At 50.2% G+C, this 68,097-nt stretch overlaps 5 protein-coding genes across 6 annotated transcripts; all 5 read right to left on the minus strand.

Annotated features, from left to right (window-relative positions):
• Positions 1-9,536: 9,536 nt before the first annotated feature.
• Positions 9,537-13,203, minus strand: LOC131094563 (keratin, type II cytoskeletal 75-like). Its single transcript, XM_058042217.1, has 9 exons — positions 12,658-13,203; positions 12,067-12,281; positions 11,741-11,801; positions 11,536-11,631; positions 11,130-11,294; positions 10,751-10,876; positions 10,144-10,364; positions 9,865-9,899; positions 9,537-9,745 (listed from the first exon to the last, which is right to left on the minus strand). Exons 1-9 carry the CDS (start codon positions 13,201-13,203, stop codon positions 9,537-9,539), a joined length of 1,674 nt encoding a protein of 557 aa, XP_057898200.1.
• Positions 13,204-18,017: 4,814 nt separating this feature from the next.
• LOC131094381 (keratin, type II cytoskeletal 6A-like) lies at positions 18,018-22,219 on the minus strand. Its single transcript, XM_058041977.1, has 9 exons — positions 21,725-22,219; positions 20,594-20,808; positions 20,023-20,083; positions 19,734-19,829; positions 19,358-19,522; positions 19,052-19,177; positions 18,590-18,810; positions 18,321-18,352; positions 18,018-18,214 (listed from the first exon to the last, which is right to left on the minus strand). Exons 1-9 carry the CDS (start codon positions 22,217-22,219, stop codon positions 18,018-18,020), a joined length of 1,608 nt encoding a protein of 535 aa, XP_057897960.1.
• Positions 22,220-29,790: 7,571 nt separating this feature from the next.
• On the minus strand, positions 29,791-35,551 carry LOC131094445 (keratin, type II cytoskeletal 5-like). Of its 2 annotated transcripts, XM_058042043.1 has the most exons (10): positions 34,988-35,551; positions 34,222-34,436; positions 32,550-32,610; positions 31,835-31,930; positions 31,437-31,601; positions 30,933-31,058; positions 30,511-30,731; positions 30,181-30,215; positions 29,946-30,059; positions 29,791-29,843 (listed from the first exon to the last, which is right to left on the minus strand). In XM_058042043.1, exons 1-10 carry the CDS (start codon positions 35,549-35,551, stop codon positions 29,791-29,793), a joined length of 1,650 nt encoding a protein of 549 aa, XP_057898026.1. The 2 variants fall into 2 exon arrangements, with proteins under 2 accessions (XP_057898026.1, XP_057898025.1); XM_058042042.1 differs by having other exon boundaries at positions 29,791-30,059.
• Positions 35,552-41,440: 5,889 nt separating this feature from the next.
• On the minus strand, positions 41,441-46,864 carry LOC131094565 (keratin, type II cytoskeletal 5-like). The gene is made up of 9 exons (XM_058042219.1): positions 46,037-46,864; positions 44,994-45,214; positions 44,166-44,226; positions 43,534-43,629; positions 43,263-43,427; positions 43,016-43,141; positions 42,495-42,715; positions 42,348-42,382; positions 41,441-41,937 (listed from the first exon to the last, which is right to left on the minus strand). The coding sequence occupies exons 1-9, from the start codon at positions 46,862-46,864 to the stop codon at positions 41,441-41,443; spliced, it is 2,250 nt and encodes a 749-aa protein (XP_057898202.1).
• A 4,641-nt stretch (positions 46,865-51,505) lies between these two features.
• Positions 51,506-58,163, minus strand: LOC131094566 (keratin, type II cytoskeletal 7-like). The gene is made up of 9 exons (XM_058042220.1): positions 57,618-58,163; positions 56,230-56,444; positions 55,120-55,180; positions 54,752-54,847; positions 53,833-53,997; positions 53,216-53,341; positions 52,444-52,664; positions 52,068-52,096; positions 51,506-51,953 (listed from the first exon to the last, which is right to left on the minus strand). Exons 1-9 carry the CDS (start codon positions 58,161-58,163, stop codon positions 51,541-51,543), a joined length of 1,872 nt encoding a protein of 623 aa, XP_057898203.1. The 3' UTR covers positions 51,506-51,540.
• Positions 58,164-68,097: the final 9,934 nt, after the last annotated feature.

A 68,097-nucleotide genomic window follows, 5' to 3' on the forward strand; every position in this document is an offset into this window, starting at 1 on the left:
TCAGCCTCAGCACGGCTCCAGCTGGTGATGTCCTCATCCTGTGCCTTGACCTCACTGATGATGCTGTCCAGGTTCTGGCTGTTCTCCATGGATGGCACCACCGAGGGGTGAGAGATATGGGTCTGCATCTGGGACAGCTGCTGGAAATCAAACAAATTCATTTTCTGTCCCAAATGTTTGTTTTCTGTCCCACTGATTGTTTGTCCTGTGCTGTGGTGTAGAAGAGAGTTGGGGAGGAGCTGCATCACAGATGTGAGAGATGCTACTCAACTTCCAAAACTTTAGAAGGGTTTATTAAACCTTATCAAAAGTACAACAGAAGACTGAATAGAGAAAACATTACAGAGCTGGGAGCAGCGCAGAGGATCCCACCATGTGCTCACCCCCACAATGGAGGCTTCACCTTTTAACCCTTTAGCCCCTCCCAAAGTCCTGTCCCTTGACTCCTTCTTCACTGTCCAGTGGTGGAATTCACTTCCTTAAATCTTGATTGGAGGTCATGTATTGCCATGGTAATGAGCCAACCATCCCAAATGTCCCAAACCCAGGCTGTCCCCTGATAACAATGCAAGGGGGGGTAAAACAGAACCATAAATCTATTGTACTTTTCTGAACACATATACATTATATTTGCCTTTTAATTGTGAGGGTCAACCATCGCATTACTCATCTATCACAGTGACCAGCTCTTGGGCTCTTTGAGCCTCTGGAGACTGGGAAATTTGGGATACTCTTACTGGTTCGTAGAGGGCTTGCAGGAAGTTTATCTCATCTTCACGGCATCCACCTTGGTCCCCTGATCCACCTTGCTCCCTCAGGCAGCCTCCACATCCTGGAACGATGACAAGGGAGCTTGGACCAGATCTTCTCTGGGTCACTGGGTAAAGTCTTTGTATCTAACACAAACCTTTGATTAAATTTAATTGATTTAATTGAACTCAAGATTAAATTAGGATCTGAAATTTCATATTAAACCAGAAATGGAGGATTTCTTGATCTCTGCGCCTCTAAGCAGTGCCAAAAGTTAAGTGATTTCTCACCTCCACCTTTTTTTTGGGAGGGGAGGAGGGAGGATGTCTATGGATCCAAAAGATGCCACACCACTGAATTTCCCTTTTCCTGCCAGACAGATATTTTGCACAATACTTGAAACAGCAGAAGCTTCTTACTGTGTCTCCTGCAGGTGAGACCACGGGGTTGTGGATGTTGGGATTGGACACAGAAAGGCTGAGGACTGGCAGAACATCTGGTGAAGGGACTGTTATGAATAAGAGGCTTGACTAGGCCAATATTCAAGCAGCAATCAATTTATCATTTAATATGGTAAAGTATGAGCAATACAGCGCTGGGTACAGTGGGGGAAGTTTTCCCTCCAACTGCACACCGATAATTGATGGTTACAGGTATTTATAGGGATACTCATCGGTTTTTTTCAGCAGTTTCTATTTCCAGTCTTTTACCCATCAGCAATTTTCATTCCAAAATATTACATCACAATTCTATACACTATTGTGATTTTAATTTCTCAGGATGTATCTCTAAGGAGTATCCCCAGATGGTGACGGTCCAGTTTCCGAAAGAAGAAAGATGAATCCCATCTGGTGGGGTCTGGCTCCCCAGATGTGTGTTCATCTTTTAATTGCAGAGACTCTAAATCTCATAACAGTGATGTCCAGCTTCCCTTTGGTCGAAACCATAAACCCTTGAGGTGATGTTCGTCTTCCTTTCTCTAGCTGTTTTTCTCTGCTTCAATAAGGTGTGAGATAACCATATTTCCTTTATATATATTCCAAAGCTATAGTTTCAAGGATACAAGTAATATTCTAAAATTATACTTCAAAAGGTTATTATTGCAGAGCTTTTTATGGATTAAATGCAAGCAAAATGCAACATCTTTAACACCTTAATTCCAATGCATTTAAATCAACCAGGGTTAATTGCAAACAACAGATAGGTTCAAAGGCCTTTTTCCATGCTTTATTTTCCTCGGTTATTATTAGAATTCACAACTATCCCGCTGTCGGGGTCCACGCATTTCGCATTCACAAGTACACACGTCGCCTGTTTGTACCTGACACGAAACACAGCTTTGCATCTCACAGGACAAGGTCGGGATCACCCAGAGCTGATCTGGGGCACACTCCTGAGTTTGGGATGAGGGACCTGAAACAAGGAGCAATTACAACCCAGCATTGCTCCACTGGCACAACCAGGTGTTTCTGCTTCCTGGCATGACTCCACCTGTGCCCTGTGCTCTGGGCCTGGCAGTGCTGGATACAAGGGGTGATTTGAATGTGCTTTGCCTTTCCAAAGCTGTCCCTGCTTTGGTGGTGGTGCCTCCTCACCGTGACCACGACAAAGTTGTTATCTGCTGTCCTGTGCTTGTTGATCTTCTGGTACCTCTGGGGAGGGAGAGCTCAGAATCCCTTCAGAGCCTCCACGCTGTGCAAACTCCCTCTTCACACCAGGAGAGACCAAAGGGTCTCATTCTGCGGGCGTTTACCAACAATCCACAGATTTTTGGAGGGAGCAGTGCTGGAACAGAGTCCTTGATGGAGTTTATTGTTTCTGCTTCTACGTCACTGATTATGATGGAAAAGGCAGCACCCCTGGGCTGGAGGGCGGGAGGGGCCGTCTAGAAAAGCCGAAGGCCCTCATCAAAGGCACCTTTTATGATTATGCCATGAATGGGAGCCTTGTGCTCCCGAAATGTTCTGGGCGGAGCCGGGTGTGAGCTCATCGCCGCACCTGGTTAGTCAGGAGAGGCGGGATCTGCGGGATGGCCGGGGCTGGGAGAGTCCAGGCCACGCTCCTGGGAAAGGTCAAAACCCAGCGGGAGCCTGGACCCGTGCCCGGCTCCCATGGAATGCTTACATGGGGGAGATGAAAGAGGAGTTCAAAGGAAGGAGGCCGTGCAGGTAATAAACCATTGGCCTCTCCTGGCCCTTTCATGGGGGAAGATTTATTCCCATCAGGAATATCCATCCCTGAAAATAATTTCCATTAAGCAGAGCCCCAGCTTTGCATCCATTTGTGGGTCTCGAAGCTCTTGGCCACGCAGAAGAGAAAATTTAATGTCTGTTTTCCAGTTGCTGGATTAAGGTTTGGCACAGAGGAATCAGAGGTTTGGGTTGGAAGGGACCTTAAAGATCATGTCATTCCAATTCCCATATTAGGAAGAAAATTTGGGATCCAAAAAGTTTAAAATAATTAAAGGTGGGAAGAACAAATTCCTAGGAATTGGGGCAGGAGCCCAAAGTCCTTTTGTAGGTGTAGATGCAAGAGGATGGTCCCTGCCCAGCAACATGTGTGATGTCATTGAGCTTCATCCTAGAATCCACTGATCCCAAAGGAATATTTACCACTTTGTCAGACACAAGCAGAGCTCTAAGTTCTAAACTGCATCTCTGATGTGACCATTGACTGGCCAAGGATTTCATGTGCGTGCTGATTTCCTTCCCCAGGGCAGTCTAGGATGTTTCAATGCTGCTTTGGGGCTGGAAAGAACCTTTCCTGCTGGGAAAGGTGGCAGAAGAGTGGCAGGCACATGATCTCCTGGGAAAGGAGATCAGAGGGTGCAGGCAGCATGCATGTGCCCTTATTGGGAGCTGGGATGAGCACCTCACTCCCACATCTCATATTTCTGGTTCCATACTGACAATTTAAGCTCCTCATTTATTCACATCAATGCCCAACAGATCCTTCATGACCATGGAAGCAGACACAAATACTGGATGGATGTTTTCCTGAAGTGCAAAGAGTGGAGGAGAGAGGGAACTCCTGCTCCCAAGAGCCTAAAGAATTGCTGAACCAAGGATCCTTGCAACTTTCCATGGAGTGGGAGGTAACTCCTCACTTCCCAAATGCTCAAACTATGCAATACATTGAACAAATTCTGATTTAGTTTTAAACTAAAGAGGAGAGATTTAAATGGGACATTGGGAAGAAACTCCTCCCTCTGAGGGTGGGGAGGCCCTGGAATGGGTTTACCAGGGAAGCTGTGGCTGCCCCTGGATCCTTGAAAGTGCCCAAGGGCAGTTGGATGGGGCTTAGAGCAGCCTGGGAGAGTGGAAGGTGTGCCTGCCCACGGCAGGGTTGTGATGGGATGAGCTTTGGGGTCCCTTCAACCCAAACCATTCTGGGATCCTGTGATTCCAAGGATGCTGCTGGCTGGGGTGGCTCCACACTGAGATGCAGCTCCAAGCAATTCAAGCAAAACACAGAGCTCCAGGGAGAGCTTGGAGCCCCTTCCAGTGCCCAGAGGGGCTCCAGGAGAGCTGGAGAAGGACTTGGGACAAGGCATGGGAGGAAAGGACACAGGGAATGGCTTCCCACTGCTGGAGGGAGGGATAAATGGGATATTGGGAAGGAATTCCTTCCTGTGAGGGTGAGGAGGCTCTGGAATGGATTTCCCTGGAAGCTGTTGCTGCCCCATCCTTGTTACTGTCCAAGGCCAGGTTGGATGGGGCTTGGAGCAGCCTGGGATAGTTGAGGTGTCCCTGCTCATGGCAGGGGTTGGGATGAGATGATCTTAGATATCCCTTCCCATCCAAACCTTTCCATGATTCTGAGGTCATGTTTTTTGGGCTGTCTTGGGCCTTTTCACTGACACAGGAAGAAGAGAGGGAAGTAAAACTGGACAGATCTTGCTGTGGGTGTTGCCTGCCTGACCTTGAAGTGCTCCACCACATCCTCCATGGCCTTGAGCGTGGAGCTGAGCTGCAGCCTCTCCTCTCCCAGAGCCTCCAGCTGCTGCCTCGAACTGCTGATGTACAACTCGAACATGGACTCCAGATTATTCTACACAATTTTCTGGCCTTTTAAGAGGCTCCATTTGGTCTCCAGACCTTTGTTCTGTTGCTCCAGGAACCACACCTGAAAGCCATCAGAACAATATAAATCAGGATCCTTAACTCAAAACTTGCCTTGCTTTTTATGAAATGGAAATTTAATATGGTGGGGGTTGTAAATGTTTTCTGTAATTTGAAGTATGATTAGATGGGCTTGTTACCAAAAGATCATTGGTGAGAAGATCTGGGAGCCAGGAGAAATACTCAGCTGCATGGAAACCTGGAGAAATAATTTCCTCCATGCTTGGATTGTCAAAAAGATGTATATGGAGAGCCTGCATATGGAACAAAGTCCTGCACAAAATCCTTAACTCTGATTTAATGATTTAGAATTAAATTTCTAATGTTGAGAACTTCCTGACTCCATCTCCAGGTAATGCCAGAGCTGGAGGAGGACAACATGCCTCACCTTGTTGATGAAGGAGGCAAATTAGCTGTTGAAGGATTTAATTTGGTCCTTGTCCTCCTGCTGCACATTGGGGTCAATCTTGGTTCAGGGGCACCAAGAGGCACTGGTTGACCACTGTAGCCACATTTCTCTTCACAGAGAAAAGCAAGGCACAATTCTTCCCAAGAATACTTCTGGGTTTCACATTCTCTGAACCTCAGAGAAAGGAAAAAAAATTCTTATAATTTGCTGTGCCTGTATTTGTGCAAAAGTAGAATGCAATATGGAGGTTGTTTGCCCAAAGTGATGGTGTTTTGTTTCCTTGGCCACTCAGGGCCAAGTGTGTGTGTGTGTGTCAGGACTGTTGGATGACAGTCACGAAACTCAGTGCATATGTGCAGTTGGGTGCAGAGTTAAGTGCTTGGCAGATTCAGTTTTAGATGTATAGAATAATATAGTATAATAAAGTAATTAATTAGCCTTCTGATAAGATGGAGTCCTCCTCATCATTCCTCCTTTGTCGGGGTTCCCAACGCAGCTATAGACCATGACATTCTGGATCCCTCCAGGACCACATCCAAGCCCATATTTTCTAAGCTGTTTTTCAAAGAGGAGATTACTGGTGGGGCAAAAAAAAAAAATCCATTTCCATCCACAAGCTGCCTTTGGGCTTGGTTTTAGCTTGGTTAAAATGGCTCCTGTTCAGTTTAAAGCCGATGAGACTAAAGTTGCCAGAAGAGGGAATCCAGAGATTGGGAAAATGCCAGTTTGATGTGCTTTGCTAAAGAAAAATCCTGACTCTGCCCCAGATTTCCAACCATTGTGAGGTAGTGACAACCTTGATCCAGGCAAGAAGTTCCTGTCTTGGTCTGCACTCCTGAGCTTTCCAGGCAGAACTTCACCTGCACTGAGGTGCTGCTGGTAAAGGCAGGGGTCTGGGAGATGGCAGTGCCTTTCTGGGAGCCCAGAATTCTGAAATAAGAATTCTGAAAGTCCAGGGTCCCCTGAGAGAAAACAGCCTGAGGTGTGAAAGTCCTGTTCATCAGATGAGTCACAGAATGTCCTGGGCTGTAAGGCACCCACAGACACTCCAAAATCCCACCCTATGCCGAAGGGCATTGTCTAAATGCTTGTGAAGCTCTAGCAGCCTTGGAGCTGTGACCATTTGTAGTGGTTTTGGTTCACCAATTTGAGATTTCCTGGCCAATGCACCAATTAATGTGGTGGGTCTAGCATTGGCCAGTGGACCCACTAGAACATACTCACTCATTTCCTGCTGTGAGATAGATTAGGAGGAAGGCAAAGCAAGCTCATAACTTTAAAAGGGTATAAAGAAAGCTTTATTAACAGTAATTAAAATAAAGAATAATAAGAATCAGAATAAAATCTTTAGAACACTTCTGCTCCCCCCTACAACTTTTTCTTTCCTACTAATAACGCACAGAAACTATTTAGTCAGTTTATCACTTCTAGAACAGGATTTATTACTTCTAGAACAGTCTTTCTTCAGTTCACTTAGGGAGAGAAGTTCCTCTTGTTAATGCTGTGGAGACTTCTCCACAAGGAAACAGTTCCCTCATGGCTTTTAATTTCCACAAAGAGCAGCCCTCTGGGAATCTGCGATGGTGAAGTCCCTCCCGTCTTTTGCAGCTTTCCCACTCTGTGTTTATTGGTCATGTCAACTTATGGGGTGCTATTTTAAGGATGAGCTGTTCAACAGCAAAGATTATCTATCTCTGAGATCATCCTCATCACTGAGAACAGAGGTCTTCTTTCCACGGGGTAGAGGGTCTTCATCACTCTTCCCTCTCTCTGTTCAGATTTCTCACGGAGTCACAGCTACTTCAACATCTGCTTACTTTAGCATGGAGGCCTTTGCTCATATCTACAATTTGAACACTTTATCTCATCATACTTTTTCAATGAGTTACAGGGGAAAAGGAGTCTGATGTATCAATTACATCTTTTTCCATAGGTTTACAAAAGGATTTCAGCCCCAAGATCAAGGCATCTCCTCATCCCTCCCATCTGGGACTTGACTCTTTCTTCACTGACCTTAGTGTCTTCATGTTGTTCTATGTGTTCTCACTCCGTTCTTTTCTCTCACCCAAGGGAGGACTGATGTCTGTAGGTCTCATCTGTGTACTAAAAGAGTTAATATCTCACCCAGACCTGCAGATGGCTGTGTGATTTCTGATGGATAGTGGTAGAGCTGGTTTTGGTAGAGGATTTCTTTGGTGGCCATGCTGGAGGGAGGGCCAGGATCTCAGCAGCCAGGTCAGAACCCTGCAGCAGCATGACCGGGGTCCGAGGGCTTCTCCTCCACGTGCCCAGGGGTTGCAGATAAACCCCAGTGATGGTAGAATCCTGGTTGAGCCGGCCCGGCCCGGGGCTGCTCCTGGGGCCCAGGGACCCCAGCTCAGCCTGGGCTGGTGGCAGGGCAGAGCTTAGTAGCGGCCAGATGTCAGCAACCGCAGCCATGGCCTGGCCTCAGCCCTGCGGCCTCCCCTCCTCTGCCCGGGAGTTGAAGGTGAACCGCAACAGTGGTGGAATCTTGGCCAAGCCGCCCAGCCCGGGGCTGCTCCCGGGGCCTGGTGGACCCAGCTCAGCCTGGACTGGTGACAGGGCAGGGATTAGTAGTGGCCAGATGTCAGCAATCGCAGCCATGGCCTGGCCTCAGCCCCGGGGCCTCCCCTCCCCTGCCCGGTGCTTGCAGGTGAACCTCAATGGCAGCAGAGTCTTGGCCGAGTGGCCCGGCCCAGGGCTGCTCCTGGGGCTCAGGGACCCCAGCTCAGCCTGGGCTGGTGGCAGGGCAGGGATTAGTAGTGGCAAGATGTTTACAACCACAGCCATGGCCCAGCCTTGGCCCTGCGGCCAAGGGTCCAGCCCCACGGCAGAGCCCGCTCAGCCTGGCCCAGTCGGGACAAGGATCACGGCTGGCCGTGTTACTTGTTCTCAGGCTGGAAGAGAAAAGAGACTTCTCAGGATTTTTCGTTTTCAACTTGTGTGTTTACAGAGGCGTGGTCAGCTTTCTAGTGGTTTAACAAAGTGTCAATATCCAAAACGACTCGCTGATTGGTTTTGTCAGGCACAGAGGAAGCTCTCAACAGCTCTTCTCAAAAAACCCCACTTCCGTAGTAGTTCCAATGGTAAAACCAGCACACCATTCTCTGGGGAGCCTGTTCAGTGCCCCACCAACCTCTGGGGATGAACCTTTCCTGATATCCAACCTAAACCTCCACTGGGGCAGCTCCAGCCATTCCCTAGGTCCTGTCTCTAGTCCCCAGAGCAGAGGCCAGAGCTGTCCCTGGGCATGAAGCTGCAGCCCCCGAGGAGTCTCACCTCAGTCTCCTCTTTTCCAAGGCAGACAAGCAAACCCTCAGCTGCTCCTTGTGTTGCCCCTGCAGACCCTTCCCCATTCATGTAGCTCTGGATGGAGCTTTGATGCTGGACAGTGCTTAAATAACAAACCAAACTCCAGCTCTGCTGCTGCCAGTGGGATGTGGACTGGAGAGCCTGGAGAAAGATGGGCAGGTACTGAAGAGGACAAGCCACTTCCTGTCCAGTGCCCTGAGAGTCTTTCACTGTCTCACAACCTCCTCTGGGGATATTATTCCTCCCAAAAAGGGTTGCTTTGGGGGTTTAATGGATGTTTTCCATTTCTAATTATGGTAATGGCAGTGGAGGTGTTTTATCAGTCCCTGCAGATGTGTGTGCAGATCAGATGAGCTGCAGCACTCATCTTCTTGGGAAAACCAGATTTATATCCCTCCATGAGTCATCCTATTCAATTACAGAGGTTTGGGCACAACTACTGTGGCATAAAAGGCTGAGATGTCATAATGTAGGAATTAAGGCAGAAGAACTTTGTTTTCTGCCAAGTAGGAAAGGCACATATCTTCCCATCCTCATGGAAATAGAACATCCAAGTGTTTTATTCCTGTTGGATATGAGGTCCATGGACTTGGAGAGGAAGGAGGTGTCTCAACTTCCATGTGCCTTTTTTACCTTCAAAGCAGCAAAGTTACTGTGCTGCACCAGCCACCCTTTGCCACAAGGTAAGAGAAAAGAATTGGAATTGAAAAGAGGATGCGACACAGTTAATTCCACATGCCTTTTATTAGACAAACACTGGGAAATGAGGAATGTTGAGGGTCACAGGACAAACAGGAGCACAGCATCTTTTATATAACTAATGACACATGGGTTTGATTTCTAAATCTTTTGAAGGAGCCGGATAAGGATTGGACCCAAGAGAAGCCTCAGCACGGGTGGCACTAGGGCCTGGAGTCAGTTCCTCAGTAACATCCCCTCATGGAAGAGCCGGTGGAGATGGACTTGAAGCTGGAGCTGCTGCCTCCGACCATGCAAGAGCCACCTGTGCCGTATCCACTTCCAGAGATGGAGCCCATTCCCATTCCACCACAGACCACACCTCCGGGCCCACCACTGGAGCTCAGGTAGTTCATGCCTCCATATCCTGTTCCTGAAGTGCTTCTGGTCACAGCTGCCAGGGAAAAACAACATCATGAGAGGAATCCACAGGCAGTGGATGAGTGGGATAGGCTCTGAGCAGGGGTGGGAGGTAGATATAGAAAGTGCCAAATGTCTCTAAAAGTTACTTACAGATGTTCACTGAGGCAGCACCTTCCCCAGAGAGCCTGTCAGGGAGCAAAAGAGAGCCAGTGAGACTTCAAAGGGAACCTCACAAAGGCAGGAAAATTTCCTTTGAATATTTTTGAAAGGTGCAAAGTTTGTATGAAAGGCTGCTATTCCTAAACAGCTCCTCTTCACAGGCACTTACTGGTCTTTAAACAGCTTTCAGGTCTGAATGTGGATCTAAACCTGACCAGGGTCTTTATCTCCATTGCACCTCTGAAAACTGGGATATAAAATCTCACTCACCTGCACTCCTCGCCCTCCAGCAGCTTCTTATAAGTCACGATCTCAATGTCCAGGGCCAGCTTGACATTCATGAGCTCCTGGTATTCCCGGAGCTGCCGGGCCAGGTCAGCCTTGGCTTTCTGCAGAGCTGTCTCCAAGTCCTCCAGTTTGTCCCTGGCGTCCTTGAGGGCCATCTCCCCACGATGTTCTGCATCATTGATGGAATTCTGCAATCCATTGACCTGCAGGAGAAAATCCAGATTTTCTTTCCTTATCAAGAGCATAATCCAGCTCTTTGTATCCTGAGGTCCCAATCCCACGTCTGATGTTTGGGTTAACATCAATAGGGTGTGATCTTAACCGTCACTGATCCATGAATTTAATTCAGTTCATTGAACTGATCCATGTTCTGAGTCAGGTCCCAGTCTGGATTTACCTCCACAACTCTCAGAATCTCCTTGCGGTGATTGATACTACACTGAGTAACTCTTGGTGATGTCACTGCTCTCATATAAATCCAGTCACGTTCATTCCTGATCCAGCAGAACTCCCTTGGTTGATTTTATTTTTATTCCCTGGGCAACTCAGAGGTGGGGTCACAGCAAGGGTTATGTTTGCTGCACTTTACCTGTTTTTTCACGCTGTCGATTTCGGATCGAACCCGCTGGATGTGGCGGTTGAGCTCTGAGATCTCCTGCTTGGTGTTCCGGAGGTCGTCCCCATGCCTGCCAGCTGTGGCCTGCAGCTCCTCGTACTGTCACAGAGAGGAACAACCAATCAAAGGAAAATAAGCTGGATTTAGAGCCCAACAGTGCAGGTTTGGGTCTGTTTGCGTGTTCAAAAATGTGTGTGTGTTCTCAATCCCAAATTAACACTTCTGAATTTCATAGGGTTATTAAATCTGAAGACATTCTGTGTTTCAAAATCACAGTGGGAACCACCTCCCATGGGGAATTTGGGGATGGGAGGATGGTTTTCCCTTTGCAGAAGCCTCCCGAGACACTTACCCTGGACTGGTACCAGGACTCGGCCTCGGCGCGGCTCCGGTTGGCGATCTCCTCGTACTGCGCCTTCACCTCGGCAATGATGCTGTCCATGTCAAGGCTCCGGTTGTTGTCCATGGTCAGGATAACAGAGGTGTCAGAGATCTGGCTCTGTATCTGGGACAGCTCCTGCAAAAGCAGCAAATACTCCTGAGAGTCGCAACACAAATGTTGCTTGGAGGATGGAAAGCCCCAGGGTTAGAGGGGAGAGCTGGGTGAACAAAAGGATTTTTCCAACACAGCTGCATGCAAAAATGTGAAATGGAAAAACCATTGAATTATTTAGTGCAACAGAGGGGGAAATAGTCAGCCCTGAGGCTCTGGAATGGGAGAGGAAGGCAAGGAGAAAGGTATAAGCTCTGGTGCTCACAGTTTCGTAGAGGGCTCTGAGGAAGTCGATCTCCTCTGTGAGCGAATCCAGCGTGGCCTGCAGCTCTGCCTTGCCCAGGTAGGCAGTGTCCACTTTCTAGGAGAGGAAGCACATCATCAGAATGAGGTGAGTTTCAGAGAAGCAGAGGAAAAGCTGGAGAAGGGGTTTCTTGCAGGGCTGGGAGGCCACGTGGGCAGGCACTCACCTTCTTCAGGGTCACAAACTCGTTCTCAACATCCGCGTGCTTGTTGAGCTCATCTTCATATCTGTGGAATGGAGGTGGAGGGGTGGTCTAGGCTTGTTTTAAAATTATTTCATGTTTTCAGAACCAGTCTCTAATTTTTTTTTTATGTACAGCTCTGCACCTTGGTCTTTTTGCTCTGTAATTTTCTGCCTGTTACTTTTCAGCCATATCTTGTATTAAACTCAGGCTTTTCTCAGAGGATTGAGTCAGCAAAAAGGCTTTTTTCCCCTCATTTTCTGCATCTGTTGCAGCCCACCCAGGCCCAGGCAGACCATGAAGAGACTCACTTGTTCCTGAAGTCCTCAGCAATGGTCTGCATCTTGCTCAGCTCCCCTCTCAGGTTCTCCTTGTCTGTCGTTAGGCTGCTCAGGTGCCTCCTGAGGTTGTTCACGTAGGTCTCAAAGAGGGGCTCAATGTTTTTTTTCACTGTTTTGTTCCCCTGTTCTTGCAGAAGGGCCCACTTGGTCTCCAGGACCTTGTTTTGTTGCTCAAGGAATCGGACCTGGAGAGAGAAGGATGTTTTAGAATGGTTTTCCTTGGAGATGTGAGGCACATCCTGCAAGGATTTACTTGCTAGAAGGTGGGAGGTCTCAGCCCTTCAGTTGACAAATTAAACACTCCTGCTCTCTCTCCCAACTCTGCTTCCTTACATCCAGTACCACCACTTTGTCCCTGTTTTCTGGTCTCACTGCTGCATTCCTGAAACATGTAAATGGTCTCAAAGCTGGAAACCCTCAGGATTTGTTCCCAGGCTGCTGGGATTTTAGAATGCTGGCATTACAGGAGCAGCAAAATTGTGGCTAAAGATATAATTCACCCTTGTTTGTGCTTCCCCACCAAAGAATCACCACAGCATAACCAGGAATCTCAGGTCTCACCTTGTCAATGAAGGAGGCAAATTTATTGTTGAGGGTTTGAATCTGATCCTTCTCATTCTTGCGGATATTCTGGATGTGGGGGTCAATCTGCAGGTTGAGTGGCTTCAGAAGGCTCTGGTTGATTGACACTTCATGGATGCCCCCAACTGGGACAGCGGGGAATCCAGGGCCACCACCAAACCCAAAGGGACCAGCAGCTGCCCCACCAAACCCAAAAGGACCAGCAGCTGCCCCACCAAACCCAAAGGGACCAGCAGCTGCCCCACCAAACCCACAGGAGATCCCAGTGCCAGCACCAAAACCTGCGGGTCCGTAGGGGACACCACCTCTTCCAGCTATGGAGATCCTCTGGCATTCACCGAGGTTGTAGAGGCTCCTGCTTCCAAAGCCTCCAGTGAGCCTTCCATAGGCAGTGGTGGCCCCACAGCTCCCAGCTTGGAGTGCAGGGCGCAGGCAGAGGCTGGAGCTGCTGGCGTTTGGCATGAAGGCAGAAGCAGCGCTGAAGTTCCTTCTGGCCTGGCTCCTCACAGTGCACTGGCGGGACATGGCTGCCAGGAGTGATCCAAGGAATAAAGGAATGAGAGGAAGTGGCTGGAGGTGAAGCTGTGCTCCCCCAGCCTAGGACTGGCCCTTTATACCCTCCTGAGGTGGGGATGGCTCCAGTGTGGTGCTTATCCCACTGATTAACAGGGCCCGGCACACCCACAGTGAGTTCACCATGAGCATCTATGGAGCTTTCAAAAAAGGGCAGAGGTTGCATTTTTTTTGTGTTGAAATATCTGAGAAAATCTCAATAGTGGCTTCTCAGCTCCTGTTTGCAGCCACCCCTTTCCCACTCCCTCCTTCCACAGCTGCAGGAGATGGTTCCTTATAGGGCAAATGCTTGCTCACCTCCAGTCCATGGATGAATCAACTCAGGTTGTGTAAGGTTAATTTGTTTGGTTTTGGAACACTGGTTCCTGGTGGAGGGTCTGAGCTCTGAGAAGTGTCTGATCATGGGTTGTGGTTCTGAGCAAACTCCAGTTCCCAACCTGATGGGAGCTGTTCTCTTGTTCTCGTGCCTAAACAAGAATTCTTTAAAGCACAACTGGTACAGGAGAGGGAAAGAGGTGATGGAGGGAGGGCCAGGAGGGTGATGGGGGAGTCTTGGAGAACCCACCCCCAAAAAACAGCTGGGGAATGGGAAGGATGTGGAGGGAATTTTATGAATGGTGTTCTCAGACCTATTCTTTCTGTGAAAACTGTCCACGTTCCACAGAATCATCAGGGTTGGAAGAGACCTTCAGGAGGACCCAGTCCAGCTGCCAGCCCAGCACTACCATGATCACCCTAAGCCATGTGCCCAAATGTGCCAAAGCACCCTGATTTAGACTGACAATAGATGGTGACATATCAGAACCTGCTCCAGAAGGGAGTTTCCATCATCTGTGATGCCACAAACCCTGACTCGGCAATTTCTCAGGGCTTCACCTGTGCAGATTTTTGATCTGTTTCCTGACTCATAGGACGACCTTGTCTCTACATGGAGCCACCAGGCTGCCCTCCCCATGCCTGTTGTTTTCCCCTCTTACTCACCAGGAAATTCAGTGTTTAGCACATTTCTCACAGAGGCCTCTCTTCACTCCTACCCCCTGTGGCTTCCAGGAAAAGCCAAACAGGACATTTCCCTGGTGAAGGACACGGCATCTCAGCTCTGGACACAGGGGATTGTCCTAGAGCAGGCGAGATGCTCCCCAGAATCTGCAGCCTTGTCTGGAGGACATTGCTCCTTCCCTGGTGCCTTGTCTGGGTGCCCAGGGGTGTGCATGCTTTTCCCAGCCCCTGCAGCCCCCGGGGTTTGTCAGAGGCTCAGCTGAGCACCCACTCCTTGGAGGAAGTGGCAGTGCTCCCGCAGAGCATTTCTGGGAATCCATTGTGGGTGTGACAGCCTGGTCAGAGAGCGAGAAAACTAAATAAAGTTTCCCAGAATCAGCCAGAAAGACTTCAGAAAGTTGAAAATAAACACATGATAACTTATTATTATAAATAACCTGCAGGTTGTTTTTCTACTCTCTGTTTTCTTGTTTTTCTCAAAGATTATGTATAAGAAGGGCATCTTGTTAATTAACCAGCCAAGTGAAATATATTAATTAAATAACCAATCAAGTCCACCTAAATCAAAACTTATTTAAAAAAGCAGTCCAAAATAAACCACACGTTATACCAATCAGCCTTCTGGTGAGCCTGTGTCATTTCTTACTCAACAGTGACAATCCATAGCTTTGCCCAGCCATGTCCAGGCACAGGGATGTGCCACAGGTGTTTGCAGGTGCATCTTTCAGGAGCTTGTCCTGGCACATGTGGCAGCTGAACAAAAGAGTCAATGTGACCAGAAGGTCTCAGGAGGGAAATGGGAACTTTTCCACCATCTCTTTTTGCCTTTCAGCCAAGCTTTTTTATTTTTATTTCTATTTTTCTCTCTGTTCTTGTAACATTTGCATTACACACCCTGGAATGACAATAACTGTCTTGGGAGTGTTTCAGCTCTTGTGTGTTACAACAAGCAGCCCTTTTTAAGAGAGAGGAGCTCCTGTGACTGAGCCTCAGGCCGTCCTAAAGAACTCTGTAAAATCCTAATGGGCACCAACCTGCAATCAGCTCCCTCCACACACTGCAAATCCGGGCCCCTGAGTGCCAGCACCATCCATGTCATTATGACTAAGGCTTTAATCTGGGCTGGGCTGGAATTACTGGGGATCATCTTCTCCTGCTGGAATACCAGCCCCAGGTCATGGCTGCAACCTGATGGGATGCAGGAGGTGACAGCCTGGAGACCAGGACCCTGCTCTTCAGCAAGGACAGCTGGAGGTTGGTTGAGTATCCAAACAAATATTCTGGCCCTGGCATTTCCTGGGCTGGAGGACAGGCTTTGTTCTCTCTGTGCTGTGACCCAGGTGTGGATGCAGTGGGCAGCACCTTCTGATGTCCCTGTTGGACGTGAGACCAAGTGTTGGTGTCGCAGGTGATGGAAACTCCCTCCTGGGCCAGATTCTGATATTTCCTGGTCAGGGTGATTTGGCACATTTGGGTTTAGGGTGGTCGTGGTAGTGCTGGGCTGGCAGCTGGACTGGGTCCTCCTGAAGGACCTTCAACCTCTTCCAACCTTGATGATGCTGTGGAACGTGGACAGTTTTCACAGAAATACAAGGTCTGGGAAATACCCTCCACATCCTTCCCAATCCCCAGCTGTTTTTTGGGGGTGGGCTCTCCAAGACTCCTGCTAATGCCCCATGTAGTGACCCCTCACAACATGAGGCAGAGTTGGGAATGGAGCTGGGGCTGGAGCACCAGGGAACGGTCTGGAGAGCTCCTGAGGGAGCTGAGCTCAGCCTGGAGAAAGGGAGGCTCAGGGGGGACCTTCTGGCTCTGCACAACTCCCTGAGGAGGGGGCAGCCAGGGCAGAGTCAGGCTGTGCTCCAGGGGAACAACAGGACAAGATCAAGCAGCCTCAGACTGTCCCAGGGGAGGCTGAGGTTGGACATCAGGGGAATTTCTTCATGGGCATTGTCAGGGGCTGCCCAGGGAGGTTTGGAGTCCCCATCCTGGAGGTGTCCAAGGAAGGACTGGATGTGGCACGTGGTGCTCTGGGCTGGGTTACAAGGTGGGGGTTGCACAGCTTGGATTCCATGGCCTGGGAGGGCTTTTCCAGCCTCAGGGATTCTGGGATTATACAGTCCCACATCCTCGTGGTTAGAGAGGGTGTGTTTGGGCAGCAGAAGGAAAGCCATTGGCTGAGCTGGCCCAGGCTGCTGTTCTGATGGAGGGAGGATATTGCTCCTTCCCTGGAGGCTGCTGAGGGAGGTGGTGGGGCAGGAGTGGGGACCCACAACCAAGCGTGCAAGATTTCAGGAAGGAGATTTCCTCAGGGATACGCACACAGAGTACAGGGCATCCTAGAAAATTATGGGAAACTACTGGTCGTGAAGGAAACCCTGAATCAGTCTGTCATTCCAGCACTGCCAGTTCCCTTCTGTTTCCCCAAATCCATGAGCATTTTCTTAAGAGGGCCCCTCTACTCATTACTTGAACCTATTAAAATCCAGGGAGTGAGGGCTGGAGTGTTTTTTCCAGTCACAACTGTTAATTCAAGTGACCTTCCAGCAGTGAGATCTGTCACTGAAGATGTTTCTCTGCTTTTACTTCTCCATTAATTTCTCCCAATTAGTCAGAACCACATCTGAAAGCCCTACACCTCCTCTGTTTTTCTTCCACCTTCTCAAAACAAGACCAACATATCCTATGAACGTGAAGAAACACTGGATCTTGAAGACTTTCACTTTTCAACAGTGAAACAAATCCCTTTCTTGTTTTTTTTTTTTTTTTAATAGCTACTGGATTAGTGATATTTAATTCAGTGTAGGGCCACATCTGGTTCATAATTCTTACTGACCAGAGTGTGGACCTGACCCTGCCCCTCTGTGTGGTTAGAGGGGAAGGAACATCAGCCCCAGGACCCTGAGCCAGGGAGAGCTCTCAGCCTGCTCAGGCAGATGTTGGCACTGCTGGCTCCAAGGCGTGGGTGACACCAGGGGTTTGGGATGGATGATTCACCTGAACAGGCCAGGGGTTTCTCTGACTCCCCTGGGAGTTAATTCCCTCTTGTTTGAGGTTTGTGCAAGTACATCCCTCACCTGGCACTGGGATCTCACCCCCAGGATCCAGGCTCTTGGGTGCTCGATGGCCTGGGAGCTGGAAGTAAATGAAGCTCAGACCTTTTCCCCTGTGCCTGACTCCTGCCTTGGCGTGTCCTGGTGTTTGGCTTCCAGGTGTTTTCCTTGCACAGTGGGGAGGGAATGTCGAAATCAGCACCAAACCTCCCTCTGAGGTTCTGCTGGGCTGGGGTGTTCTGGCTGCTGACAGTGAAATTCAGTAAATCTGAGTGAGGAGCAAAAATCTGAGTCTTTAACTGGTCAGGGCCTGAGGGAAAGTTCTTGGTACCTGTGTTTGCATGTGCTCTTGCACCTCTTTAATTAAAAGGACTACAAAATAGAATAAATTACATGTGCATTTTTATTAGACAAACTCCAGAAAGTGAAGAGAGACGAACAGTCATGGGACACATTTTATATACAAAATCCGGCCAAAAAATTGCTGAGCTGGAGCAAGCGAGCTGCAAATCTAACCCAGTGAGACTCAGGTTCAGGGCTGAGCCCGACAGGATGTGTGCAAGACAACACAGCTGAGAGAGAGTTCCTAAAGTAAGGCTCCTGTGGGACAGGACTTGGGGTGCAGGTGGCCCTGGTTGTGCTCACCCCGCCACGCTCCAGTAAAGGACCAGTTTTGGTGTTTTATGGTGCGTGGCGGTGACTGGAGGGAGGATTTTAGCTCCTGTAACTTCTTCTGGTGGAGGAGCTGGAGACAAACTTCATGCTGGAGCTGCTGCCAGCTCCGAGGGTGGTGCTGCTCACCCCGGGAACGCCCCCACAGTTGAAGCTGTTCCCCAGATTGCAGATCCCCCCTCCCATGCTGAGGTTGCTGCCTGCTCCGTATCCCGATCCCACTGTTGTTCTGGTGACGGCTGCAAAGAGGAGAAGGAAATGTTTCAGTATCTCCAGGCATTGGCTTCTTGGTGTAGAGACACAGGAATGTTTAAATAAGGTAATTCTTATATTTTAGAGACTTACAGATATTCACCGGGACCCCATCTCCAGCCAGCCTGTTAGGGGATGGAACATAAGGAAGAGGATTAGAAGTCTGTTGATATTGGAGGGGGAACAATAAGATATATTCACCAGAGGCCTTTGGGGTGAAAAATAAAATCACAGCATAATTCACAGATTTTTGTTATTTCCATTATCTGGGAAAATCCCCCCACTCTGTGCCCCCTGTTTAGCATTCCAGAAATGCTGAGCTTCTCCTGTGCCAGCCTCAGGGCTGGATGTTTCCCACCCACCTGCACTCCTCGCCCTCCAGCAGCTTCCTGTAGGTCGCAATCTCGATGTCCAGGGCCAGCTTGACGTTCATGAGCTCCTGGTACTCCCGGAGCTGCCGGGCCAGGTCAGCCTTGGCCTGTTGCAGAGCATCCTCCAGCTCGGCCAGTTTGGCCCTGGCGTCCTTGAGGGTCAGCTCCCCGCGCTCCTCAGCATCGGCGATGGCAGCTTTCAGGTTTGCACACTACGGAACACAAAGTTCTGCTCAAAGTCCCCACCCCAGACCCAGGTTTTTCTTTACCTCCCCTGAAATCACAAGGTTTTATCCCAGCACCATCAGCTCCACCAGTTTTGGTGACAGTTTTCTTTTTGAATGAAAAAGAGTCAAACTGAGCAGAACTGCTCAGGTTGCTCCAACCTTTTCTTTCCTCTGCCTTGCAAGTCCAGAGGTAAATTGGTTAAAGGTGGGGTTTTCTGCCCTTTACCTGCTTTTTCACGCTGTCAATCTCGGATCGGAGCCTCTGGACGTGGCGGTTGAGCTCTGAGATCTCCTGCTTGGTGTTCCGGAGGTCGTCCCCATGCCTGCCAGCTGTGGCCTGCAGCTCCTCGTACTGTCACAGAGAGGAACAACCAATCAAAGGAAAATCCCCCATTTTTGGAGTTACCAGGAGCCTGGAGAGTCCCTCCTCCAGCCCAGATCAACAGCTGGGAAGGTTTTCTTGGAAGAGTCGGTCTTAATCTGTTCCAGACAAGATATGAAGATAAGAGCATGGAAACCCCAGATCCTTCACCTTGGTCTGGTACCAGGACTCGGCCTCGGCGCGGCTCCGGTTGGCGATGTCCTCGTACTGAGCCTTGACCTCAGAGATGATGCTGTCCAGGTCCAGGTTCCGGTTGTTGTCCATGGTGAGAACCACAGAGGTATCAGAGATCTGGGTCTGCATCTGGGACAGCTCCTGCAAAGAGCACAGGGAATGAGGTAATCCCCTTGGGAGATGCCTTTTCACCCTTCCAGGTGAGCTGCAGACCTGGGAGAGGCTGCTGCAGATCGTTATCTGAACAGCTCAGGTGTTGGTGCAACTCAACAGAGGGGAAGGATTTAGCATCTCCCGGAGGGAGAGAAGTCTTCACTGAGGGCTGGGATATTTTGGAGCTGGTTGTACTCACTGCTTCATAAAGTGCTCTCAGGAAATTAATTTCTTCACTCAGCGCATCTGCCCTGGCTTGGAGTTCCACCTTGTTCATGTAGGAAGCATCTACATCCTGGGGGATGAGAGATTCTTGGGTGGTTCACACCCCTATCAGTAGATCAGGAACATGCATTGTGATAACAGTCCAGGGAAGAAACCATAATAAAACTGAAGAGGTTGGAATTGTAATGGGTGGATTTGTGACTGAGTGAGTGATCAGAGCTCTACAGTGAGCCATCCCACAGTGCCCTGGAATTTGCTCTCACCTTCTTGAGCGTCACAAATTCGTTCTCTGCAATGGTCCTTCTGTTGATCTCATCTTCGTACCTAAAGGAGGACGGCACAGGGAGTTTTTGTTTGGGCAGGTAACTGAAAGATTTGAGTTTGCTGAAATGAATTTCCTTCAGAGCATTTTGCATACAATGCTCTTTTCCCTCAATGAGACACCAGAAGCTGAACCAGTTAAAACAAGTACATCAAAACAATTCTAACAAATCCATTATTTTTTTATTTATTTCTGGCCATTAGTCATCCTCCTTCTGCTGTTTTAAGCAAATGAAATGTGCTGCTCTCAAACTTTCAGACCTACTGTGTAATTTTTCCCTCTCAGTAGGTAATTTAGTTAATAGGTCTTTGATCATGCTCCAAATTATTCCCCAAATGTTGGCATACTCAAATCTGTTACTCCGTTACTGACAAAAATTTCTCTTTGAGAAAATGTCATTGCCCAGAATTCCAGGACCCCAAACTCTCCTGGATCCCCCAGCTGGTTTAAGGATGTTGAGAGGAGAAAGGCTGCACCTGCCCAGGTGAGTAGAGCATTAGCTCAAGACTTACTTCTTCTTGAAGTCCTCAACCAGGTACTGGGTGTTGACGAGTTCTCCCTCCAGCCTCCCCTTGTCGCTCAGCAAGGAGTTCAGCTGCACCCGCAGATTGTTAATGTAGGTCTCGAAAAGCGGCTCCAGGTTGTTCCTCACTGTTTTCATTCCCTGCTCCTGCAGCAAACTCCATTTCGTTTCCAGCACTTTGTTTTGTTGCTCAAGGAATCGGACCTGGAAGGAAAAATATCCTGAAGGGGCTTTGAAAGAACAGAGACTGGGGAGAATTTCCCTGCAAATGAGAGGGTCTCAGAACTGGCTGAGAGGGTAAAATGCTCCTTCCAGCTGGTTTTCAGAGCCAAATTCTCATCTCTTGGGAGATTTGGCTATAGGGACCCGCTTAAGTGCTAGAAACTCTGGAACAACCTTTGATTTTCTGGCTTCTCATTCATTGTTTAAATTGAGACCAGGTACAGAGATTTTGTGTGAAAAAATGTGAGCAAAATCAAATAAGGAGCAAAGCAGGGCTTGCTCTTTAATTAAAATAACATTGTTAAGGTGCTGCTTCTCCTTCCCTTCTGTAGAGCTCCCCTACCCCACTAAATGTCCAAAATATTGCAGTGTTTTCCTTGCAACCACAGAGGAGCAGCTTGACCAGAGTAGGAGCTGAGCAGATGTTCTTGTGCATTAGTGAAATGTGGTGGACAGAGAGATTTGGATGAGATTTTGATATTTTGAACTAAAAATCCAAACATTTGAGAGAATTCAAGCATTGAGAAGCTGCTTCTCCCTTGTGCCAATTACTTGGTCATTTTAGGTGGGTTTCTGGAATTCATTTGATCATCTACAAAGCTGTTCCCAAGGCTCCTGAAATGCTCAGCCTAAAGTCTCCAGAAGGGTGGGATTCTCCTCTGGAGATTTCTTTCCCCACTGCCTGTGAGATGTGGGAGCAGCAAATGAGGAGGAACTCAAACACTGGATGATTAATTCATAGCAACCGCTATGGAACAGGTGCCATTCCCTGGAGCTTCCAGGGCATCTTCCAGTCTTATTTCTCACTTTTATTCCTCCTTGATCAGCTTTTCTCCTCATCAAGCAGGAAAGTGTCCCTGTCAAAAAAAACAGATATTTAGGAAAGCTCAGATCTCACCTTGTCAATGAAGGAGGCGAATTTGTTGTTGAGGGTTTTGATTTGTTCCTTCTCCTCTTTTCGGATCCTTTGGATGTTAGGGTCAATCTCCAAGTTGAGCGGTTTCAGAAGGCTCTGATTGATGGAGACTTCGTGGATGCCCCCAGCAGGGAATCCAGGGCCACCCCCAAAGGCCCCGTATCCGTAGCCAAGGTTGGCTGGAACGCCAAAGCCGCCCCCGTACACGCTCCCGGCTCCACCACCAAACCCTGCCGAGCCATAGAAGCTGCCACCCCTTCCAGCCACGGAGATCTTCTTGCAGCCACCAACATTGTAGAGGCTTTTGCTTCCAAAGCCCCCCCCGACCCTGGCAAAGCCACTGCCAGCATTGCAGCTGCCCAGGCGGGTGACGGAGCAGGAGCTGAAGCTGGTCCGGCACGTGTTGGGGACCATGGCCGAAGCAGCGCTGAAGCCGCTTCTCCCCCTCTGAATCCTCACGGTGGACTGGCGAGACATTGCTGGGGCTTTTTGGATTGGGGTGGATGCTGCAGCTAGAATAAAGGAGCAAAGGTGCTGGCCTGGAGCAAGGAGTAGGAGGGAAAGGAGAGAGGTGAACCTGTGCTCTGCAAGGGCTGGGGAGAGCCCTTTTATGCATGTATGAGCCTGGGATGGGTTGGATGAGGTGGATCATCTTTCTGATGAATTAGGCTTGGCATGTCCAACAGCATTCTGGAGAGTGAACTCACTCTGCACACACGCCCTGCTGAAATAATACAGCCCAGGTTCTCAGCAACAGGGAATTGTTTGGGAATAACTGTCGCCGGTCTTTGTAGACAGCCAGACTCGTCCCCATTTCAAAGCTGGAAAGTGGCGATGAGTCACACTGGGCACTGGCAGCAAAACACCGCTCAAGTGCCTGTCACTCAACACCTCTGTCATTGGAAAACTTCATCCCTCGGGATTGCTTTCGCCCCTTTTGTTCACAAGCAGGGCTTGGGAAAGTTTCAATCCTTGTGCTTTAGGAGTGGGACTGGTGCCAGTTCCACAGCCAGCCCTGCAGTCAGCTGTTTTATCCTGGAGTTTTTGGGATATCTTTGTGATAAGATTCTTGTGAAATTTGCCCAGAGAGGTTGTGGACTCCCCATCCTGGGAAGTGTCCAAGGCTGGGTTAGACAGTATTTGGAACAACCTGGGCTATGGAAGATGTCCCTGTCCATAGGACTAGATGATGGCTAGATGATCTTTAAGGTCATCCCATCCAAACCATCCTGTGATTCCATGGACCACATGCAGCCACCACAGAAATCAGCAGAGTTTTGCTCCCATCCCTAAAAAGCTCAGGTCCCTCTGGAAATCCTGCTGGAAATCCTACTTCTCCAGGCTTATTCCACTTGTCTTAAAAAAAGATAATTACGTGATTTAAAATGGAATATTTTGACAAGATCTATTTGTTCCTGTGTGGATTTTGACAGCTGCCACTGAGCTCTGTCACAAACATGTGCTGCCACCTCAGGTTTGTGGGTTTGGACTTTATTTTAGCAGGATGAAAACAAACAAGCAAACAACTCAGAAATATATACATAGGAGGAAAGATTGTGGGAATGGGAACTGCCTTGACTCCGCTGGCTCTGTGGAAATGGAGCGCTCCAGGGCTGTTCCCAATGCACACTTAATAAACACAATGTCATTTCCCAAGGATTTAATCAGCTCTTTCAGCACATCTGGAAGTGTGATCCTGCCTGCTGAAATCCACTAGAAAGCGCAAGATTCCCTCTGCCCAGGACCACTCTAGGACATCCTGGGTCTTTCCCACCACGGGTACCAGCACAGCCCTTTGCATTTAACAGGTGGTTTGAGTAAAAATAAAAGGTAAAAATGTAAAAAATAATTAATTTCGAGGGACAAAAAGTGCTTGTGGTGTTTTGTGTCGTTCAGGAAAATAGGATTTGTATACAATTTACTTAAACAAAAGGCTGAAATGGTAAATGGATACCCCTGAGCAGCTTCCCCTTGTGCTGGCTGCAGGCCAGAGCAGCAGCTGCTGCAGCAGAGGAAGAATGGAATAATGAGAAATCAATGGAATAATGAGGAATCACCATGGTGGGGGCAGTTGTGCTTCCATCTCCCCCTGCTTGGTCACATATCCAGGTGCGGGAAACTCCCAGAATTTTTTTGTGTCCCCATTGTTTCCCAGCTGTCTGAGAGGTGATGTTTGCAATGGAAGTTTTAAATTCAATGTTATTCTTAGCCAGGGTTTGTCAGGTTGGTTTTGTGTTTATTGTCAGACTGAGATTTTATTGCAAGGAAGGGCTGAATCCTGCAGGTTTTGCACAGTGAGGCCGCATCACTGTGTGTGACTCTGCAGCCCTGGGAGCTGGAGGCAAGCACATTAGAAGCAAAGTCTGTGTCCAAAGGGCATTTTTGAAAGGATTATTGATCAGTCTGGGGGCTTTGCCCACCAACAGACAGATATCAGGACTTGGGGTCATGCGATTCATTCCCACATGCTGGATTCCAGTCCCAGGCAGAAAGATCTCCAACTGAAAGAGGGGAAAATTAGGTTGGATATTGGGAAGAAATTCCTCCTCGTGAGGGTGCCGAGGCCCGGGCACAGGGTGCCCAGAGAAGCTGTGGCTGCCCCACTCCTGGAAGTGTCCAAGGCCAGGCTGGAGCAGGCTGGGATAGTGGAAGGTGTCCCTGCCCATGGCAGGGGTGGGATGGGGTTTAAAGTCCCCTCGCACCCAAACCACTCCATGACCATAAGACATTCAAAAGCAGCTGGAAGTTGCCAGCCCATGGTTCCTTTGGGAATACTGTCTCAGCTCTCTCCATCTCCCCTAGCTCTGAGTACCTGAAAAGAGTTTTATTCCAATTTTTCCAGTGGAGATCAGCACCAAAGGGCAGATCCTCCCTCCCCAGGGAGAGACACAACGTGGGGAGTCCGGGTGTGCAGGGCAGAGCTCCCCCAGTTCTCCCAGTGGGATGTGTCAGTGCTTTCCTTTTTCCCCTCAGGCTCCCTTTGCATCTGAAACTTGTCTTTTTTTGGCTAAGGAATCCACCGAGTGCGTTGGAGCCCATGGTTAATAACAGCAGTAATAATGCAGCTCCTCCAAGCAACTGAGAAGGAATTAATTTCTTTCCATTCCATGCTCTGCCAGGGTGGAGGTGATGTGGTCGTCACTCATCCGGAAGGAATTTCAGAGGTAATTACAAAAGGCAGAACTGGGAGCACAAGGAGCTGTAGCTACAGGTTTGGGGTATGGGCTGATGGAAAGGGGGGTCCCCACCCTGCTCTGTTGATGAAACACAGAGTTTCCAGGTAGCTCCTGGGGGTGTGTCTCCCATGCTTCTGCAGCTCCAGACATGGAATGGATTTGCTGCTCTGGTGCAGGGACCTCCCGATACAGAGGTTCCAGGGGATGGTGCTGGAGCTCGCGCACTGCTCGGGAGCTTTTCCTCCTGATCCCACCTCAGGAGCTGTGTCTGGGCAGGTCCCTCTGGCCCAGGGTCCCTCTGGTGTGACAGAGGCTGGGCAGGCTCTGGAGCTCCCTTCCCTCATTTCCTTCCTCCAGGATGAGCAGTCGCTGCAGGCCCAGAGCAAGAGGCAGGAGAACACTTTACAAACGCTGTAAACCTGGGAGTAAAGTCATGGCTGAATTTGCATCTGGCACCATGCTGCTGTCAAGGTAAAAACTTCTCCTTTGAGATTAGGGAGTTCTGCCTGTGTCAGGGCAATAAATGCAACTCCAGCCCCTTTAGTGAGAAATCTGAGCCATTTGCCTGTGGTTTAGTGAGGAAGGATGTCTCCAACAGCTTTTCATCACCTCCTCTCCATCCCTCTACTCTGCTGCTCCTGTCCAGAATCCACCTCAGAATCCTTCATCTTCTCAGGCTGAAATTTTTGGATGTTCCTCTCTGTGTTTTGTTTGCAAAAAAACCTATATTTGTAAAACAACAGCGTGTCAAAGTACCTTGCATTGGTTCACCTGTGCTACCTAATCTCAGTTTAATTATCAGCAAAGTCAAGGCTGTAATTTAGGTTAATTTCTTAAATTAAAGCCTTTGGGTTAAACTTGGGCTTCCAAGCTAAATTCAAACCCGACTCATTTCGGGCGTAATTTACTATTTCATCCCACGTTAATGAAGACCAGCAAGACTGAGGTTTTTCCACAGGAGACCACTGAACTCACAGCATCTCTGTGCTGTGGGCTGGGCCCTCTGAGACCTCCTGGGTGGGAGGTGTCCATGAATCCCATTTCCCGAAGGGATGAATTAGGACTAGCTCCTCAGAAGTTTTCCCATAGGTGTTTCCCCGTGCTGGGTCCTTTGAGCCTGTTCCCAGCAGTATCTGGAGGCCAGTCAGCTCCAACTCCTGGGTGACTTTGAAGTGTAGGTGTGACCTGCTTTCCCCAGATAATTGTTTTCTGTGCCAGCACGGAGACTCTGGGTGCACTCCAGGCTTTGCAGAGAACTTCAGCTCCACCACTGCTGCCTGGCACACGCCTGGGAGGGCTTGTTCTCCATGGGTCTGCTGCATCTTGAAGGACCCTCAGACTTTTGGAGGGGTCTGGAACCTCCTTTATCCTGTTCTGGTGCCTGGCTAGTGGCCCCTGAAGGAACCTGGATCCTCCACATCTCCTTGTAATGCCTTTGGAGAGTTCCCTGCCCTGGGCTGGGCTGCTGGGGCTGTGACCCCACATGAAAACATGAACTCCAAAGGCTGATGGTGGTCCCAGGGTATTTGTCCTATCCCATCCTTTCTCCTGGCCCTGGGGCACATCTTCTCTCTCAGTAAAGAACACAGAGCCCTGGAAATGGTGTTACTGGGGAGTCCCACAGTTTTGGCAAGCTCTGTGCACATTCCACGTCCCTCAGCTCCATCCTGCTCCTGGCTTGGTTTTCCTTCTGAAGATCCACAGTGCTGGCGTGGAGTTTAATTTCTCCCTGCTAAAACCAACCTGGATCAGCACAAGGAGCTGGGAAGACAAACAAGGATTGTCCATGTGTCCTGTAAAGTGGATCCAATCACAGGGCAACGATCCCAGGGGCCTTGTGTTTATTTACCACTCAGTTGTCCCAAGGGATTTGTTCCATTCCTGGCCTCCAACTGCTTTGGGCAGTGGGATATTGCTCCGACTGAGCAGATGGCAGCTGGGAATATTGTTCCACTCTGGATTTGCTGCACCCTGTGTTGCCTTTCCTGCAGGCATTTCGTGTCTTGTTTCATTTACAGCCTGTGCAAATAAACAATTTGCAAATTAAAATAATTTTCTTTGATGGAAATTCTGCTTTTGAGTCAAAAAGCTGCAAAGTTTCATTTTGGAATTGTTAGGGGGAGTTGGTCCAGTGTTTTGGGACAGAATCATTCCCATAGGAAACGTTGAAATTAAATGCTGGGTTTAAGAAAATGTTTCACCTGGTGTTTTGGTGGCAGTTTAAATCACGTGTCACATTTGACTTGAGCATGTCAAATTTTTCAGGTCTCTGCCAATCAGGAGGATGGAAGATGAATACAGCTTTTTGCATCTTCTCTGCAAATTCACTAGGAAGATGGGCTCTTAGAACACTTCACTGGAAACAGAAAACACACAGAGCTGCTCAGGGCTTTTTTGGCTGCATCCTCACCCTCAGCATGCAGGAGAGAGACCCAGCACTGGCTCACGGAGGCTCAGGAGCTGTCCTGGTGGCATGGGCATGGGTAAGGATTTGGCAAAGATGTTTCATGGAGGGTTCATTGGTGGTGGACCCATGTGTTGACATGGCCAACGGTCCAACGTGTTGTGCAACTTGGGTTAAAAAACAGAAACCATCAGATTTGACATTTTCAATAATAAAACCCAACAAATTGGGCTGCTCTGCCTCCAACCACTGCCTCAGCTCTGGGAGCTTGTTCCCATTCCCTCAAATCAGTCTAAGGAACAAGGCCAGATGATTGAAAAGTGGGTAAAACTCTTCAGTTCATGGAGCCCAACCATTCACCCACCATAAAACCTCCTCTGGTGTAAATGGGCTGTCCCAGCTTTCCCAAGACATCATTCCATGACCCTTCCCAGCTGCTGGAGTGGAGCCCCGGGATGTTCATCCCACCATGGCACCATTGGGCGGGACCATCCCTTTCCCTGCTCTGGGTCCCCACCTGCTGGAGATGCTGGGCTGGCTTGGCCAGGACTCTCACACCTGCACCAGGTGATGGATGAGGGGGTCCCATTGGTGTGGGAGCTTGGAGGCTTTTCCCTGGAAAGCTGCTCTGGAATGTTGCACGAGGGGATTTTTCTGGCAGACCCAGCTTACGGCCCCTCTCCTCTTCACCCCTGGCTGGAGGTTGCAGGGATTGAGGGATGGCTGGATGGGCACTGACCATCTCCTTTTGGGACCGGCAGTCCCAAAGGGCTCTGGGTCCTTCCTCACCTGCCCCCCTTCTGCCCTGGCTCTTTCCTTGCCCAAGGTTCTTGTCCTGCTGTTGGGGCTGGATTCCCACCTTGCCTGGTGCTGCCCCATTCCTGCCAGGATCCACACCTGGCACTGGCAGGGAGCGGGATCAGGATATGCCTGTGAAGCCACAGGAAGGAGCCTGGGGCTGGTATGAGATCTCAGCTGAAACCCCCCAACCAGGCAGGTCATGGAAACCTCCTGGGCAGCTGGGTGGGAACTGGGAGACTGAAGTGCTGTGGGCACCTTGGCAGACCTTGGGTTCACTCCAAATGAACCTGAGGCCCTGAAACTGCCCTTGCAGAGGAGCAGCCAGGATGTTTCATGGGATATTTGCACATCCCAGAGAAACCTCAGTGTGCAAACAGTGTGTGTGTGTGTGTGTGTGTGCGTGTGCGCGCAGATTTTGGGTACCTTGCCCTGTGCCTGCCCCTGCAGCTGCTCTTCCCAACCAGGGCAATGCCCACCCGCTCCAAGCCCTTCCTGCTGTGTGCCAGTCTCGCTGCGTCCTTGCCATAGTGCTGATGCCCGAGGTGGGCTCCTCTGATGTACAATTTACTCCCGCTTGTACAAACTAATGGCTGAGCCATGCCCTGCATGAACCAGCCCATGAATCCCAAATAAACCCCTGGGAATCACCTTCCTTTTCCCCAATTCCCTGCACTTCCTTCCTCCTGCAGGGACAGGCAGAAAGGGCAACTTTGCAGGTAACCACTGCAGAGGGCTTCATCCAGCTTTTGGCTCTGTTCTGAGGCAGCTTTTCCTTCCTGTGCCTCAGTTCTCCATCCATAGAATCATGGAATAGCTTGGGTTGGAAGAGACCTTAGAACCCATCCAGTTCCACCCACATGCCATGGGCAGGGGCCCCTTTCATAGACCAGGTTGCTCATCTCACCCTCCTTTCTATTTGCCCCGACGGGCAAGTCCTAAAACTGAGTTTTGTTTCCTTAAGGAGCCAATCCTGTCTCAGGATCTGCCCTCAGGGTGTCCCCAGTGCAGCAGGGACAGGGCACAGACCAACACCCACAGCAGGAGGAGGGAAGAAAAGCCAAAACCCAGCCGAGTTTAAAAATGACAAATGCTCTTTTATTTGACCTTACAGTAGGTTAGGCAGGGAAGTGAGGAGGCTGCAGCCACAAGGACGAGTAGTTAGAAATCTTATACACACAAAGCAAAAACCTTTCCCACAAGTGCCGGAGAAAACAGAAGGGGCTGGAAGAAACCTTGAATTGCAGACAAAGCCTTTGGAGGTTGTAACATGTTTTAGGGGGCAGAGGCTTTTAGAGCCTTTTGGAGATGTTTTCACTGCTGAGGACCTGGGACCGTGGTTCCACAAGGCTGTGATTCACCCTTGGAACGGTATGAACGAAATGGTTGTCCCTGTTCCATAGCGCTTCCATTTCCCTTTGAACGCCTGACTTTGAGCAGAGACCAAGGGCTTGCTGACAGAGGGGCACCACGGGGTCCGTGCCAGCCAGTGACCTGTTACAACCTGAGCTTCAGCCAAAGGCGCTCCAGATTCTCGCAGAGGGCTCCTGGTCCCCCCGCTGCCCCAGAGGTGAAGGACGGAGGAAGGAGAGGCTCTAGCGCAGCTATTTACACCATGATCTGCAGGGCAGGAGGCCGGAATCGCTGACGGCCGCGTGTGCTTGCCAGCCTTATCTGATGGTCTTTTTGCTGGTGGTGGTCTTGGAAACGATCCTGACGCTGCCTCCCGTGCTGGAGCTGACGCCCCGGCTGCTCCCGGAGCTGAAGGAGCTGCCCCCGCCGTAGCTGAGCCCCCCGCCGAAGCCGCCGCTGCCGCCCCCGAAGCCGCCGCTGCTCACGGTGTAGCTGCCGCCGCCGCCGCCGCCCATGCCGAGCCCCCCGCCCATGCCCAGGCAGCTGCCGCCGCCGTAGCCCATCCCGCTGGAGCTGCTGACCACGGCTGGAAGGAGGCAGGAACAGCCGTGTGAGGGCACAGCTGGGTCCCCGAGGTGGGGAGATGTGCGGGGTCACCCCCGTGGGGAGGGGTGGGTGGGAAGAGGTGGAAGGGAGGTGATACTCACAGACACTGACAGCTCCGACTCCTTCTCCAGCCAGCCTGTTGGGAAAGGGAGAAGTAAGCAATAATGACAAAACCTCGTCCATGGGACCATCTAATTAGGAGTGCATGTCCTTCAGCGGGGTGGGGTATGTCTGTGTCACAGGTGAAAGGTGACAGTGCTCATTTTTATCGTTATCAGGCACCAGTAGCTGGCGAAACAAAACTCTGCCTACAAAGTTCACAATTTCAACCACCTGTCTGTCTGCCCTGATGCTCCAGCCCCTTGGGAAGAGCTGTTTGACGCCAAGGACATGGTCCCTGGTCAGCCCACAGCAGGTCCACGTGTCCTCACCTGCTCTCCTCGCCCTCCAGCAGCTTCCTGTAGGTCGCAATCTCGATGTCCAGGGCCAGCTTGACGTTCATGAGCTCCTGGTACTCCCGGAGCTGCCGGGCCAGGTCAGCCTTGGCTTTCTGCAGGGCATCCTCCAGCTCGGTCAGCTTGGCCTTGGCATCCTTGAGGGCCATCTCCCCGCGCTCCTCAGCCTCAGCAATGGCTGCTTGGAGATTGGCACACTGGGAGTGAGGAGAACAAGCAGTTGTTTCATTTGGGCTCCCCAAAGCACTCTCTCTGTTGCTGGGGGGTTGTGGGCAGTGGCTGGTGGCTCCCAGGATGGCACTGAGGGCTCCTGATGGGACCTGGCTCTTCCTGCTGAGCCTGGCCACCATCACCTCCCACCCACCTCCTCCTGCTCTGCAGGACCATCCCTCTCCCACCTGTTTCTTCACACTGTCGATCTCGTTCCGCAGCCTCTGGACCATCCGGTTGATCTCTGAAATCTCAATCTTGGTGTTCCTCAGGTCATCCCCATGTCTCCCAGCAGAGACCTGGAGTTCCTCGTACTGGTGCGGGGAAAGGAGGAGACCACTGGTGAGCACTCGGAGATCAAGGAAGGGTGAGGGGACTTCAGGGGACAAAGTACAAGTCTGGATGAGGCTTAAGGGGACAAGATTCCTCTGAAATCTGCTCATGGAATAATGTCACTTGCCCTTAACTCTCAATATCTGCTCGGAAGGCAGTGCCTCACGGCACAGGGGACCTAGGTGTTGTCACCTACAAGAACCTGGAAGGGGAAGTGTTTAAGGCCAGTTCTGCCAGTGACTCTGTGAGCCCAAAGTCAAAACTTTTGAACATCTCATCCCTGTCTCCCCTCAGCTGATGGGAAATAATTTCTGATCATTTCTGACCACAGAAATCAGTCTGTCAGCCCGGTGACCCACCTTGTTCTGGTACCAAGCCTCGGCCTCGGCGCGGCTGCGGTTGGCAATGTCCTCGTACTGCGCCTTGACCTCGGCGATGATGCTGTTGAGGTCCAGGTTCCGGTTGTTGTCCATGGAGAGAACCACGGAGGTGTCGGACACTTGCTGCTGCATCTGGGACAGCTCCTGCAGGAGATGCAAAATATTAATTTAATGGTCTGGTGTCCGCGGTGGAAACCACAGGGATGAGGTGATTGGGGAGTCCTCCCTGCTAAGATATTTTCTTGCATTTCCCTTGCTCTGTCTCCATTTTGTAACTTATTTCTGCATTATCATTTCCAAAAGGCTGGGTCCCGTACAGCCCTGGGTGTGGGACCCACGGGGCAGGAGCTGGGGGATGCTCTCCAGGAGCCACTCACCGCCTCGTACAGAGCTCTCAGGAAGTTGATTTCCTCTGCCAGCGCATCAGCCTTGCCCTGGAGCTCAACCTTGTTCATGTAGGCACCATCCACATCCTAAAGAGAAGATACCAATGGTTTCTGATGAAACCAGAACACACAGGGGCTTCAGGACACCAATGGGACTGTGTCTGCTTCAAGGTCTATTATTCACAGAATTGTGGGATCATGGAATGATTTGGGTTGGAAGGGACCTGAAAGCTCATCCAATTCACACCCCTGCCATGGGCAGAGACACCTTCCACAGACCATACTGCCTTGGACTCTTCCAAGCATGGGGCAGCCACAGCTTCCCTGGGCAACCTGTGCCACTGCCAGCAGTTCCTTCGGCTCATTTTTATGTCCCTGTGATCAAGGTATTTTTTAAATGTAATGTTGGACATTGACTGTAAGCCAGAACAAGGCTCTTGGGCAGAAGGCAAAGCTCTGACTCACAAGGATGTGACCAGAGACTGAGTTGAGCTGAGCCACAAGAGACCAGAAAACAGGGCAGCTCTGTTGGCACAGAGAAGGTTGTGCCCATTCCTGGCCTCAGGAGAACCCAACCCAGGATGTGCTGATCTCCCAGCTTGACCCAGCCATGAGGGTGCAGGACCCCAACTCCCACCAAGTCTTGCTTGAACTCTGCAAGGTGAGTTAATTCCCTTTTCTGGCCCATAATTCCTAACTCAGTCACCTTCTTGAGGACCACGAACTCGTTCTCAGCACCTGTGCGCCGGTTGATCTCATCTTCATATCTGCCGGGATAAAAGAGCGAGGTGGGTTGGATGGAATGAAGAGGTGGGAGCACCTCATTCCCAAATCATCTGTTGTGGCTCATGGGTATATTCCCTACTCCCACATGTTTACCCAGAGCAGACGCAGAGCAAATATTACTGTCTTTGAACTGTGGGACTCCATGGTGTGAGTAGTCCCAGTTAAATTAATATATTTTAATCACTGCCCATAAAGTCAAGCTCATACATAAATGTGCAGATTCAGAGCCCGTTTTGGCAGGAAGCAGGAGCAGCCATTCCTGGTGACCTTCGCTCCAAGCAAAGTTATGCAAAAGACTTTCAACAAAGCTGCACTGCAATGCCTACAAATGTATAATAAAGCAATCATTTGGTATTTGATATTATAATAATGCTAATGGCTCTGAAGAACCCACTGCAGCATTTAATTAAAACAAAAAACTCCATGGTTGTGCAAGAGGGGATCATTACAGCTTTGACAGTGGTTCTGTGGAACTTTCTATGGCTCTGAGCAACATTCTCTCATCAGATAATCAGGGCAGGGCTTGGCTAGAAAGTAGACAAAACATGCAGGCTATTGAGGCAAAACCTGGCTTTCAAAGGCAGATTTGTGCCAGTCCTCTCACCAATATTGGCAGAGTTTTCCCTGCAGCCAGATCTGTTAGTGGACAAGGGAAAAGGTGGGAACAAGCCAGTGGACTGGGAACAAACTCTAGACTTAAACTGTGTTCTCTTTTCAAGAGGTAGCTCTAAAATCCAGATCCAGAATTGATCATTTGGGGCCTAACCAGTATTTCCAAAAATCCTAGAACACATTTCAAGACCTCAAAAGCACCCAAAACCACACCAGCAGCTCTGCCAGTCCCTCCTGTTCGATCTAAGTGTTGTCTTCCCAGCTCCCCTCCCAAAAAAATCTGTCTCTTCCCATGCTTAACTACCTAATATTAACATATTCCAGCCCTGCAGGGCGATTCTCAAATTTGCAGCCAGGACTGGTTGAAGAAGGGACATATTGTTCTCAGCCAAATAAAAGTCAATGGCCTCACCTAAAAATCCCCGCCAAAAAATCCCTTCCAGGCAGCAGGTGCTGACTGCTGTGTCCTGAGAATGATCCATCCCCCTGCACTGGATCCCAGCACGGGGTTAATGCTCTCCCTAGGGAAATTTTTGGCAAAGGGCTGATCATCTTCCAGGTGATGGGAGCTGAGTGAGCCTGAGCACTCCCAGGTCACCTGGAACCTCTAGAAAGGCTGGAATTTCCTTCACAGAATGGGAAATGGGGGATTTTGGAGCTGGAAGTTTATTGGCTACATTTCATTCTGGTTTCGCCTGTCTATTATCCTCACAATTTACTAATTTTTCTGTCTCCTGGTATATTGTGTCAGGAGACTCCAGGGATCAGACTATGACCTCTGTTATACTGGAGCACAGTTCCCCAGGAATTCTGCGCTAAACACTGCCCTTGCCTGTGATAAATGTAAAGTAACACGGGATAATTCTGGGGACCTGTTTCATGCTGGGAAGAGGGACCCGGATCAAACACCAGCGGGAATGGGCAAACGGCCCAGATTTTCCTGGCTGGGACGACTCGCTCTGCTGAGCAGAATCCCTTACTTGTTCTTGAAGTCTTCCACCATGTCCTGCATGCTGCGGAGCTCGGAGTCCAGCCGGCCCCTCTCTCCCACCAGGCTGTCGAGCTGCCGCCGGAGGTTGTTGATGTAGGCTTCGAAAATGGGCTCCAGGGACTTCCTGGTGACAGTGTGACCCTGCTCTTGGAGGAGGGTCCACTTAGTCTCCAGCACCTTGTTCTGCTGCTCCAAAAAGCGCACCTGGGGAGAAACAAAACCAGGGACACGTGTGGAAAAACCTCACAACTGCCAGGAAAAGGTGGGATCACCAACAGAAAAGGTCCAGAGATGTTGGGACAATCAGAAGAGAATTATTAGGAGTTTAGGGCATTGGATTCTTAAAAGTATTAGAAGCTTCTGGAGATGTTTAGCAAGATTTTTTTCAGGAGTTTTAATCAGGCCAAACACCTGTACTTGCAAGTTTAATGTTTCTCCCCCCAGTAGATGTTCAGCCCACCTTACTGGTTTAAACTGGTTGTATCCCATTGTAGAGGAGAAGACTCATCCACCCCAGGATTGTTTTTACAGGGAAGAGAAAGAATTACTTTGTCAATAATATAAAGGCGCTGAAAAACTCATCCTTGCTAAGAGGAAACATAAAACAGTTCTTAGTTTTCAGCCAAGCCCGTGCTGTTTGTCGGCTGGGATCAGTTCAGGCAAGTCCCTAAATCCAAATGAAGTTTCTTCCTGAAGGTTTTTTCCCGAGGCAACTGATAGCATGCGTGGCTTGATGGTTCAGACCAAACTCTCACCTTGTCAATGAAGGAGGCAAATTTGTTGTTGAGGGTCTTGATCTGCTCCCTCTCATGTGTTCGCACTTTCTGGATTTCCGGATCGATATCCAGCTTGAGGGGTGCCAGGAGGCTCTGGTTGACAGTCACTTCATGGATGCCACCAGGTGGGCAAACGGGGAACCCGGGGCCACCTCGGCCACCAAATCCGGGCCCTCCCAGCCCAAATCCACTTCCCAGCCCATAGCTACCACCACCACCGGCTCCTCCTAAGCCAAAGCCGGCGCCTGCTCCGCCACCATAGCCAAGACCGAAGCCGTATCCGCCCCCGGCTCCGCTCCGTAGACCTCCACCGACCGAGCTGTAGGAAATTCTTTTGCTTCCACCCAAGTTATAGAGACTTCTGCTGCCGAAGCCACCGCCAGCTCCAAAGCCTCCTCCACCTCCAGCTCTTCCTCCTCCAACTCTGGAGACAGAGACAGAGCTAAAACTGCTTCTGGTCCCACCACCTCCTACGATAGCAGAGCCTGAGCTAAAGCCCCTCATGCCCCCTCCAGTAGATGATCTGAAAGAAATGCGGCTCATGGCTGGTTCAGTTGGGAAGACAAAGAGTAGGAGAGAGGAAAACAAAAAAAGGCTGCGCAGCAGGAAAAGAGCAGAGGGCAATGGAGACAGAAACCCCTGTAATGGGAGAGCTTGGGAGCCTCCTCTTTTATCTGCTTGGAAAACTTGGCACGGGAATTCAGAACTTGACGTGCCTTGCAGCAACTTGCCTTGTCAAACACACCTCGGCTACGGCGAGGCGCTGAAAAATGCATTGTTTGCAGGCAGGAAAGTAACGGCGAGAGGGAGCTCCCCCCTCCACCAAAGCCGCCGCTCTGAGTCATGGAATTAGCATTGAATGGGACGAGGTCTGCGCTCAAGGCAGGATGCAACATGATTCCCGAGACCCTGGGAGCCGCTTTCCCTCAGGCGAGACATGGACTCGCTCGCTTGAGCAAAGCCAAGATTTTGCAAGTCGCATTTTCAGGTTTAGCACGTTGCATAGGCAAGAAAAATAGGGGTTTTTCCAAGATTTCCAGCTCTGCAACTGGCCATGCGTGTCCTGTTGTCGGCTTGGGAAAGTTGGGTCTGAAGGTGGTTTTAATGATCATTGCTGACCTTGTGGGTTTTTAACATTCAGGTTTGATTTTTTTTTTTCTGGATCTAAACGGTCATGGGCTTGAGGAGAGGAGCTGAATGGAAGTTGTGTCATGGCAGTATTTCCTGGGATCTTTGCAAAAATCATCTCCCCTCACTCCGGGGGAGAACTGAGGAATTAGTTAACACAATTTTGAAAGACAGCTAGTAAATGCTTTTTCCAAAATTGTGTCAAAATAGATTAAATAGTACTTTCCTTAATATAGACTTATAAAATACTACTAAAAATCTGCTCAAAATTATTGTGGTTCTATAGTACCTCCTTCTCAGGCTCAGGGTTCAAAAGCTCCATCTGAAGTGGTATTTTTATCACTTTTTCTGCCTCCCTCCGCTCCCCTCCTTATATTTATCCAACAGTCTCCACGTCATTGCTGGCTCTAAAAGATGTTCCGTGGAGGGGAATTCACCCACTTTCCTCCCCAGCCCCTCCTTCACTCCACTGAGATCACACACTTGGAAAAGCTTTCTAAAATAGCTTTTGCCTCTTGATGTTGCTACTGGGTGAATCCTTGTGCAGGAGTTTCAACCCCCGCATATGAGTCTGGGTTGTGTAAAGGCTTGAGAGCCAGGGATCCTTCTCTTGTGCCCATGGAGAGCTGGACATGAGATACAGGAGAGGAAATCCCCTCATTCCCACTCAAAATACATCCCCAAATACTTTTGTGTACTGGATTCTGCCCACTGGCCAAGGCTGCCCACCTTGGCCAGGTGAAGTAATAGTGAAAGACAGAGAGATGAGATCCTGAGCAGCTCAACCAAAAAAAATTCCCAAATTCATCTACGTGAGCAAAAAGTGCAGGAGCTCAATCCAAAAGGAGGAGTTTAAGCGGAACGGCTGCGTCTCAGAGCTTGTTTGTGTTGATGTGTTTCCAACCACTGCTTTTTTTCTGTCTGGGAACTTGAAAGAGTCTGAGCAGGAGGAGTTTGGTTTGGTTTTGTTTGGTTTGGTTTGGTTTGGTTGGGTTGGGTTTGCTTTGGTTGGGTTTTGTCTCCTTGCAATCAGAAAGCAGCAGCGCTACCAACTCCCATCTCCTTGGAGCGCTCCCGATCCCGATAGTGAGTCACCGCGGACGCGATGGGAGCCGAGCCCCAATGGGCTGATCCAAAATCCCTCCCGCGACTGGGAGGCGGCTGGGCTGTAGCAAGGGGGTGCTCTCACCCCGGGAGTGGAGATGTGGGAATATCCTGCTGGAAACGCAGCGTTTTGCTGGGAAAACTTCACCCCTCACTCCACCAAAACCCAGCGGCTCCCGATTTCACAGCGGCAACAACCTCAGCCATGAGACCTCTGGGTGCTGAAAATAACGCAGTGTTACTGAAAATAGATAAACTCTGCTCCAAGCATGGCAGATCCATGGAGATTTGCTTTCCTATGCCTGCCCATGTGAACTGGCACAACTGTGCCAGGAGCCTGCGGATGGGGGCCAGGCACGGAACTTGCCTTTGACTCCCAAATTGCTTATGCAAAGTCACACCTGGGAACAGGAGCACAGGTTTTAATTAAAGCAGAGGGAAAGGATTCATGTGGAAGGGAATCATTACTTCCCTAGCTCTTCTAGGAAAGCCTGTTGCTGCAGACAATGGCAATTAAGTTGACTATTACAAAGGATTTGGAAGAGCAAAGCAAAGGATGGCTTAGGCACCAAAACAAGGAAAATTCTTATGGAACCTCTCGGTCCCTCACACTTTCCTTTCTCGGTTGGTGTCACTCACATGCAGTGGTGTCCCACTGAAGGTGCTCAGGGCTGCAGGGGGGCTGTGCTGTCCTCTCAGGTGGGACAGTTCCCTGGGGAGAGGCAGGACATGTCATGGGGGGTTGTCTGGGGGGTGAGGGCACTGCAGAGAAAGGGGAGGAGGAACGGGGCTCCTGTCTGCCTCTGAGCTCTGATTTGCTCTTTTTTTCAGAAGGAACTGGAAAAAAGATGTTAAAAGCTCTCCTTGGTTAAGGTTGGGTTGTCAAGAACTGTGTTAAATCCTCGCACCCAACCTGTGCAATTTGGCGAGGTCAGAAATCGAGGTGACTCAGAGTTTATTTTTAACCTTCACTGGTTTTTTGGCCTGTCTGCAACATCCTGTGGACAGCAGAGACTGAGGAGTCTTGGTGGATGACAGGCAAGGATGACATGAGCCAGCTGTGCTCATGATCAGAAGGAATGGAATTCCCAACGAAATCCTGGGATGCCTCAGGAAAGGCATGGCCAGTGGGTCAGGGAGGGGATCCTGCCCCTCTGCTTGGCCCTGGTGGGGCCACGTCTGGAGCTCTGTGTTCTGCTCTGGACTCTGCAGCTCCAGAAGGACAAGGAACTCCTGGAGAGGGTCCAGTGGAAGCCGCAAAGGTGATGAGAGGTCTGGAGCATCTCTTTGATGAGGCAAAATGGCAGGAGCTGGGCGTGGTCAGTCTGGAGAAGAGGAGGCTGAGAGGGGATCCCAACAATCATAAGAATACCCAAATATCCATTAAAATATCTTGTTTGAGAGGGTTTCTCATCAATCCATGTGAACATCTCCAAGGGGTGGAAAGAGGATGGTGTCAGACTGTTCAGTGGTGCCCAGCGACAGGACAAGGATCCCAGAATCCCCGAGGTGGGAAAAGACCTCTAGGATCATCAAATCCCATCTGTGCCCAATCCCCACCTCATCACCAGCCCAGAGCACTGCGTGCCACATCCAGTCATCCCCTGAACACCTTTGGGAATGGCAATTCTACCACCTCCCTGGGCAGCGAGGAATCATGGCCATAAACCAGAACACAAGAAATTCCACCCCAACGGGAAGAAGAACTTATTTCCATGGAGGTGACAGAGTCCTGGAAGGGCTGCCCTGGGAGGGCATGGATTGTCCCTCTCTGGAGACATTCCAAGCCCACCTGGACGCCCTCCAGTGTCACCTGCTCCAGGTATCTGTGCCTTGGCAGGGGGTTGGACTGTGTGAGCTCCAGAGGGCCCTTCCAACCCCAACTGTTCTGGGGTTCTGGGACTCTGAGTCTGGTTTTGTCCCTGGATTTAATCTTTCACTGAGGCTCCTTTGATTTCCTGGGCAAAGGGGATGAGATGTTGCTGCGTTTTGGTGCACCTGGGTTTGAGCAAGGTTTTGCTTTGAACTTGCCAGGACACGCTGGCATGTCTGCTCCTGCTCCTTCCCCTGCTCCTGCTCCTTCCCAAGTTCTGCCCGGAGTTATGCAGGGCCAGGATGTTGCAAGGTCAGGGCAGAGCAAAGCATCTGAACCTTTGTAATTCAATAAGGGCTTTGCAATAATGTTTGGCTGAGGGTTTTTTCTCCACTTTGTTTTATTCTCCTTTTGCAATGACTGACTGAAATATCTGCATCAGTGGTGGTGTTGTGCTCCAGCACCCATCCCCAACCCAGATCTTCCAGATAAGGCCTCCCCAAGAGCCCTGCAGACACTTGGGCTTGCCCTGGCTTTTTAAGAAAGGAAAAATTGAATCCTGAGGTTTTGCCTGGATGCCCCAAACCCTCCCTTCCATGGAAGAAAATATTTTGGATTAACCCAAGGAAGTTAATAAATGAATGGTGATTAATTATCTTGTCACTTTTGGATAAAACTCCACCCTCTTTCTCTTCCTCCTCTTCCTCCCCCAGTTTTCTCCAATTCTTGAATTTATTTTGGGACAACCAATTTCAAGATTTTCATTATAATTTAATCAGAATTTCAAAGCTTTTCCCTGGAAGTAAGAAAATATGCCTTCAGCTCATTCTGATGAAGGTTGGAAATACTTTCTATTGCTGGTTCTGGTTTAGAATGAAAAGATAAATAAAAAGAACAAATAAATTACAATCTGGTTTTATTGGACACATTCCAAACAGAGAGAGGAAGGGAAACACGGAATCGCATCACTATTATGGAAGTATTAAAAGCTGCAATTTTCTTTTTTAATGGTGCTTTCCAAAAATAAAAAGACACAGTGGAAGGCTAGAGGGGTAAATTCCACCAGAAAAGGGGAAAATAGATTTGGGATGCTGGAGTTCCTTTTGGATCCTTGTTTCCCACACACTGGGCTGGAACCAGCTGCACTTCCCAGTTTCCCAAAGGTCTTTCTCGTGGCAGAGGAGCCCACACAGAGAAGAGATGCTGGAATTCCCCCAGGAGCTGTGAACGTGGCCCTTCAGGCAGCTTTTCCTGCGTGATTTTTACAATCTCAGACTTTCCCCACCTGCTGTGACCAAGGCCACGGGGAAAGACAACAAGACTTGGATGCTGGAGGATTTGGGAATTTTTGAAGACATTCCAGCAACACCTTGCATGGGACAGGACAGAAACCCCATTTAACAGCAAGCACTGCTCTTGCTTTAGAAGAACTCATTGTGTCAGACATTATTTAGAATTTTTAAATCCTATAATTTAGAAAACAAGCCCTTTTTCATAGGTTCTGGATCAATCACTGGTCAATCCTCTGACAAAAACCACCCCCGAAGTTACATGTAAGGGCCACTGTGGGCAAACTCATTTAAGAAGAGAAAGGGCAGGAAGGGGAGAGTGATTTGGGAAAAGCTTTTTGATAAGGTTGTGGCACACTGAATTCTCATTTGTGGGTGGAGGGACCTCAGGTTGCTACTCCAACATTAGTGCTCCAAATCCCTGGTCAGGCTCAAATGCCTGAGCTGACTCAGCAGCAAAACTTCACAATATCTGGAAGAATCATATCTTTCAAAACTTGCCTGTGAATGGAGGAAAGAGGGATTTTCCATCTCACCAGAGTGACTCAGATTGAAGAAAATTTTAAGAGGGACATTACAAGCCACTGCCTGGGATCTTTGAGTAGCCTCCAGGGGTATTTCTAGACAGCAGAAAAATAACCCAGACCTCTGATGCAGACGAGCTTGTCTTGTGAAGGAGTGAGTTGGGCTCATTCCAGCAGTGAAGGCAAAGCAGGGTGAGCTAAACACACATTCCCAGCCCATCCCTGGGCTTCTGGGAGGAAGAAGCCAGAACTGAGCTAAAATTTTCCCTGTTGTTTGCTCTGTTTCAGCTGATGGCTGTGGGTGGCCACAAACACAAGTTGTTTGGCCTTATTAAACACAAATGGAAAACCAAACCAATTCCCCATTCAGAACAATCACTTAGGCCCATGTTTTCCTTTAACTCTTGTTCCAGGGACTTGGAGAGCTCTGATTTCTGTGCGTTCCACTGCTTTTCTTGACCCAAGATCCAAATGCGTGAGAGCTACAGAGCAGGAGCAGGGCAGGGGCAGCTGGAAGGGTGGAGGTGGGGGAGAACGGTGGTCGGGAGGAACAGAGGAGGGTCTGGGCTTGGCTTTACTCAGGCTCTGTGGCATTCTTCAGGCTCTGGCTTTTTATGCTCTTTTTGCTGGAGGAGGTTTTGGAGACGATTTTCACACCTGGGTTGGTGCCTTTTGCACTTCCAGAGCTGAAATTCCCTCCGCTGGTGCTCAGGGCGCTGCTGCCACCCCCGGCATGGCTGTAGCTGCCAGCGGTGCCCAGACCACTCCCTCCTCCAAATCCACCTCCAAGACCACCTCCAGCCCCAAGTCCGAGTCCTCCTCCACTTCCAAAACTGTAGCTTCCTCCTCCTCCTCCTCCTCCTCCACCGCCAGCTCCAAGACCGAAACTGCTCCCGCCGCCTCCTCCAAGGCCAAAACCATTTCCAACACCTCCTCCGAGACCAAAGCTGCTTCCACCACCTCCTCCAAGGCCAAAACCACTTCCACCGCCTCCTCCACTCAGGCTCAGTCCACCAAATCCTCCTCCTAAGCCAGCTCCACCAGAAATGCCGGAGGTGGAGCTGATGACCGCTGCAAGGAAAAGCAATCAGAGGGTTGGACATCTGCTTGGCAGCCATGGAATCATGGGATGGGCTGGGCCAGAAGGGGCCATAAAAGTCATCCCATCCCTGCCCCTGCCATGTGCAGGGACTCCTTCCATTATCCCAGGTTGCTCCCCCACGCCCCTCCAACCTGGCCTTGTACACTTCCAGGGAAGGGGCAGCTACAGCTTCTCTGGGAAGTCACCCAGTTCCAGGAAGCACCACCATCAGGACCTTGACCCACAAGACTTGAACCCAACTTCTGTCCCCTGCACAAGCCCATAATGACAGGGGAGGGCTCCAAAAGTCTTATGTGGGGCAAAATTTCCCTTTCCCCACCGTTTCTCCCAGGCCTTACTCCCAAAGCCAGACTTTGGGATCCAGAACTGTGATACTTACAGTAGCTGATGGGGTTCAGTCCCTCCCCACTGAGCCTGTTGGGGGATTAGAGAAGATTAGAGCAAAATTATGGATACAGGCAGAGAAACCAATCTCTGATGGGAAAAGTGACAGTCACTATTATCCCCACAAGGATTTTGCTCCCACCTGCTCTCCTCGCCCTCCAGCAGCTTCCTGTAGGTCGCTATCTCAATGTCCAGGGCCAGCTTGACGTTCATGAGCTCCTGGTATTCCCGGAGCTGCCTGGCCATGTCAGCCTTGGCTTTCTGCAGGGCGTCTTCCAGGTCAATCATCTTTGCCTTGGCGTCCTTGAGGGCCATCTCCCCGCGCTCCTCTGAGTCTCCAATGGCCGTCTGCAGGGTGGCACACTGCAAGGGATGGGGGGCCTTGGAAAGCTGCTCTTGGCTTTGGGTGAGAGTCACCCAAGGAAGAAACCCATTCTGGATGTGATGTTCTTGGAAAATGTTCCAGCTGAGCTAACACGGCTGGAGTTGAAATGCCAGGCTGGCAAGAACAACTCAATAGTTAAATTTTACAGAGTGAAGCCCTTTTCAGGCGGGAATTCAACACCTTTAACGAGCCTGGAGAAGTCCCTGATCAGCAAACCTGAGTTGTGGTGTTGAAGGACAACAGAATGGGGCTCTGTTGGCTCCTTTTGCCATTCCTACCTGGTTCCTCGTGTTCTCTATCTCGGAGCGGATCCTCTGGATGAGCCGGTTGAGCTCTGAGATTTCACCCTTCGTGTTGCGCAGGTCATCACCGTGTTTCCCAGCCGTGGCCTGCAGCTCCTCAAACTGAGGTGAGAAGGAAGATGTAACCTGAACCATCTGAGGAGTCTGGCTGGAGGAGACAAGGCTCAAACAGCCCCTCTTTGGGGCAGCAGGGATTTCGTGTGGCAATGATGGGCCAGCTCACCTTGGTTTGGTACCAAGCCTCGGCCTCGGCGCGGCTGCGGTTGGCGATGTCCTCGTACTGAGCTTTGACTTCGGCAATGATGCTGCTCAGGTCCAGGTCCCGGTTGTTGTCCATGGACAGGATGACAGCAGTGTCGGACACTTGGGCGCTGAGCTGGGCCAGCTCCTGTGGGAAGCACGTGGGAGCTGCACTTACCTCTCCCAACCCTCAGAGTGGTGGCATTCCGCAGCCAAGGACAACAGCACGGCAGGAATCGGGGATTTGTCTGTACCGCCTCGTAGAGGGCTCGAAGGAAGTTGAGTTCATCACTCAGGGCGTCCACCTTGGCCTCCAGCTCCACCTTGTTCATGTAAGCAGCATCCACGTCCTGGAAAAGAGCAGCTGTGGGGACACCTGTGGCACCTGGATCCTCTTCTCAGCCAGGAAGAAATTCCTAGCCACAGTCAAGAAACAGCCAAGCCCGGAGACAAGGCTGCCCCTTTCCCTGCTGCCTGGTAGAGAAGCTGTGCTTGGCACATCCCACTGGAAGAGCACCAAGACGGCATCTCTTGCCCCAAAAAAGTGCTGTGTGTAATTTGGAAGTGGATAAGGAGGGAGGTCCTGGCTCTTTGGCCTTGGTACCTGGTATTCCCAGGCATGACCAACCCCCTTTGTCCCTACATGGTCTGTTTTGCACCTCTGTGTGTTGTGGGACTAGAGTGGGAGGAGATTTTGCTTCCTTCCTACATTTTTGCTTCCTGCCACTCCATTCCTTTCCCACAATACCATGAACAAATGGTGAATTAAAACCCTTCTAAAGGATAAGGATGCAGCTCCATGAGATGTCCCATCCCTCAGGATATTCCCAGTTTGTGCAACGGTTGGGGCTGGCTCAGCATCTGCAGCACCTCCTGTCTCACCCACCTTCTTGAGCACCACAAATTCGTTCTCTGCTGCCGTGCGCCGGTTGATTTCCTCTTCATATCTACAGAGATAAGGGGAAAGAGGTGCTGGATCAGACCTTGAGAAGCAGAACAGGTGTCCAGGTAGGACTGCAAAGTGATCTGGACTGAGGGTGGCATCTCCAAATCAGCCTCCTGGGAACTGTCCAGCTCCAATGTGTGAGATTCCCCTTTCTCAGAAGGCTGAAAGGGTATTTTTTACTTAATGCAGATGTAACAAGGAAGGTAAAGCTGGTTTAGAGGATTTTTCTTTGCAAGAGCCATCCCAAGGTGCTGTGTCCTGGCTGAATCTCCATTTTTTGATGGGAAAAATGTCGATGGATCCTTTTTGGTGCTGTTGAGGAAAATGGGTCCTGCAGGCAGAGATAGGGGGTATTGGAGTTGATTAGAGATGTTTTATGTTATGGGTTCGAGCACAAACTGGAGACACTTTTTCCCCTTTCCTAGAGAAATTTCCATTAATACTTCAGTCTGGATGTTTGACTTTCAGAAATTGAAATTTTTGACATGAGTCATAAAATCATGGAATTACAGAATCATAGAACCATAGAATCAGCTGAGTTGAAAGGGACCCATGAGGATCCTTGAGTCCAACTCCTGGCCCTGCACAGGACACCTCACCAACCCCACCCCATGCCTGAGAGCATTGTCCAAACCCTTCTGGAGCTCTGGTAGCCATGGGACTGTGACCATCCCCTGGGGAGCCTGTTCAGTGCCTGGCTGCCCTCTGGGTGAAAACTCCTGCTGCTCAAAGCTCAGCTGAACCATTTACAGCCCATTTCACACTCACTTGTTTTTGAAGTCCTCCACGAGGTCCTGCATGTTCTTCAGCTCCCCGTCCATGCGTCCCCGCTCATTGAGCAGGTTGGCCAGCTGCCGCCGCAGGTTGTTGATGTAGGCCTCGAACAGCGGGTCCAAGTTGCTCTTGCCAGAATTGTTTTTTTGGCCCTGCTCCTGCAGAAGGGTCCATTTGGTCTCCAGCACCTTGTTCTGCTGCTCCAGGAAGCGAACCTGAGCGTTGGGAGGCAGAAGAGGCTTAGGCAGAAGATACCTGTGAGCTGATAGCCAATATTCAACACTGGCAGTGATGCATGGCAGGAACCAAGGGAGTCCCGAACTAAGAGTTTCCAAACTGAGAATATCCTCTAGATTATCCAGGGCTATGTTAGCCCAACCTGTAGCTGAGCAAATCCACCCTTAGTGGACAGTTCTCTTCAGAGGCAATTTGGTTTAGGAAGCCAACAAGCAATGGTAAGAAAATTTGGGTTCAGGTCTTTCTTCATCAGACAGTGAAGTTCTTCTTTCACACCCTCTGGGGTTTCTTTCTTTGTAAGATACATATCTTTCTTAAAGCCAAGGTCTGAGTACTAATGCTAAAATTGCTTAATTGCCCTTCCTTTTGCTCACACTTACAACATATTTATCCAATTAAAAGCTGAGGAAGGACTTGAGTGGTTGAGTCAATTGAGTCAATACAAAAAGGATTTTATCTTGCAGGCAATAAACAACAAAGAGTGAGACATCTGCTGTGATTGCCCAGAGAGTGAGTGGTGTTGAGCCACTAGACCTGGACCCAAAAGTGACTTATGCCATTTCAACTAATCTGTGTTGTTTCCCAGGCACAAAACCTGGATCTAATCCCATTACTACAATTTTCTTGTCTTATTTTCTGCCCTGTCAATGTTCAGAAGGACATTATTGTTTGAGAGACTTAACCAAGACATGCAGGGAGAAAATGTGTGAAAGACTGTAGATTTCTAAAGTCCTATTTTGGTGCCTACTAGATCCTCACTCCCCCTCTACCACAGATCCACAGCACCCAACAAGTCTCACCTTGTCAATGAAAGAAGCAAATTTGTTGTTGAGGGTCTTGATCTGCTCCTTCTCATCTTTCCGCACCTGTTGGATGTTTGGATCTATCTCCAGGTTCAGCGGTGCCAGGAGGCTCTGGTTTACAGTCACTTCTTGGATTGTACCCACTCCAGGTGGGCCCCCAGAAAACCCCGGGGGGTTCCTGCCACCTCCCAGCCCTGCAGGGAATCCTCCCAGCCCCCCCAGCCCACCAAAGCCAAACCCTCCACCACCTCCATGACCACCACCATAGCCAAGCCCACCAGCACCTCCACCAAAGCCAAGTCCACCACCTCCACCACCAAGCCCCAACCCAAGGCCACTACCAGCCCCACCACCACCACCAAACCCACCTCCTCCACCACCAAGCCCCAGGCCAAACCCACCCCCACCTCCCAGGCCAGAGCCACCAGCAGCTCCACTTCCAAAAGCAGCTCGGAAGCTGCTTCCAACCCCGATGGAAATCCTCTTGCTACCACCAAGGTTGTAGAGGCTCCTGCTGCCAAAACCTCCACCACCACCAAAACTGCCGCCACCACCTCCTCCAACGAGCTTCCCAAAGCCTCCTCCTCCTCCTCCTCCTCCTCCCCGCGCCACAGACACAGAGCTAAAGCCAGCCCTGTTGCTGCTTGGAATTATGGCCGAGGCAGCGCTGTAGGATCGGCCTCCCCCTCCTGCCCTCATGCTGAGCGCCCGGTTCATCGCGGCGGCACAGAAGGGCCCCACACAGCCAGAGAGACTCTGCAGCTCTCCGAGGAGAGGGAACCAGGGTGCCCCTTTTATCCCCCGGGGATCTGGGCTTGGCTGCATGGAAGTCCAGTGATCAATTTAGTGCCTTCATGGTTTTGACGTGCCAGGAGGCAGCTGTCTCCCTGAGACTTGTTAAACCCTGATTGCACCCAAACACGCCTCCTGGGGCTGGATCTGCTCAGCTGGAAGAGTTATCTAACACCCAGATTTCTATCTCCTCACAGAGATGGGTTATTGCATTTTGTATTATTTTGCTTAACCCTGGAGGTGTCCAAGGCCAGGTTGTGAGGGCTTGGAGCAACCTGGGTTAATGCAAGGTGTCCCTGCCTGTGGGGGGGATGGAATGAGATGGTCTTTGAGATTCCTTCCAACCCAAACCATTCTGGGATTCCATGATTCTATAATTTCCTTACCGTGAAAAAAAATAAAATGTTATAAAGCCAGAAATAATGTCTTTGATTCACAATTCTGCTTAAAGGATGCAGCACATCAACACAGAGATCAGTGCAGAGTCCTCTGGACTAACTCAAGTGAAAGACAGTGAGAACAAAATGGTTAAATCTGAACAAAAATAATTCATGGGGTTTCTTCACCTGAAGGCAGAAGGCGGCTTGATGTTCATGAAACCTGACACCCCTTTTGGGGCTCTAATTTATCCAGTTTGCTGTTCCTACTCCCTGGGCAAGGACCATTTCTTTGGGATGAATTGACAAAGAGGTCCTGATCAAGTTTTCCTCTTTCTCCTTTCCAGATGTAAATACCACCTCGAATTTGGCCCATTTATATTCATTATTTAGCCTATGGCCGGCTTTCTAGGCAATTCCTCTGGATATTTGCATTTCCAGAGGACAACTCCATTCCATGCAGAGGCTGTGTTGTGATTTCTCCAGCTAGCTGATGATGTGATTGATGCATTTTCATCCTGACTAAAAACCATTTCAAAAAAAAGAGGCAGATTTTCTGAAAATCTCTCTGCCCATCTCTGTGGAATGATGTCATTTTCCCACTTTAGGATGTAGTCAGTCCTGAGTTTCTGGCTCTCTCTAGCTCTGATTTCTTTTAAGGACCTTTGAACATTCCATCCAAAATGCTGCCAGAAGCAGATTTAACCAGCATGAAAAATACTCCCACAAATCCTCCTTATTTTCCTTCCCGGAGTCCTTGGGAAAAAAAGATACATTCAACAGGGTGTGGTGACATTTTCTGGTATCTCAGACTTTGTGGAACTGCAGTGTTGAGAGTATTTTATCCCTTGCATGTCAGAGCTCAGCTGTTCTTTGGCATGAGGCTGCCCTGGTGGCTTTACCTGAATTCTGCAGGAGTGGAGCTTAAATATATTTACAGGACAGGACTCTACTTGCCTTTCAAAACACATCCCTGTGCCCCAGAGCTATAAAACCATTAAGGAGCTAAAATCCCACTGGCATCTCTGGAAGAACACTTAAACAGGTGCTACTGAATACAGAAGACCAAATATCTGATTATCCCTGGAGAAATGCTGCTGGGCAGGCTCAAATGGAGAGCTGGGGCACTGAAAGAGAATTTCCCTTTGCAGTGAGAAATTATTTCAAGATGGTGCAGGTCAGCTTGTTTCTTTTTGGAAAATGTGGGTCTGAACCTGGAATGTCACTTGAAATTCATGAGCATCCATTGCCTCCGTGATTTGCATAAAATTCAAAGCCAGGGTGCGATGGGAAAATGAGATTTTGTCTTCATGGTTCCTTGACCCCAGTAAAGGCAGCTTGTCCTGAAGCTGAAGAACGGGTTCAGATCAGATGTTGGAGCTGAATGAATGTAATGGGATTAAAGGTGGGGCTGCCAAGAAGAAAGAAGGAATTGTCACTTCAGGCTCCCACACTCTTCTCCCCGCGGCTCGTTATCCACAGGGTATGTGAGAGATGCAAAGGCCACGTGAAAAATGCTCCTTTCCCTCCTGGGCTGCTTGGTGGTGTGCAGGAGCCGAGGGCTGGCGCTCCAAACCCAGAGGCAGATGTGGCATTTTCATGTCTGTCTGCATCAACTCTGCCAGGCGCTGGGCTCAAGCTGAAAGAGGGGAAGTCAAAGCTAAATATAGGGAAGAAATTTCTCCCTGTGAGGGTGGGGAGACCCTGCAGTGGATTCCCCAGAGAAGATGTGGTTGCCCCATCCCTCAAAGGGTCCAAGGCCAGGCTGAGTGGGGCTTGGAGCAACCTGGGATAGTGGAAGTTGTCCCTGGACATGGCAGGGGGTGGAAGAAGATGTTTTATAAGATCCTTCTAACCCAACCATTCCATGAATCTATAGTTTTGGACTCTATCAATTTACAAAAGGGTCCGTCCAGATTTACACTGTGCAGGATTTGACCTCCACCCACCCCAAACCCACATTCCTGGCTTTTTTCTCTCCAAAATACCCTGATCTACGTGAACATCTTCAAGCAGGCAGCAGCAAACATGGCTTTTGCAATAGCTGGGAGTTGAGGACATGGATGATTAAAGGTTTTTTCCCAGAAATGCAAGAGCTGCCAGACTGCTTTTCCCCCCTGGGGAGCTGGCTGGTGTTTGGTGTTCAGGTATTGCTTTGCAGGGAGATGATCAACATAAATTATGAGCTGCTGGGGCACTGGAAGCTTCTTGTTTTGGGTGTTTCTGCTTGGTATTTACATAGAAATGAGATGGAGCCTGAGTTGTGTTCATGGAGCAGAAAAGCTGAAGACAACATTTCCAAAACCATCTTCAGCAGGGTAAGTTTTGCTTTCTCACCAAGGGCTGACCCACTTGGCTTTCACCACTGTGGCATTTATTAAAACAGCATTAGTGCTCTGCTCCCTGTTGATCACATCCAATGTACCACGAGGGGAGCCAGAATGCCCCATGGTGGGAGAGCAGCAGAGGCCAGAGCTCATCCCACACCGGGTTCATCCCCGTCCCACACACGAGGGCAGAGTCTGGCATGGGGGCTGAGCTCATCCTCCAGCCCTGCAGAGGTTAAGGGGAAGAAGCTGTGAGTCAGCAGGGAGGTCTTGGAAGCAGGGTGGGACATGGGGGGATAAATTCCAGCCCCTGTTTCTTGGTGAGCCTTTCATGGGCACATGAACCTGCCCCACACCCTGTGCTGCCCCGGGCTGGACACAGGGATTTCTCCAAGGGCGATGCAGAGCTGGCTCAGGGGCCATTGGCTCTGCCATGGGGAGCTGTGGGAAGGGAGGAGCTGCAGGGCTGGTTTGTTTTCCTGTGGTTCCAGATGTCCATCCAGCTGGGCTGAGTTGCCACCATGGCAAGGTCCTCCCAGCCAAGTTATAGAGACCCATCAGGGGTCCAGGGGAACTGGGAGCCCTGCAGAAGTCCAGGAGCATTGGGACAACACTCAAGCATCTGGTGGGACTTTTGGGGTGTCCTGTGCAGGGCCAGGACTGGGATTTGATGATCCTTGTGGGTCCCTTCCCAGCCAGGATATTCCATGATTCTGTGAACCTCACAGAGAAAAAGGAGACGATGATGTGATTTCTCCTAAATCCCAGTTTCCTAAAATTGTGAGAGAGGGTTCTCCCTCCCTGGAAGGGATGATGGAGGAGCATGTCTAGCCACATCTCCAGACCCTGCTCTTTGTGTGAGTTCACATATTTTAAGGAAGGTGGCAGTTGAGGAAGGACTGATGCTGCATTTTGGGAAACTGCACTTTGCTCTTACCTTCTTCTAAAATCAACCCACTCTTGTGAGAGGGTTTCACAGGTGTGGTATGGGATTATTTTCCTGCTCCTCCCTGAGCTGCTTCTCACTGATTTCCTTAAAGAAGGGCCTGGCTGCCTTTTTGTTCCATCTCCAGAGATCCCAGACACTGTGAGAGATCCCAAGCAAACTGCATACCCACAGATGGTAAATAGCCTCCTTTCCAGACATCTGTGTGGCCACACTAATCAGTGGATGGAATAAAGGTATGCAAAGGTGCTTCAGGAAAGAGAGCAGACAAAACCTTCTTGAAGCTCCAAACTCCACCCATTTGGAGACTCAGGTTTGAGGAAATTTCTATGATTTGCAATATGAGAGAGGGAAACAAAGCCCAGGCAGTGCAGCATGAATTATGCATGGAGTTTATTGAAGGTACAGCTGAAAGTCTGGAGTAAGCGAAGGGTAATAACTCTGTTCACTTACACATGAAAAGCTTTAACTCCGTCTATTGCACACAGGAAAAACAACACATGCATTTAACTACAGAAATATAAGGTGCTCGTTGGGGTGTAATTAAAATCTGCTCTACCAAACACAGTGTAGCAACCTGGACCAATTTGCATAAGCATTCCCAACCCTCTTGTAAACAGGAAAAATTGGATTTTTTGCTGTCATTAAAGAAGTAAATTACAGCTGCAGCTTTGTCTTGGACAATTAAATTGTGGCTTCTCTCTCTGAAGTTGGGATGACCAGATTTTTCAACCTTTTGCAATAGCTGCATTAAAAGTCTCTGCTGGAAAGGGGTCAAGCAGGGCAGGGTGACTGAAAAGCCAAGATGATGAGTGGAGACAGGGGTGGTCTCTGAAATTAAAATCTCACCTGGCTGGGGGGGACAGGGGGGGCAGGGGGGAGTTTCCCCCAAGAAAGACATCAGGGAGAGGGTGGGTTTTATCAGGCTGAGGGTTCAGGCAGAGCGACGTCCTAGCGCATGGTTGTGTGATCCCTGTGGCTGTCAGAGGGAGGGGGAATACTGTTTTATTGCAGAAATGCTGATTATTACAAAACCTGCCGTCTCGGGCCGGCCGCTCTCTACCGGCTCGTCCTGACGACGCGCACGGCTGTGCTGAACCTGTTCCCGCAGACGCCCGGTGCCCCGGGGATCAGCACGGCGCCGGGCCCGCACTGCTCCACGCCCGCGCACACCACGCTGCCCAGGCTGCCCAGGCTGCCCAGGCTGCCCAGGTTGCCCATCCCGGCGGCGCACTGCCCCCCGTCCACGCCGGTGAGCACCTCCCTGCCCACGCAGCTGACCGCGCTGCGGGCCCCGAATCCCGCCCCGACCTTGGGCACGCAATCCACGCTGCGGGCGCTGAACGCGGCGTTGCCGAAGGACGAGACCATGCCCAGCCCCGCGCCGGCCCCTCCGCTCTTCACGGCGCATTTGCCTCCGATTCCAGACAGGGACCGGCACTCCCCGACCGTGCCCCCGCCGCTGACCACGGCTGCGGGAGAGAAACACGCTCGGTCACGCCCGGAGCAGCCAAAACCCGGCTCAAAAGGAGCGTGGCGAACTTAAAGAGCTTGTAAGGAAATCAAGACGGGGCTCATTAACTCACCTACGCTCACAGGGTTGCCGGTGCATATCCTGTCAAGGAAAGAAACGTGTCAGACATGTATTTAGGGACATATTCCTCAAATTCACGAGCAAACGGAGCCCAGCTACTGCCTCCTTAGAAACCTGGCGTCCTTCAGCTCGTTAGGGGCAGCCTGCTGAGAGATGCTTGCCCACCAAAGTATGCAGGGTTGAGTCCCTAATTCCATGGTCTTACTAATATCCCATCCTCTTTTTGGATGGGAGTGTGATCCCCTCTGCACCGAGTGGGAGGGAAAAGGGGCCCTGCTCCCCTCTGCAGCCCTGGGCGCAGCATTTGTTTCTCCTCCCCCTGTCTTTTGCTGATCATCCTCACAAGGTGCATCCAGGGCTGCTCCTACCTGCTCTCTTCTCCCTCCAGCAGCGTCCTGTATGTGGCAATCTCAATGTCCAGGGCCAGCTTGACATTGAGCAGCTCCTGGTAGTCCCTGAGCAGACAGGCCATCTTGTCCTTGGCCTGCTGCAGGGCTGTCTGCAGGTCAACCAGCTTCTGCCGGGCATCCTTGAGGGCGCAGTCTCCTCGCTGCTCGGCATCACAGATTGCCGTCTGCAGGGCTGAGATCTGGGGACAGCCACAGGACGACATCCCCACAAAGGTTCAGTCAGGTAAGGTAAAGCCCATCCAGTCCCATCTCCTGCCATGGGCAGGGACATCCTCCACTAGCCTGGGCTGCTCCAAACCACATCTAGCCTGGCCTTGGACACTTCCAGGCACAATTCCTCTGGGCAAGAGGGCAGCCAAGGATGATATTAAGGGGTATCTCCACAGTGTTCCTCATACATTCCTCAGCCAGGAAATGCCAGAGAGACAAGATTTAGGCTGGATTTGGGGTGGCCAAGCTATTTGGGATGAAGGGAACGGGATCTGTTGGCTACAGCCTGGTGGGAGCTCACAGCAAACACTTATTCTGGTACCGCCAAACCCATGAACTTCTTATTTGCAAAGTGAGAAATAAATCTGCTTTTTTGTGTGCATGAGCAGCAGATGAGAAGTTACAGTAGACCTAATCTGGGGCAGGGGGTTCTTTGCAGCCCCACAGGGTGGGAGCTGGTAGGACAATGCCCTTTGATGGAGGAGCTGCACTCCCAGGTGGATCCATCCCTTGGTCCTACCTGTTTCTTCACATTGTCCGACTCACACTGCAGCTTCTGGATCATCCTGTTGAGCTCGGCAATCTCACTCTGGTTGTTCTTCAGGTCATCACAGAACTTGCCCCGGCTGCTGTGGAGTTCCTCCAGCTGTTGCACGGGAAGGGGATGATGTCAATGCACCCAAATCCCCCTTCCCAGGCCCCCCACCTCCCCGGAAAGTTGGAAATCTCTGAAGCTGCACCAGGGTCAGTGTTCCCTGGGCACCACCCAGACATGGCCTCAGCCCGGATAAGGTGAGGGTCTCAGGGGGTCCTGGACTTGCTGATCTTGGAGCTCTTTTCCAGCCTTAGGGTTCTATGGTTTTCCCTCTGGGAAGTAATGATGCTCCTCAGAGTGCATGAAGGGGACATCTCTAAACACTCTGATCTGCTCTGTGTGTACCAAAATGTCTCAAACCACACTTTTAAGGTTGGTTTGTGTTTGGGTTTTTTTTTGGTACAACTTTCTTAAGCAAACTGAAGCCAATACACAGCGTGAGGTGGGTTAAAGCTGCATCATGGAGGGTGGGAATGGTCTCAGGAATGGTCTCAGGAATGGTCTCAGGAATGGTCTGTCAAAGAAATTTGTGGAATACTCACCCTGGTTTGGTAGAAAGCCTCCACCTCGGCCTTGCTCTTCTGGGCAATCTCCTCATAGCAGCACTCCACGCTTTTGATGATGCCCTCCATGTCCAGGTCCCGGCTGTTGTCCATTTGCACGATGACAGAGGTGTCACACAGCTGACAGTCCAGCTGAGCCCTCTCCTGCAGGACCAGAGCATCAGTTCCATTCCCTCACCCAGCCCCAGCCAGGCCAGCAGCAACCCCAGCAAGGGGGGGTCTGGTTGGAGGAGGTTCTCCTCTGAACTCCCAGCACGGGGTTTTCCACTTGGGCAACTTGTGTCCAGCAACACCTGGCAGCTGGGACCTGTTTTGGTGGCACAACAAGGGATGGCTGCATGCAGTTCCCCAAGGGAGGGTGGGGAGTTCTGGTGAAACAAGCCACTTCTGCATTCCTGGCTGTGCCAGTGCTTTCCTGGATTGGGAATCCTCACGTTCTTTGAGCCCCACTGACCCCTGCTGAGGGGGTTTAGCTCAAAAAGGTGTCCATGCAAAGTGTCCCCTGTGTGTTTTGTTAAAAATTGTGGAATTATAAACAGAAGTGTTATTTTCATAAAAATACTTTGACATTTTGACCACTGTAAAAAAAAAAAAAAAAAAAGGGCTAGAAACATTTGGCCAGCCCAGGGATGGTCTGTATTAGAATTTGAGAGGTTTTCAGGCAAAAGATCCCTCCCCTTGTGAGCAGCAATGTAGCAACCAAGACTAAATAATGCCTTTGCAAAGTAGGCGTGACAGCGTTGTTGTCAAATACATCAAAAAGACAACGAGTTTCGGGCTGCAATTCTGGGATTTTCAGAAAAGACACTTTTCCTTGCACTCTTGGTGTAAGACTCAGGCGGGGAGGGCAGGAGATGATGCCTCAGCCCAGGGAGCAGATCGGGCCAGGAGCTCTTACCTCGGCATAGATGCACTTCAGGAACTCCAGCTGCTGTCTCAGGAGGCCCACCCTCACCTCCAGCTCCTCCTTGGTCAGGTAGAGACAATCCACATCCTGGAGAGATACCAGAATTTGGTGTAAAGAGGTGAAGGAAAGACTGTGGCAAATCCCAGGTTTTCTTTAGATTAGGAGAAAACTCCACCATTTCCAGCCCTTAGCACTATGTGGGTTTGGGCTTCACGTGCTGAGTAACTCAGGGAGGCCCTCCAGATTCCTTGGGTTGCCTCAATTTTGGGGCATCACGCTGTGCCATGGTGTCAGGACTCCCCACTTCTCCCACTGACCCCAACCCAGGGTTTGCCCACCCTTATCTGGCCCTGCCTCACCTTCTTGAGCACCACGAACTCGTTCTCTGCTGCCGTGCGCTTGTTGATCTCATCTTCATACCTGCAGGAAAGCAGAGCAGGGGGGTGCTGAGCCCTGGGGGTCCCATCTCCATCACCCAACCATCCACTGCAGACTGTGGGAAATGAGATTTCACTTTGCACCTCATTTTTTATCTTTTTTTTTTTTTTTTTTTTTTTTTTTTTTTTTTTTTTTTGCTTCTTTGCTGTTTTTTACCCCCTCACTGGGTTTTACTCAGCAGTTTTAGCCATGCCAGTGCTTTGGGGGCTGGAGTCAGAGGACAGAAAATCCAGCCAAACCACCAGAAATGCAAAGCTGGAGGCTTGGGTTGCTGCTTCCAGCCCTTCTGCTTTGTGAGATGTTTTTCCAGAGCATCCAGGACTGTGCTCAGAGTGTTTATGGAGAGACTGGCCAAAATGCTCCAGGGGAAGTTCAGGAGCTTGAGCAAACTGTGAAACTCCAGGGTGCAGTGGGGAGCAAAGTCAGGGCATAATGAGTCAGTAATTGGGACCTGCAAGAACTTTCACAAGATGCTGATTCTGTGAGTTGGACCTGCTCAGTAGTGGCTCAGCAAGAAAAAACACCTCAGATGGTGAACTCTGGGGAAAGTTGATCCAGTGACCTCGTTTGTGGCTTAGCAGAGCACATGGGGAGATATTAAGGAGCATCTACAGCTTAGATTAAAAAAAAAATAAATTCCCACATTCCCTCTGGGAAGAGAGAATGAATCCCAGCATGATGTGGGTAAAAGAGTGGGGTGGAGAAAATTGGCTGAGGGTTTTGTTTGTTTTGTGGGAATGGATGGCACTGGGGAAAACACAGGAACAGGTGGTGGGGGAGATTTGATATGGCAAACCACACGAGTTTGCAGGAAGCAGAGAGAGTGGTTTCCAATCCTGCTCCCTAAGGAAACTGGGCTTCAAAACGTCTCCCAGTCCATCTCCAGTGCAGGAAATTCACCCACTACTGCAGTGCCTTGCCCTGTGCCCCAGTTTGTTGATCCATCCAGTGCAATTTCCTTAGATTCGCACTCAGGGACACCACCCAGGCCAGCAACATCCTCCTCTGCAGCTTCCCTGTGTGTGACTTACTTGCACTTGAACTCCTGCACCAGGTCCCGCAGGCACCGCTCCTCATTCTCCAACCGCTCTCGCTCCCCCATCACACACTCCAGCTGCTTCCTCAGGTTGCAGATGAAGTTTTCAAACACAGGCTCCAAGTTCCTCCGGGATGCTGGGAGCACATACTGCTGCAGCAGCTCCCACTTGGTGGTCAGCACCTTGTTCTGCTGCTCCAGCAGCCGCACCTGGGCAGGGAAGAGATGGGAGGGTCAGGCTCTCCTGTCCCAGGGTTTCTGTGCTTCCCAAGGGGAAAAGTGAAAATCGGATCAGAATTGCAAATGGTCAGGTGCTGCTGTTGAGTGGCACCAGCATCTTCTCTGAGTTAAATTGGTCCCACCCAGGACTCGAATCTCAGGCTGAGCAACATCAGTGCCTTCATTCTGTGTGGGGGCCAAGCCTGCGTTCAGCCAACGCTTGCTCAGCCAGACACCTCCACTCCTGCCCCAGAACTGGATCCTCGGCCCAGGGCAGTAACAAGTCTTTCTCAGCACTAAAAGCTCCATCCAGGACCTCATTTGGATGTATCTGATTTAAACTCCAATCGTGGATACTTATCATGCCTTTACACTTCTAGATTAAAGGGCTCTCTAGGAGTTTGATGGGTCATGAATAAGTCATTTTACAAATGGGAAGAAGCAGGAGTTGCTGCTCCTGGGTGGGTTCAGTTTTTCCGGTTGCAGAACAACTCTCCAGGAAAATCAAGATCAGATCAGACAGAGCAGATTTTCTTTGCTGTTTGAAAAATTCTTTCCCATAACAGCTTTCTAAACAGCCATGAAAACTCTTACATGTAGCCAAGAAAACAATGATAAATTACATCTTTTTAGGAAATCACCAAATAATTTTGTTCATAGAGTGGAGGGACAAATAAATTAAAATAGTTCCTCCCATTTTAACTAAATTCATCCTTCCACATCACCTTCATGAAACACAAATTATTTTAAGAATGCAGAAGCCCTTTGGAGTTTATAGACTTGTGAGAACAACACATAGGACAATGGACAGGTAGTTCTGAGCATCTGGAGGGTCCTGATGATATATCCAGGGGTAAAAGGAGGAAGGAATTGGGAGCTATGGCCTTCTCTACACATAAAATTTCCTATCCTTCAGAGCTTCATCTCATCACTCCCAGGTTTGGATTTACTACATCCCTGGAGCTGGTCCTGACCCCTTTAGCAGGTTAGCGACCATCCAGAGGTACAACACTAGTGGTGTTGTCTTGGTGAAAGGCTAAAATCCAGAGGGTGCCCAGGCCAGGACCACCATGGCTCACAAGAAAGGTTAAATACCAGGGCACCAGGAGAAATAGCTCCCCATGTTGCCTCTGGGGGCACGGGGTGGGGAAAGCGGGGTCTCACCTTGTCAATGAAACAGGCAAACTGGTTGTTGAGGTTCTTGATCTGCTCCTTCTCGTGGGTCCGCACTTGGCACTCCTCGGGGTCCACGCCCACGCACAGGGGCTTGAGGAGCTCCGGGTGGATGCTGACGCCGCGAATGCCCTCGGACCTGCCTCCGCCGAGGCCGACGCCGATGCCGCCGCCGTAGCTCCCCATGGCCACGCCATCCCCCAGGCCTCTGTAGCTGCCCAGGCCCCCGAAGCTCGCACAGTTCCCAAAGCCCACGACGGTGCCGAAGCGGCCCCCGCCGTACGCGACCCCGCAGCGCCCGACGCCAGGCCCGCCGTAGACGCCGCTGCGGCAGCTGCCGCCGAAGGAAATCCTCTGGCCGCGGCCCAGGTCACAGACGCTGCGGCTGCTGAAGCCACCGATCCCACACCTCCGTCCCACGGGCTGGCAGACGGAGGCCGAGCTGCTGTTGGCCCTGCCCAGGCCGCAGACGGCGGAGGCCGAGGAAAAGCCTCGTCTTCCCAGGATGGAGCCGGAGGTGTAGCACTGTCGGCTCATGGTGGCTGGGGTGGGTGGGCAGTGACGGCGACGCGGAGGAGCAAGAGAGGAGCAGGGCCTGGAAGAAGGAGATCTCCTTTGAGCTCCTCTGAGGCAGAGCCCTTCTCCTTATATACATTTCAGGAGGTGCCTCAGATGCAAAAATTTAATTTATCCACTGGGTTTGGTCTGCCTGGCAGCAAGGAATGGCTTCCAACATTTTAAACCCACAGCAAACACTTCTATCTCATATGAAATAATGTGGAAATTAAAATAAACTGCTTTGCTTGCAAGCTTCTGTTTCAGGACTTATATTTTACTTAATTAATCTGCTTCCTTATTGTGTAATTATAGTTTAGCAAAATAATTCAAGGGGTTTTTATTCATGGCTTGTTTACGGTTTGGTTTCACCACAGCGTTTAATTACATTTCAGGACCTCCTGCAGAATGTCGTGGGGATGCCGCCCCTTTCAGGGTGCACGGCCAGCTCCGGGCGGGCTCTTGAGCAATGACCGCCGCTGACAGGGACAGGGAAGGCGGACCCAGCCCGGCTCAGCACTGACGTTGTTGCGAGCGCTCTCGTAAGCATTTATTCCTTCCTCTTGTGGGGATGGCTGTGGCTCTGGGAGGGAATCCGGGTGCTGACCGTCAGGATGGGGCTGGTGGCTTCCACACGGATGGAGCGGGAGCCGCGTGAGGTGGTGCCGAGGATGAGTTTGGTCATGGGGAGGATGCTCTGGGAGACTGGGGGTTCACAGAATCGTGGAGTTATGGAATGATTTGGCTCGGGAGGGACCTTAAACCTCATCTCATTCCACCCTCTGCCCTGAGCGGGGGCGCCTTCCACTGCCCCAGCTTTCCAAGCCTCATCCAGCTTGGCCTTGGTCGCTTCCAGGGAAGGGGCAGCCACAGCTTCTCTGGACAACCTTTGCCGCGGCCCAATGGGGCTTCCACTGCCCCTTAGCATACCTGAAATTGAAGATAAGGCATTTCTGGGAAATGAGAGTGATTTATTACTGAGTTATGTGCCCAGGGAAAGCGCTGAATTTCAAACATGGGACTGGGGCACGCAGCAGATTCACTGGAACAGGAGAAGTAACAAAGAAGGGAAGTGTTACAAGCGGGTTGAGAAATGTCAGGTGGAGTGAAGGTTTTGCCTGGTCATCCTTTGACACACCTTTTTGACTTTAAATCCATCCAGTAGTATCTGGTAATGAGAAGGCATCGTCCCATCTTAATTAAAATTCTTAAAAAGATTTTTGAATTTGCTTGGAAACAAAGTTCCTTTTTTGCCTTAAAAAGGGGGTGTAATAACAGAAACAAGAGGAATTGCAGAGTTTGCCCTGAGAAATCTTGGCATCTTTGCTGGGGCAAAATTAACTGGTTCTGAGAGGATTCGGTGCTATTGTCAATATGAAATGCACAGGAAGTCAGGAAGAAGAATCAGGATATTTAGAATATTTTTGGAGTATTTCCTGGAAGGATCTTCCCTTTTTTTTTTTTTTAACAGATCTCATAATGGGTTGAAATGAAAAAATTACTATATTTAATTATAATCATGTAGTGGTTGTTATAGCTATGTTGGTCTGAGTATACACAGATGCACATCTTGCAATGAGATGTACTTTCATAGAGTCGTGGAATCATGGAATGGTTTGGGTTGGAAGGGACCATAAAACTGATCTCATTCCAACTCCCTGTTGTGGCCAGAAACACCTTTCACTATCCCAGACTACTCTCATTCACAGAGAGCTGGAGAAATCAAATGAGCTTTTGGGCACCACATCCTTCATGTCCCTTCAAGGTAACCCACGCACTGGGACCTCTTGCATGCCAGTGAAAAGAGAAGAAATATTTTGGAGATGAGTTTTATTTTGAGCCAAAGCATTGGTGCAATACCTGGAGAAGACTCTGGGTGTGTGAAGCCAAACAGGGAGCACTGCCTGGGGACAGGGCGTTCACGGGTAGGACAAAGCATCACCAAGCCCTTAGGGAGTCCAGACATGACCTTCATGAACTTTTTTAGGCTGCCACAGCCACGGGCAAGCTGAAAAGAGGGAGAAGCCAGGCTCCAGTCCTGCTTTCCATGTGGCTCAGCCCTGCGCAGCTGCAGGATCTGGAGCAGCTGCTGCTCCGAGCTCTGCTGCCCAGCAGAACCGCAGAGAGACTGCATCTCCTCCTCATGGCCAGAAAGACGTGGCCCTTTCCCCTTGAGGACAACAACTTTCCAGTTTTTCCAGCTGTGAGAAATCTGCATCTGGCTGGGGTCAGGTCCCAGTTATCCCCCATGTCTCTGCTCAGCCACCGTGGAGTGCCTTGTTCCACATGAGTGACACACATTTCAGGACTCTGGACCCTCCAAACCCCTGGTTTTGTTGGAAAACAGGGAAAACGCTGCTCATGGGACAATCACCCTCCACCAGCTGCAAGCCCTGAGATCCCTTCTTGTGTATGAAGAGTTGTTGGGCTGTTCCTCCACAAAAAACCTGATCTTCAACCTCTGGCTCCTGCTCCTGCCCCTAAGAAGTGGCTTTTCCAGGTGCCCAGCCTTGCACATCAGAGGAAGTCAGTCCAGGGCAGCACCTGTGGTTTGCAGCTGCTGAGCTTTCACAAAGCCGGTTCAGAGTCACATGGTGGAGGTTCCACCAACTTCAAAGCAGGAAGGACTCCGATGGGATTTGGGCTTCCCAAGAGAAGGTTTGCAATGGTTTTCATGCACAGGTCATCTTCCTTGAGACCTTTTCATGCGTCCTCACTTTGTCCTGGCTGGTTGTGGGTGAGATGGTGTTGGACCCAACCTTCCAAGGAGGACATGAAACTGCTTCTCTCAGGGATTCATCTTGGATTTAAACCTACAGCTTCCACCCAGGTTTACAGGGGAAACCCCTGAGCTGCTTGGCCCTAAACATTCCTTGAGCTGTGGTGGCTTTCATGAGACTTTAGAACCTTTGAGATTTACATGTGCCCAGATAAATTCATTCTGCTTAAGCACCTACTAAACTGAGACCTGCTAAGCTACCCCTGCAGACAGGGAGAGCCTGGGGACATTTCCAACCTATTGTTGGGATTCTGGATGAAAAAAACATCCAACAGCCTCCCAAGTCTGCTTTGTCCCAGTGAGAAAAGCTCTTTTTAAGACCCTCTCCTCGAAAAACAGGGCTGTCAGGGCTGGTGCTGGTGGTGTGCTGCCTCCCGCCCTGCAGGCTCAGCAGTTTTTGTGGCTCCCTGCAGAAGGGACACAAAGTCACCATGAAAAGGGTTAATGAGGCTCCCAGGACACCTCCCACTGGCTTTGCTGGTCCTGCTCTCCAAAGCTGGCTGTTCCATCTCGTAAGTGCAGCTTGATTCGGTTTCCACATCAAAGCAGACAGGGATTAGTGGGGACAGGGGCAGAGATGATGGTCTGAAACTGGGAACCAGTAACCTTGCTCCACAGCCGCTCCTCACCCTCAGCCTGGGTCATCCCCGTCCATTTATGCTGCTTTGGGCGAAGAGATGGAAAAGAATTCCTGAGGTTCCTTCCAGGCCGTTCCGTGACTCCTGCCCATATGTACCGCTTGCATTTGAGGTGTTTCCAGGCACAGCCTCACCAGAACTTCACCCTTCCCTCTGCTGGACTGTGGGTGACCCCTGTGGTGCCATCACCAGTGTTGGGGTGTTGTGACAGTCTGCTCAGAGAGCAAACTGAGGGAATAGGATGCACCTGCCCTCCTGGCAGTCAGGAGGGACACCAGCTCCTGGTGGCACCAGGCCCAGCCTAGCCTGGCCAGGGAGGAGGATTGTCCTGCTTTGCTCTGGGCTGAGGCAGCCTCACCTCCATTTGGGGGGCAGATTTGGGTGCCACAATATAAGGAAGACCTAAAGATGTTGGAGAGGGTCAAAAGGAGGGACATGGGGATGGGGAAGGGTCTGGAGGGGCCACATGAAGTCAGCCTGGAGGAGGCTGAGGGAAGACTCGTCTGCATCTTCATCTCAAGGGGCAACTCTAATCTCTGCTCTCTGTGAGCAGGGACAGGACCCAGGGAACAGCTGGAGCTGTGTCAGGAGGGTCAGGCTGGATACTGGGAAAAGGTTCTGCCTGCAGAGGGTGGTCAGGCACTGAACAAGTTCCCTAGGGAATGGTCATGGGCACAAGTCTGCCAGAGCTCCAGGAGCCTTTGGACAGTGCTCTCAGGCACACGATTTTTGGGATTTTTGGCATGTCTTGTACAGGGTCAGGGGCTGGACTGATGATTTGGGTGTGTCCTTTCCAACTCAGGATATTCCATGGTTCTGTAAAATGTCCCCACCAAGGTGGTGTCTCACAGGAGGACCACATGGAGCCACCTTTTGGAAGAGACAAAGAGGTTTCATACCAACCACCACAAGTGTCCACACCTTTCTTTGTAACATTCCTCCTTTGCACAGGAACTTATGAGGCGTTTTGACATCATTCAGACAGCTTTGTGCCAGTGCTCAGGGCTGAGGGAACACAAGGGCTCGAAGTAATGGGGTGGGACCAGAGTGGTGGTGTCAGGATGAAAGAAAAACAGCCAGAAAGGAGCTCTGGAGAGAAGGAGCCCCCCAAAGGCAGAGAGTGCCCATTGGAAGAGTTTTTTGCAGAGAGGTTGGCAAAAAATCTCCTATGGGGAGCGCATCAGATGTGGAAGTGGGAAATAGGGCTGTGCTGTTTCACAGGATAGCTGTCTTGTCTCTTCTGTGGTACAGGTGGTTTTATTCAGAAAAGGTGTTCCTTCATGCACAGAGCCAACTGGGGATTCTGGAGGTGCCTTCCAGCAGCTGAGTGAAAGGGAGTGTGGGAGGAGGGAAATTCAGCCTCAGAATTTCAACTAGTTCCCATCGATATGTGTGGAAATCTGTCTGTGTGTCACGTCAGTATCTGCAGCACCACAGGGAGGAGCTGCTCAGTGCTTGAGGTAACAGAGTTAATTTTGCAAACTTTTGTCGTAGAGTTTTCTTTAAAGCAAAAGTGAAGTGGAGACAATGCACAAACATTTCATGCTGTTTGCTGGCAGCAGAGCAGAGGAGGCTGAGAATTTATCAGCAAAATGATCTCTGTGCTGAATTTAAAAGTGAAGAAGGACAAGGAGAGGTATTGGTTAGAGAACAAAGCTTCTCACAGGCCATACAAAAACAACTCCACAGGTGAGATCACCAATAAACAAAAACAATCCCAGCGTGGGAGTTCTTTACCTAAATTCATATGACTAAAAAACAGGCACCAAGTTGAAGAGAGACACCGTGAATCGCCAATGAGAGAGCTTGGGATCATCAGGGAAAATACTGTTTTCTAAAGCCACCATTGCAGGAGAACCTGGAGACAGCAGGGCCCATGGAGGGTGATCCCAGAGCAGAAATTCTTATCTTCCACAGCTGCCTCAGCAAAATAAAGGAGCAAATTCGAAGCAGGAGAACTAACAATGGTGTGGTGAGCACCTATTCATTAAACTTCCCAGATGGACACTCAGATTAAGGAGATGACAGAAAGCTGAGCTTCTGGAGGATGTACCTATTACCTTAATGAATGGTTGGAGTCACTTTTGTGATTCATTTTGTCACCAACACGCAGAAAACCTCAGTGTGTCACCCCAGCTCAGTGTGTGTGCTGTGTGTGATGGTTTCTCCAATGAAATAAGTGGAGATAAAGGCAGGATTTGTCCTGGAGGAGTTGGCAACCACCTCCATCGCAGCCCTAATACTCAGGAACGCTTGCTCCAATGTTCCCTAGAGCCCCAGTGCCCTGGAGCAGCCAGATGGAGCTTTGGGCTCTGCACTCTTTATTTCCCTGGCTCAGCAAAGCCTGCAGGGTTCGAACCTTCATTCCCAGAGATTAACACCCTGAATTGCCACAAAACCACACGTTCCTGGAGATGCAGCAAAGCAGCAGTCCCAGCACCTCTGGAGTGATGGTGGAGTGATGATCCCTCCCCTCACTGAGCAAGGTCATGGAACCACAGAACCACGGGATGGTTTGGCTGGAGGAGCCCTCAAAGCTCATTTCCTTCTACCCCCTGCCATAGGCAGGGACACCTTCCACCATCCCAGATTCCTCCAAGCCTCACCCAGCCTGGCCTGGGACACCTCCAGGGAAGGGACAGCCACAGCTTCCTTTGGAGGTGCCAAGGCACACTTTGATTTCATTGCTTCTGGTGGAGATTCCTTTACTGCTTGACCCAGTCTCCTGTTTTGGGAAACTCTTCCATTCATCCCCATGCTAGCTTTGAAATCCAGCTGGGCCCCATCTGTTGGCACCAGGCTTGGGAACCTGGGCTGCAGGAAAATCCAGCACTGAGTGACTGGAAAAGAAAGCCAAGAAACTGCAGAGAGAAATGGGAATGGAAAATCCTCCTGTGAATCCTGCCCTGGGCTGAGACCCCATGGTGGGCAGCAGGCAAAGGGGGGCGGTTCTGCCACTGTGCCCTGCTCAGGTGAGACCCCACCTGCAGAGCCTCACGGGCAGGACATGGAGCTGCTGGAGAGAGGCCACGGAGACGATTAAAGGGACGGAGCAGCTGCTGTGAGGAAAGGCTGAGAGAACTGGGATTGTTCAGCCCGGAGAAGAGAAGGCTCTGGGGTGACCTAATTGTGGCCTTCCAGTGCCTGAAGGAGTCAACAATGAACATACAGAGAGAATATGTGGAGTGCCAGGCCAAGGGGGAATGGCTTCCCACTGAAAGAAAGTGGAGGTTAGCTATCAGGAAAAAAGTCTTCCTTGTGAGGGTGGGCAGGCCCTGGCACAGGGTGCCCAGAGCAGCTGTGGCTGCCCCTGGATCCCTGGCAGTGCCCAAGGCCAGGCTGGGCAGGGCTGGGAGCAGCCTGGGACAGTGGGAGGTGTCCCTGCCATGGCAGGGGTGGCACTGGATGCATGTGTGGGTCAGACTGGAGAAGAAAAGGATCCAGGGAGGCCTTGGAGCTCCTTCCAGTACCCAAATGGGCTCCGAGAGAGCAGGAGATGGACTTTGGACAAGGGCCTGGAATGCCAGGACAGGGGGTAATGCCTTCCCACTGGCAGAGGGCAAGGTTTGGTAAGAAATTTCTCCTTGTGAGAGTCCAAGGCCAGGTTGGACAGAGTATGGAGCAGCCTGGCAGAGTGGAAGGTGCCCCTGCCTATGGCAGGGGTAGCATTAGATGATCTTTCAGGTTCCTTCCAACCCAAACCATTCCATGAATCTCTGTTTCCTGCCAACAAGACTCTCTGGCCATGCTCTGTTGGAGGATCAAAGAAAGCACTTTAGGTAAACCTACACTTTTGTGGGCAAACTGTGCTGAGTGGGATCTTAGAAATTCACATTTTCATTTCAAGCTCAGCACCTGGGTGATCCCAAGCTCCCTTTTCCCCCTCGGCTTGGCAGGATAGACACACTGTGGGCATTCACTGGGGGAACTCCAGGGCAATTTCTCAGTGCAGCAAACACACATCAGTGTTTGGCCTTGTTATTCCCTTTGTTCTTGTTATTATGTGGTTGATTTTTCTCCCTTAATATCCCGTGGGGAAATCCACCTGCTAGGCACTGCGTGTGATCCCAGGGAGGGTGAAGCACCTGCGTCTCTTGTTCCCCATGCAGAGTGGTTTGCATGTGGAAATCCCAACGATCCAATGCCAGCTTGGTGTTCAAGGCATCCCAATAATTGCACCCCTGGTATTCCAAGCTCCTCCTTGGCTTCACCTGGAAATCATTCCATGTTTTTTTTTCCTGCCGGGAGTTTTTGCAATGCTGTCACTGCTCAGCTCGGCCTCCCTGATCCTGTCTGCAGCCAGGCTGCTCCTGAAGCACAGACAGGAGGCTTTACTTTCCCTTTAATTACTGAGCACGACAGCTGTGGCTTCCTCATCCTCATTTCATTAAGGGCTGACAAACACCTTGGGCTGTCCCCAAAACATCACTGCCACTTTGAGCAGCTCCTTTCAAGTCACTCCAAGAGCTCATGATAAAGGGGACTCGTTACTTCTGAGATTGCTGCTGGGTTTCGCATAAGTGCCTGTCCCACCCTGCAGTGTTTAGCACCTCCCTCCCACCCAAACCCTTGTCACTGCCACACACAGAGCTCTGCAGGGCAGCCTGTTGGCCACCACTCTGAATCCAGAGGTCTTGGATGCACAGTTCACTCCTTTACCCTGAATCCTCATTCTTTGACCCCAAAACTGAACAAGAACCTTGAAATCTGAAAGGTTTTTATCCTTTCCCTTCTTTCCCCTTACTTTATTCACATAGCAATTGCCAATTTAATTTTTTTCGTACAAAACCACCCATTCAAGGCAGCTGGGCAGAGGTCCTGTTTAATTCCTTATCCCAGATCAACATCTGGGCTCCTCCAGAACTGGAAGTGCTCTTGTGCAATAATATTCAGTAGCTGATTCCTCCTTCCTTCACGGTTCCAAGTCTCAAAGCCTGCTCTGGGCTGTGCCCTGTGATTTCTGACAGGGCCTGAATCCCAGAAATTGTCCATTTTCACTGCAATGGAGGCATCACAAACCTTGTGCCTAAAGGTTGTACAAAAGCTTCTGTCCGGAGTGAATCCCCCTCATTTGCATCGCTTTTAGGGAAATGCAGAAGTAATTATCTAATGGGAGTCTCCCTCCTGCAGCTACAGCCCAGATTGGGGTGGTTCAGTGCAGAAGAAACCACCAAAGCCTCCTTTAATCCCAGAAATTAATAAATCTCCCTACTGTGCTGGGCCATGCCCAGTGAGCGCCGGGTGGAGACAGAGGATTCCTCACCTGAGCCCTGAAGAACATTGGTGGTATTTTTGCTCCCATACAGAACCAGCCCATAAACTTTGGTGGGTAACACAGCCCAGCTCTGTCACCACCAAACCAGGCTGTGCTGAACACAAGGATGTTTCAAGGAAAAAAAAAAAAAAAAAAAAAAAAAAGCAAATCCAACCTGCATTTCCCTATGGACAGAAAGGGAGGGATTTCTGCTCCTCAAACCCATTTCAGCAACCCCAGCTCCTGCCTGCCCCAGGGCAGCCTCCAGCTCCCAGAGCCAGGGCAGGACCGGTGGCACTGGTTCACGCCGGGCTGCTTTGCATGGCTGGCTGGGGCATGGCTTCCTCTCCTTTCTTCTGAGCAGATTTGTGGAGGGTGTTGTCTGTGGTCAGGAGCTTCCTCGAGCCACCTCAGTGACACAGACCTGGAAAAAGCAGAGAGGAGGAATCACAGAATATTCTCAGTTGGAAGGGACTCAAAAGGATCACCAAGTCCAGCTTTTACAGAGATAAATCTGCTTGTCTGTGCTCTGGGAAGAGCAGATTTCCTGAGAAAGTTTCACAGTTGTAGAAAAAAAACCCTGAATCCCTTAAAATTAGGTCAGAATTTACCCAGAGGTTTAGTTTGCCCACCAAAGAAATAGGTCCGATGTTCCCCATGTTCCAGGGCTGAAGAATTAAAAAAATTTGGGGATTTCCACTGAAACCACCTTAAAGGGAAGCCATGTTAAGCAGAGGAGAAAAAAGCCCTGCATGATCCCACTTTGCTTTATCCAGGGAGGTGGAGAATCCTCCCCACATGCTAAGCCCAAACCACGGGCCTGGAATATCTTTGTCCTGCCCTGATCCACACCTTCACAACTCAGATCTCTGACCAAACCTTCCCCCTCCCTCCCCTTAGTAACGCTGACCACATCACAGGGAACAGCTTGCTTTGGAATAAAGCATGGATTGTGGAGCCATCTGACTGCAAGGGATGAGTGTTGGCAGGAGGAACTAATTAGGGCCTAATTTCTTACCTATCTATCCAATTTGCTCTGTTTCAGGTTCTCCGGGTCTTGTTTGCTCCCACCTCCCTGGGGCTGCAAGGCTGAAAATCCAACCTTGGATTTGCCATCAGTGCAGCTACGAGTCCCCCATTTGGCTCTAGCAAAAGTAGAGTAACGGGTGTAGTAAATGGTGTGTTTGGTAATTAATAGAAAGCAATGTCTCAGGAGAATAGACATCTCATTTGGGGTCAGAAAGG

The sequence above is a fragment of the Melospiza georgiana genome, chromosome 29 (assembly GCF_028018845.1).
Source record: "Melospiza georgiana isolate bMelGeo1 chromosome 29, bMelGeo1.pri, whole genome shotgun sequence".
Lineage (NCBI taxonomy): Eukaryota > Metazoa > Chordata > Aves > Passeriformes > Passerellidae > Melospiza > Melospiza georgiana.

Bases quoted from the DNA above. Each gene is read 5' to 3' on its own strand.
- LOC131094445 (XM_058042042.1), bottom strand. From the start codon at position 35,551: ATGAGCCGCATTTCTTTCAGATCATCTACTGGAGGGGGCATGAGGGGC. The intron at 34,437-34,987 runs GTGAGAGTTTGG...GTTTCTCCCCAG, and splicing joins TTGCCTCCTTCATTGACAAG to GTGCGCTTTTTGGAGCAGCA. The intron at 30,732-30,932 runs GTGGGAGAGGGA...CCTCACTCCCAG, and splicing joins TCGACAGTGTGAAGAAACAG to TGTGCCAATCTCCAAGCAGC.
- LOC131094381 (XM_058041977.1), bottom strand. From the start codon at position 22,219: ATGTCTCGCCAGTCCACCGTGAGGATTCAGAGGGGGAGAAGCGGCTTC. The intron at 20,084-20,593 runs GTAAGTCTTGAG...GTCCTCCTTTAG, and splicing joins GTTGAGGACTTCAAGAAGAA to GTACGAAGATGAGATCAACA. The intron at 18,811-19,051 runs GTAAAGGGCAGA...TGTGTTCCGTAG, and splicing joins TTGACAGCGTGAAAAAGCAG to TGTGCAAACCTGAAAGCTGC.
- LOC131094563 (XM_058042217.1), bottom strand. From the start codon at position 13,203: ATGTCCCGCCAGTGCACTGTGAGGAGCCAGGCCAGAAGGAACTTCAGC. The intron at 10,365-10,750 runs GTAAAGTGCAGC...TTTCTCCTGCAG, and splicing joins TCGACAGCGTGAAAAAACAG to GTCAATGGATTGCAGAATTC. The intron at 9,900-10,143 runs GTGAGTGAGATT...GCTCCCTGACAG, and splicing joins CTGGAGGGCGAGGAGTGCAG to GCTCTCTGGGGAAGGTGCTG.
- LOC131094566 (XM_058042220.1), bottom strand. From the start codon at position 58,163: ATGAGCCGACAGTGCTACACCTCCGGCTCCATCCTGGGAAGACGAGGC. The intron at 56,445-57,617 runs GTGAGACCCCGC...TTCCCTGCCCAG, and splicing joins TTGCCTGTTTCATTGACAAG to GTGCGGCTGCTGGAGCAGCA. The intron at 53,342-53,832 runs GTGAGTATTCCA...CCCGTGCAACAG, and splicing joins AGGCTTTCTACCAAACCAGG to CTGGAGGAACTCCACAGCAG.
- LOC131094565 (XM_058042219.1), bottom strand. From the start codon at position 46,864: ATGCAGCCAAGCCCAGATCCCCGGGGGATAAAAGGGGCACCCTGGTTC. The intron at 42,383-42,494 runs GTGGGAGCAAAA...ATCCCCCAACAG, and splicing joins CTGGAGGGCGAGGAGAGCAG to GCTCAGTGGGGAGGGACTGA. The intron at 41,938-42,347 runs GTAAGTATCACA...TTTTCCTTGCAG, and splicing joins ACTGAACCCCATCAGCTACT to CGGTCATCAGCTCCACCTCC.